At 41.4% G+C, this 67,364-nt stretch overlaps 1 protein-coding gene across 1 annotated transcript; it reads right to left on the reverse strand.

The window, feature by feature from the left end:
- Nucleotides 1–11,699: 11,699 nt before the first annotated feature.
- LOC145397140 (uncharacterized) lies at nucleotides 11,700–60,748 on the reverse strand. The gene is made up of 5 exons (XM_080270337.1): nucleotides 60,629–60,748; nucleotides 58,995–59,102; nucleotides 58,540–58,772; nucleotides 39,353–39,478; nucleotides 11,700–11,880 (listed from the first exon to the last, which is right to left on the reverse strand). Exons 1-5 carry the CDS (start codon nucleotides 60,746–60,748, stop codon nucleotides 11,700–11,702), a joined length of 768 nt encoding a protein of 255 aa, XP_080126463.1.
- Between the last annotated feature and the right edge of the window lie 6,616 nt (nucleotides 60,749–67,364).

The following is a 67,364-nucleotide window of genomic DNA, read 5'->3' on the forward strand; positions in this document are numbered from 1 at the left end:
AGGAACCTCGCAGCGAGGAGACGTGCACCTACGCAAGTCTGAGAAGATGCTGGCAATACGGTGGCATGACAAGAGGGTCGTGCACATGCTCACCACCGTACATAAAGGGGAAATGACAGACAGTGGAAAGGTCGACCATAGGACAGGTGAACCTCTGATGAAACCTGAAGCTGTGTTAGACTACAATATCAACATGCGGCTGGTGGACAAGTCTGACATGATGATTGGTGAGATCAACTGCCTCAGGAAGAATACTAGGTGGTACAGGAAAGTTTTTCTGCATCTCATAGACATGACGATGCTGAACGCCTTCATCCTGTACAAGATGAAGGTCAAGCCACCCAAGTCCTTCTCCCTGAGGTTGTTCGCCAGGACTTGTGTTCAGCAGCTGCTGGAAAGATATGGTAGGGTGACAGCAGCAACTCCAAGGCGCCATCCAGTAACACTTCCCGACAGACTTGAGCAGAGGGCGTACATGGATCGGCACAGACTGGTGCTAATGCCTGCCACAGGCAAGAGGAAGGCTGCGATCCGCAGGTGCCAGGTGTGTGCACATACCACCCGACCCACACCTGAGCACAAACGCACCTCTTGGCAGTGCGCTGAGTGCCAGGTTCCCCTCTGTGTTACCTGCTTCTTTGATTACCACAGCCAGAAGCAGTTCTAAAAGTGCAAGTGGGAAAGGAAAGTAATGTGAAAATAATGTGTAAATAATGTGTAAATAGCAAGTGAAAGCAGTGTATGTTCAGTACATATGATTGAACAGTGTATTATAGTTTTACCTTACTGAAAGTGACAGTGAATAATATAGTGTAAGTAAAATAGAAGGGTAAATATTGAAAATACAATAGAAAATGTAAATAGTAATGTAAGTAATTAGTAATATAAGAATATGAGTACAAATACTTGATGTTATAACAGTGAAAGTGAATCCGTGGCTCTCTACGTATTTTACTGAATGAAAAATTGAATGACTTCAGTGACAATAAAGTAATACTACTGAAGGAAACTCATAGATAAAAACTCCAGATATATATAAGTGTTATATAGTAATAGAAATATAAAGTGTGAGGGGATTTATGAATAATAAATAACAGAGTACCAAGAGCGAACTAGTGCAAGTGGGAAGGTCATACGCGCTCGTAATTTTCATTGCTTTCACAGTTTTTTTTTTTTTTTGGAGTATGGATCCCAAACTACTTGATAATCATAGAGTAGTGTTTATAGTGTTAATATCTGGCTATGGTAATCATATTACGGGTTGTCGGGAAGTGTAAAGTGGAGACTTCGTTACCCAACTTCAGAGGTCTCCACAAGTCCTACGGTAATCGACGAAGGCTCAACAAACATTCCAGGAGAAAGCTGAAGGTATGTGCCATAAGCATATATAATTTTAATATTCTAGGACTAATAACTGATTTTTGGCAAATATTTTTTGAGAGTCTGTCGGAGCCCGAATAACCCCGCGGGACATGCAAAACATTGGTAAACATGCCCGCGGTGTAAGGGTTAAGAATAACCCGAAATAATGATGATATATCTACGGTCCTACTGTACATCTCACATATAAACATATGAAGAGAGGACTAATCCAATTGACCAGCTGGCTCAGACAAGGTATCTCATGTTGCAAGGATATTAGTAGATACCAAAGGTGAGGTTTAAAAATAAGGCTGTGGCTTGGAAGGGAAAATGAAAACGATAACACTGAAGCGTAAATCATTTGAAATAGAAATTTTAGTAGGTCAGATGAAAGAAACATCAGATCAACTGTTTTGGAACCTGGAAAATTAATGTAATGTTTCTGTATTTGGAGATTAAGTGACAGGCGAATCTTCTAACCAAACCATTTCAGTAGTATGATTTTTAGCAAATTCGTGATGCTCAGTAGAGAGGCACGAACTACATCACTGGTAACTTAAAACACTCATCAGTTTTCTTTTTCCAGTACAGTGTTCATCAACCTTCTAAAAAAAAAAAAATAAGATTTCTAGATTAAAGCCATTTGTTTGAGTTCTCTCCTGACTGCTTTTATGGCTGGGAGTGTTGGCACTTTTTTTTTTTTGTTCTGTATGTGTTGATGTATGAATTATCACATAAGAAAAGCCAAGTGTATATAGTAGACTGGAAAGATATGTTAGTCATTTCTTTGCAGGACCTCATGTTGTTGCTCTCTAAAACAGTGTATTACTAAGATAAGTTTTGTGAGCCTTACATTGACCTGTTGTGTTCATCTGGTATTGAGAATCAGCTAGGTTAATTGGTGCTAAATAACTAGAATAACGTAAATTGTGAGTGAATCTGACTGAATCGTGTAAATTATCCAAATGTTACCAGATACATAGACGTGAATGCCTATGCATTCCTGTGAGCTTGTGTTAATATTTTCTAGATAAGAAAGAAGGAACCAAAGGCCATAAATCTGGAAGGTTGTTCCCTCCTAAAAAAAAGAAAAAAGCCAATTTCAGGATCCATTAATTTCGAGATGCCTGGATACATTGCATTTAAAAGACTGGAAGTTTAAGGCAGGGGTACATCAGACAGAGGAAAGTTGTTTCAAAGTTGACTTGTTTCATACATGAAGGACTGAAAGTATTGGTTAACTCTTAGAGAGCTAGAAAGAAATTGAGTGAGAGTTTGTTGCTATATGGATGCAGTGTACCCGCCATAATGGAAGTGTTAGGCAAGCAGAAAGTTCAGAAGAGCAGTAACCACTAAAGTAGCAAATAAAGACGCCACAGTGCGGTCAAGAGACGGAAATACTGTAGAAGAAAGCCAGTAAGAGGAGGAGGGTTATTAAGATGATAAGTCTTTGACTCCACCCTGTTGAGAAGAACTGCATGTCGGGAGCCTCCCCCTCCCCCCCACACACACATATGAGATATGTACTCGACGCTGGGGAGAACAAAACCCTAGTACAGAGTCAACGGCTGTGCGGGGTAAAACAGGCTTAGAGTGAGCTTAGAATGCCTAATCACTTAGAAGCCGATTTTGCGAGTGAAGTAACATGACCTTTCCAAGAAAAATTCTGAGAGAATAAAACCTGAAGTATGTTCAGAGATGATGCAGGATTGAGTTTGATGTTATCTAATATACTATGGCACTAGCCGTGTGTGTGTGTGTGTGTGTGTGTGTGTGTGTGTGTGTGTGTGTTTTGGGCAGCCGAAACTACACATTCAAATTGCACCAAAATTGGCACGAAAATCGTAAAAAATTCGCTGATGTGAAAAAAAAAACTTGGTCGCATCACGATTGAAAAACTTTTACTATATTTAATGAGCGATCACATTTTAACCAAAAAACGCCGCTCTCGGCTCCCGTCATAGGATCTCTGTAGAATTCTTTGCCCAGAGATACAGCAGCGCGAGAGGCCTCCGCAGGAGTAGGTTTGAGGGGCCCAAAGGGCCCATGAGCACTTGTTAAATATAAAAGGACAGTATTGGGGGAGATTTTACAGGGTAAGCAGATGTAGGAACTGGGTTTTGGATTTAAAAAAAAAAAAAGTTACTTTTACCTCAATCCGAGATATGAGCCAGGTCAGAAATTACGTGTGCCATAGTCTCATCTCGTGTTTCTTGAGGTAACTTCTGTAACAGACGGTGTTGGAAGATTATGGAAAGGTGAAGAGTGGAGTCAGCATAAGCGTGGATAGGGTTAGATGTACGGGTAAGAAGGGCATTGATGAATAGAAAGAATAGATCTGGTGACAAGACAGAATGCTGAAGAACACCACCACTGGTAAACTTGGAGAAGAACGTTTGCCGTCAGCAGCAGGAGTTACAGAACGACCAGAAAGGAAGCTAGAGATGAAGGGAAAGATAGGAGGATTTAAACTGTGAAGGGACAGTGACTATAACTGTGACATAAAACGAGTGTTTTTTCTGTTATTAATTGCTTCTCTTTTGAATTGTTATATTTTGGTAGTGTAGCTTGGACTTTGCTGGAAGAGCACAAAAGTGAAAGGAATGTGCATTTTTTTTTTATCTGAGAAGCGTGTGTCTGGAGCTAGATGAATAGAAAGACAGGCAAATAAAGAATTTTAGGAGCACTGTGTTGCTTATGTGGATGTACTTGAAGGTGTTTGGAAGGCTGCCCTGAGTACATGTGAATGAGGAGAATAGATATGGATTTGGTGAAGTAAGAAAGAAAGGAAGATCGAGAATGACGTAAAGGGGCGAGGTGGAAAGGTGTATGAATTAGTGATGTGAGGAGAAGGGAGAGCAGCTTGATAGTCGGGGATAGCATAAAGTGATCGCAGTTTGTTTGTGGTCATCCGCACTGTGTTCGTCTATAGACAGACTATTGAGATCATCCAGCTCCGTACCACTGAACATTTTTAACGCCTTATTAATATCCTCATTTTATCATTTCATCCACATGAAAATAAAGCTATATCACCTAGTACATTACGTCTTTCTGGGGAATGATATTTTATCTTCATCAATGTACCTTCATTTGTATGTATTTACGTATTCATGAGAGATGTATGAACTGGTGTGGTCGGCCAGAGCTTTCATTAACCCCTTGACTACGACGAGGGGGTGGGGGAGGTTCTCTTCCTCGTAGTTATGATTCAGATCCCTTTTCCAGTCTAAAGATGAGGTTGTGTCACATCCAGCAACAGGACAAGCAAAAATTAAGGTTTAACAACAGACGTAATAACTGTGCCATAAATTCATTCACACCAGTGAAGCTTCCTTGACTCCTGAAGCGTTTAAAATTGTCTAGTGTTTGCTACATCCAGGCAGTTTTAATCAGTGTTGTGGAAGCTTTTTGAAACAAAAGGGTTAAAGCATTTGTTCACGCTTCCTGTGTGTGAGACATTTCTTTAGCCGAATGAAACTTCCATAATGGAACACAACTAAAATTATTCTTAAAAATATATCATACTGAAACTGCTACTCCAAAACTTACCAGTATCCAAATGGAAAATAATTCTCCCATATTATAGTTGTTCAGCAAAAGCATAACCGGTATCCAAATGGAAAATAATTCTCCCCTATTATAGTTGTTCAGCAAAAGCATTAACACTTTCAGTTCGACTTAGACGTTTATTAGGTATAAGATGACATTCAGAGTCGGAGGCAGATTTTACTAGCTTCATGTTAAACACGGTGACAATATCTGGCTAGAGTATAACTGATTCATATTAATTAATCTTTACCTTGACCAGAGCAACGCAGACCATCAGTGTCGTAGCAAGAGTGGCCAACCACACCCAACTGCCCAGAGGATAAAAGAAGTTCAGCCACCCCGGAACAGCTTTGGGTTTGGCCATGGCAAAACACATATCCGTTGTGGCGATCATGCGCGTGAAATCATGACTGAAAATTATTTAGTGCGTACAATCATATGTCCTGGTTGTAAATTCTAATATAACCATACATGTATTTTTTAAGATGCCTAAAGTATTATCTGTGAATAATATAAATAAAACTATGAGAGACAAGCAGTTTGCATGAAGACTGCCTGCATTCGTGACCCAAGAGGGCAATATGATTCTATACTATGCAACTGACTTAAGTCATAAATGTTGGTTATTACTGAATTTAAAATTATTTCAAGTTAAGACCTTAACTTGAAATAACTGTGTGAATGACTTTGGTACTGAAGACTCTTAATGTATTATAAGAATTGTCAGTGGAAGAATCGATATCAATACAGCACCCCCTTTTTAAACATAAGTAATCTGTTTATGAATATGAACCCTGATACCCAATTTCCCAGTCTGAATTACCAATCATAAATATTCATATATACAGAAAATTGTCAACTTAAGAACCTTGATGATGTAAATATCTGACCGTCAATTAAGTGGGTCTTATGAAGCTCAATGTAACTGTCGTTGTAAGCTATGGCAGGGAGTTCAAACGGTTGTTTTCAAATAAGTTCTCAGTAAATCAGTATCTCAGTGGCAATAGCATTTGTGGCCTGCCTCTGGGAGTGTAACTGCAAGTATACTTGCAACTGCTGATGAGTATATTAATATATGAAAGACTGTTTCCGTTAACTCTGAGGCAGGTCTAGCTATCTATCTACTGCCACAGTTCCGTAAGGGGTAGCCACAGACAAGTCGCCTCCATGTCGCCTTGTCCAACGCCATTTCACTCCTTGGCTCCCATCTCGCACCCCTCTCTCTCATATACCTCTCCACTCCATCCTTCCATCTCATCCTCGGCCTTCTCCTCCCTCTTGTCCCTTCCATCTCACTCTCATTCATTCTCCTCGTTAGTCTCTCGTTCTCTATCCTCTCCATATGGCCAAATCACCTCAACTTATCTCTCCTAACGCTTTCTATCACATCCACATTTACACCACAACGCTTCTTCACCTCCTCATTTTTCAGTCTGTCTCCACGTAACTGCACATGCTCATCTCAGACAACTCATTTCCACTGCTCACTCGATTTGTGTCCTTCCAACAAGGTCCAAGCTTCAGTTCCATACATTAGAGTTGGTATCACGATAGTGTCAATCAGCGACTTTTTTGCTTCCGTGCTCACTTCCCTGTTCCTCATCACTGCTTTCAAATAACCAGCAACCTTTCTTCCCTGTTGTACCCTTTCAAACACTTCACCTTCTGTACTTCCATCCTCACTCTCCACACTACCCAAGTATTTAAATGCACTCACATAATCCATTTCCTCATCATCCAGCCTCACAGTACATCTAGTGGCTTCATTTATCTCGAATACCATATTTTTTCTCTTCCCTATATTCACCTTTGGACTCCGTTTCTTACACACTGTCCGAAACTCATTCACCATGTCTTGCAGTTCCCCTTCTTCTTCACTTATCAATACGGTATCGTATGCAAACAACAGTACAGGGAGTGTCCAAATACTGGCCTCACTCATTAGGGTCGCTACAACATCCACTTCCCTACCTTGTATCTTTTTTATAACCTCACCATTAAACAAACTGAACAACCACGGGGACATCACCCATCCCTGTTTCAATCCAATATTCAAATAGAAAAATTCACTCAGTTCACTATCCACACGCACTGCAGCCTTAGAAACCTGATGCATACACTTCACGGCATTGAACAACTTCCCATTTACTCCATATACTCTTAATACTTTCCACATCCCTTGTCTGTCCAACCTGTAATATGCTGTCTCCACATCCATGAAGGTTGCATACAACTTCTTTCCCTTCTCTAAAAACTTTTCCACTAAAGACCTAAGAATTAATAAGTGATCTACACAACCTCTTCCCTTCCAACTAATCCCTCTGTTGTTTCCCTAACTCTGTCAGTAAGTATCCTGCTTTATACTTTTCCTTTTACACTAACAAGACAAATGCCTCCATGATTACTGCACACTTTTTCTTCCCCTTTTTCTTTGTACAGGGGAATAATTATACCTGACTTTCAATCCTCCGGGACTCTACCTTTTCCCTGGCCAATCTGCACATCTTCCATATCCATTTTACTACTATCTCTCCCCCATGCTTCAGCTTTTCACCACACACTCCACCAACTCCTGGGGCTTTCCCCATTTTGACTTTATTGCTTCCACTACTTCCATCCTATTGATTTCATCCTTTCTGTTCACCTCCCTCCTTCTCCTAGCCATTCCCCGGCCACTTATACTCACATTACTTTCAGTCTCCATGTTCAACATTTCCTTAAAGTGTTCTCTGCATCTCTTTAATTTTTCTCTCTTCTCAACTAGCAATCAATCATTTTTACCTTTCACTCCCAGACTTACTTCTTTATCACCCTGTCTAACTCTCTTTACCTCTTTCCGGAACATTTTCCTACATTCCCTCCATTTTACACTCAAATCCCTTCCAAATTCTTTATCCACTTTCCTCTTACTCTCTCTTACTAATCTTTTCGCCTCTCTTCCTGTCTGCATATAACTTTCTCTTCCTTCCATCAACTTCCTCCGCGCCCCTGTTTCTCATCCACTCACTATATGCTTTCTTCTTTTGTGCCACAGCGTATCTCACCTCTTCATTCCACCATGCTGTTCCTTGCATCCCCTTTCGTTTTCTCTTCACCTCACACACCACATGCTGCACAGATTTCTTTAATGAATATCTTGCACACACCTTCCACGTCCCCCATCTGCACCAAATCATGTTTACCCAGTCGCTCCTCCACTTTTCCCTTATACTCTGCATTTTTTCCATCTTCTTGCAATTTTTGTACCATCCCCGCATGGACTACTTCCTCTTGTCCTTCCCTTCTCCTTCTTCTCCATTTCTTTTGAACATTGACTTTCACTGCCACCATGTGGTGGTCGGAAAGTCCACTCCCCCAACCTCTGTATGCTCTTGTATCCATTACACACCTTCTTATTCTATCATCCACACACATATAATCACTCATTGCCTTCCGTTCACTCAGTTCATTACCCTCCCTTCTCATCACTCGCCACGTATGCCTGTGGATCATTTTGTGTCTAAGGAAGTTACTGGCTATCACGAACTGCCTCACTGCACAAATGTCCACTAGAGCACTGCCATTCTCATCCACTTCTGCAGGCATACCCCATGCACCAAGTACTCCATGCACCTTCACATTCCCTACTTTTCCATTCATATCTCCAGTCAAAAATACCCTATCATTCCTTTCAAACGTTTCCATGCAAACTATCACATTTGTCCAGAACTCTTCTTTCTCTCTGCTTGCATGATTTTGCGTTGGTGCACACACACACACACACACACACACACACACACACACACACACACACACACACACACACACACACACACACACACACACACACACACACACACATACACACACACACACACACAATTGCCCACATTTGTAGTCCAGCATTCAATCTTACCCACACAATCCTTGACCTGATGAATCAGTATTCTCTTATAGTCTCCTTCCATCTCTTGCACACAAAAATATAGCCTCCTTCTTTTGCCCTCTCATTTTCACCTACTCCCACGCATATACCTCATCCGTACTCCCATTCTTCCACAGTCTCACCTCGGCATTTTGTCTCAGTTATTCCACATACATCCACTTTTGCATCCTCAAGCACCTGAACAATCTCTCTCTCTTTTACCTCATCATTCGTACACCTCACATTCCATGTCACAATCCGTAACATGTCCTTTGTCCAGTCCTTAGTCGCCACGTATTGGTCATTCCTTGTTCGAGGCTTCTTGTTTGTATTTTTAATTAGTTGTTTTCCGGCGAGGGGCACTAACCCTCCACCAACCCACTTGTTGCCACATAGGGAACACGAGTTGGTTGGTTATGTGGTTGCCTCCCAGCGTTATAAATGATCTCCAGGTTTACAAGAAATCATTTGACTTGCCTCTCTATGCAGAGCAACCCTAAAACATAGTACCATTACACTGTGTTGATGATGAACGCTGCCAACTACCATGAGGTAAGTAATAATTGCAAATTTTTAAATGAGCTACAACAAAAGTTTAAATTCTGTGAAGCGTGGACGTTGCTTGATGGGTAAAGCTGTTGAAATAAGTGTAGTGAAATGGTGGGACAGATAAACAAGCGATTGGCGTCGCCATGTGGAACAAATGAGGAGTGACAGACTATGATTGTTTACGACAGCAAGGTAAGTGTGTGCAGAAGGGAGAAACGGAGACCATGATCCGAGAAGGCGTGAACATGTCATGCAAAGAGGTGACATTATTAAGTAGAGACAGAAGTGCCAGAAGCTCGTTTTTCTTGAGGGTACCCCTCGCACAAAGAGGGGTTAGGATATTGACAAGTACACATATAACTGAATGGATAATAATATAACTACTGTATTATTATGCAGGTAATCTTATACATGTAAACATTACAGGAATATATCTCTCTATCTGTCTATTGCCAGACGCCAAAATCCCATAAGGGGTGGCCGTTAGACTTTGAGTTATTTGTTTAACGGGGAGGGGCACTAACCCTCCACCAACCCACTTGTTGACACGTAGGAAGCACGTATGGTTTGGTTATATGGTTACCACCCAGCATTGTAAATGGTTTCCTGGCTTACGGGAAACCATTTGGCTTGTCACTCAATGTAATGCCACCTGTAAAGGAAAGAAAAGCAATAAACAGTGACAAGAAAGATAGGAGAAATAGGAAAAGAAGAGGGCAGGCACAGAAAAAGAATGATAAAGGCTAAGGAAGAAGTAGGCAGCACTACACCAAGTGAGTGGATGATGGTCGTCACGACCTATATATATATATATATATATATATATATATATATATATATATATATATATATATATATATATATATATATACTGTGGTAGGTGGGGGCGCTCACCATCCACTCACTTGATGTAGTGCTGCTCTCGGGTTTCTGCCCTTTCCTCTCCTCCATCCTTCGTTCCATCCATCCTCTTCTGTCTTTCTTTCCTTCATTCTTTCCTCTTTCTTCTGCCTGCGGGTGACTTTACACTCCCTCTGGTGACTTTCTTTCCTTCATTCTTTCCTCTTCCTTCTGCCTGTGGGTGACTCTACACTGAGTGACAAGCCAAATGGTTTCCTGTACACCAGGAAACCATTTACTACACTGGGTGGTAACCATATAACCAAATTTTGGTTCCTGGTGGTTTAGTGTGTAATAAAGGTGCTCCAATCGGATTGAGCCGGTGAAGGTTTATATCCAAGGGATGGTTGGGGTTTACTGCTCACGGAATACCACTCAGGGATGAGTGAGGCTGGTCAATCATCTTAAATGCCAGGACCAACTTTCCTAGCCCCGGGCTTCTCCGCTTCTCATGGGGCAACGTAGGATTACATGTATGAGATTACAAGCATAATAATACACAAATGATATAAGAGAAAGAGAGAGAGAGAGAGAGAGAGAGAGAGAGAGAGAGAGAGAGAGAGTTTGATATAGCAGGGTTTCTAAGCTGGGAAAAGTAAATCGGACTTTAACTTGAGTAAATACAAAAAGTGCAACACATTACTACAGTCTTAGCTTAGGGTTTGTGTGCCAGACTGTGATCCTGTAGGGGCCAAGTTTGTTTTCTGCCTCTGACTATCATTATTTTGTCAAGTTAAGTTTGTTTTACCAAGAAGTGATTAATATATATAGTACTTTATTCGTGCTACTTCAAAATCATTTGAATAAAGCAAGAAGAGAATTTCTATCCTCTCCTGTTTGAAAATTCTCTTCAGAGCTGAGTAAAGTCGAATGGAGATTGCCAGAAACAAAATTACTTTTCTACCTGTGGGAGTGAGAAGAGTTAATATTCTCCTGCATGTTGCTAACATATTTCTAATAAGACCATAGCCTCCATCGGTAAAATAACCAGTCAAAATAAACCGCTGAGGAAGAGGTGATACAGAATTAACCCGAACAAATGGAAGCAGGCATCACTTTATTGAAGAGGAATTAATAAAATGAAGTACAGTGCTGTAACTCAAAGTAACATAACAGAAATCATAGCCCCTTACTGCTCATAGCGATCAGGCAGCACCACAAATGCCATGGTGGTGAAGAAGGACTTACGTTCCACAACCTGTTGCGTCACCTTTAAAAGACAGAAAAGCATCACCCATTACTTCGGAGGACTCAAAATTATTCACCATAGTGATACTCTCTTTACCGGAGTGAATTTATTCGATTATATTGTGTTGTTTCTGGAAATCTGGTGAACTGGAAGTTTTTGCTCTGTGGGTGAAAGTCTCGGTATATGTAATTTAGGGAACTAGAGTACAACGGGAGGCAAACATCTGTGTAAACTGTAAAAATTTCAACATACGTCATTCCAGGTATGTGATGGTAAAGTAATGAACGTGAAGTTAAGAGCTTCACTGAAGGTCACCAGCAGGTTGTAGTCTATGCCAGAGTATGAAGTAGTGTTGCCATTTACTGATGTGATCCAGTACGGCTCGAAGTTCAGTGCAGTCCCTTTCACCAACGCACCGTGGAAGCTGCAACGATAGCATGATGATCGTAGTTGCAAGGACAGTGCATACAAGCTCTCTCTCTCTCTCTCTCTCTCTCTCTCTCTCTCTCTCTCTGTATAATATATATATATATATATATATATATATATATATATATATATATATATATTTGTGTGTGTGTGTGTGTGTGTGTGTGTGTGTGTGTGTGTGTGTGTGTGTGTGTGTATAATGTTAAGAAGAGAAATTTGCCAGTTAGGTAGCTGAGATTTTTCTCGGCGTTTCCCGTACCATGGGTTCCGGTACGAGTTAGAGTTGCCAGTTTCCCTGCTGTTTCTGAGAGCAGTTGTTTCTCAAGTTATGCATTAATTTTAATGCTCTTTTTGTCAATAATGTGTTATTTAATGTGATTCTTAAATTTTCAATTCAGTTTAAGTTTGTATGCTAAATAATTTACAGTGTTATGTAATGTATGAAAACTCTTGCATGTTTTGTTTGTCTTCGAGTTGGTAACTGTGCTCTCTCTTTCTGGAATACACTATAACTTTTTTCTCGTAGAATGCAGATCATTCTCGAACAATGCAACCTTATGTAAGGATGGGGAAGAGACTCGTTCAAGTTCAGTTTTCAGTTCATTTTGAGTGTAGTGCAGTGTCAGTGCAGTGAAGTTTGTATATTTTCGGTACTTGTGAGAACAGTGAAGGGTTACTGAAGTTTGTATATCATTGGTACTTGTGGATGCAGTGAAGTGTTGTCAAGCATTAAGTGCAACTGGAGCTAGTAAAGTTTGTATAGCTCCAGTGCTTGTGAGAATAGTCAAGTAAAGTTGGAAAGCATTAAGTGCAATTATTTGGAAAATAAAGACAGTGAACTTAAGAAGCCAGTGTTTATTTACAACGCCACAGCTGACTGTGTACTGTACACCTAAAGGCCGACCATAGGAAGAACAACTTACTGGGTAACGTCCTTCCTGTACTGAACTACTGCTGTTGGAGCCTGTGATAGAGTGGGACGAGGACGTAATACTGGTGTCAGGAGTGTGGATTATTCAGTGTTGCAGTGAGTCTAACCTTCGATATAGAAGCAGGAGGTGTGCAAACAAGGTCTCGAGCTGGGCAGGAGGAGGAAATATTGCTGGCAACAATTGTGAAGCTATTACAGGCACAAAGTGTACAATTGAAGGCACAGAGTGAACAACTAGAGGACAACATGGAGAACAAGATGAACAATTACAAGCACAAATTGTAAAACTGCAGGCACAGAATGAAGGACAGAAATAACTCAAAGAAAAATTACAAGCACAAAGTGTACAAGTGCAGGCACAGAATGAAGGACAGAAAGAACTCAAAGAATAATTACAGGCACAGAACGAAGAACAGAAAGAATGATATGAACAACTTCAAGAGGCATTACAGGAGCAGCAGAGGGAATTACAACTAGGATGTAAGGACAGCTAGATGCTTTCATGGGGGAAATGAAGAAAGAATAGGAACAATTGAAGGAGGAGGTATACGCTGAGCTACGGCAGCAGAAGTATGAGGTAAGCAGTAATGTTACTGAGTGCAAACAGCATGTAGACGACCAGTTGAAGTCAGTTAGTGAGGAAATAGTGACAGAGTGCAAACAGCATGTGGACAACCAGCTGAAGATTAGTGAGGGAATACTGATGGAGTGCAGACAGCATGTAGATAACCAGTTGGAGCATATAGTTGACCACGTGAAGAAAATTAGTGAGAAAATTGAAGCTGTAGAGAAATATTGCACTGCTGTGTCTCAGGTTAGAGTACATGGAACATATGAAAGGAATGAACAGTATATGATGAATCTTGATGGATCCCAAGCATCTAAAGGTACCATTACAGGGTTGAATAATCAGAACGCAGAAGTTTTAAGCCTATCTATCTATCTATCTATTGCCAGACGCCTTAATCCCCTATACAGGGTGGCCACAAACAAATCGCCTCCATGTCACGCCGTCCACTGCCATTTCACTGCCCTGCTCCCAATTCACACCCCCCTGCTCCCAATTCACACACCCCCTCTCTCATATGCCTCTCCACTCCATCCCTCCATCTCATCCTTGGCCTCCCCCTCCCTCTCTCCCCCTCCATCTCACTCACATACACTCTCCTCGTCAGTCTCTCACTCTCCATCCTCTCCACATGGTCAAACCACCTCAATGTGTTTCTCCTAACGCTTCCTATCACATCCACATCCAGACCATAATGCTCCTTCACATCCTCATTTGTCAGGCTCTCTCTCCATGTGATTCCACATGCTCCCCTTAAATAACTCATTTCCACTGCTCTCACCCTTGACTTGTGTCCCTCCAACAACGTCCAAGCTTCACTTCCATACGTTAGAGTTGGTATCACAATACTGTCATGTAATAACTTTTTCACTTCCATGCCTACTTCCCTGTTTCTTATCACTGCCTTCAAGGAACCAGCAACCTTTCTTCCTTGTTGTACCCTTTCAAGCACTTCACCCTCCAAACTTCCATCCTTACTCATCACACTACCCAAGTACTTAAACGTACTCACATTCTCCATTTCCTTATCATCCAGCCTCACTGTACATTCTCACTGCACTTTCACTGACATCACCTCTCTCGAACACCATAACTTTACTCTTCCCTACATTCACCTTCAGATTCCGTTTCTTACACAGTCTCCCAAACTCATCCACCAAGCCTTGCAGCTCCCCTTTGTCTTCACTTAACAACACAGTATCATCTGCAAACAACAGTACAGGGAGTTTCCAAACACTGCCCTCTCTCTTTAGGGCCACTCCAACATCCACTGCCCTACCTTGTACCTCTTTTATTACCCCATCCATATACAGATTGAACAGCCATGGAGATATGACACATCACTATTTGAACCCAACCTTCAAATAGAAAAACTCACTCAGTTCACTATCCACATGCACTGCAGCCTTATCACCCTCATACATACTCTTCACAACATTCAACAACTTCCCATCTACACCATATATTCTTAATACTGTCCACAATCCTTGTATATCCATGCTGTCATATGCTTTCTGCAAATCCATGAAGACCGCATACAACTTCTTTCGTGAGAATGAATATCTGATATACACAACCTCTTCCCTTCCTAAACCCTCCCTGTTCTTCTCCAACTAATTTGCTATTTCCCTAACTCTGTCAATAAGTATCCTACTGTATACTTTTCCTATTACTATAAGAAGACAAATGCACCTGTGATTACCACACACCTCTTTCTCCCCTTTCCCTTTGTACAAGGGAATAAGTATACCTGACTTACAATCCTCTGGGGCTCTCCCTTCCTCCCAGGCCAATCTGCACATCTTCCACATTCATTCTGCCACTATCTCTCCTCCATGCTTCAGCATTTTTTCACACACTTTATCAATTCCTGGGGCTTTCACCATTTTGACTTTATTCCTTCCACAACTTCTATCCTACTGATTTCTTCCTGTCTTCTCACCTCCCTCTTTCTCCCATCCATGCCCCAGCAACTTATGCTCGCATTACTTTCATTCTCTATGTTCAACAATTCCTTAAAGTGTTCTCTCCATCTGCTCACTTTTTCTCCCTTCTCCACTAGTAATCTACCATTCTTATATTTCACTCGCCTACTAACTTCATTGCCACCCTGTCTGACTCTCTTTACCTCTGTCCAGAACATTTTCTTACATTCTTTCCACTTGACACTCAAATTCCTTCCAAATTCCTCATCCACTCTTCTTACTCTCTCTTACTAATCTTTTTACCTCTCTCTTTCTTTCTACATATAACTCTCTCTTCCGTCTCTCAACTTCTTCCATGCCCCTGTTTCTCTCCATTCTTATGTTTTTTTCTTTTGTGCCACAGCCTGTCTCACCTCTCATTCCACCATGCTGTTCCTTGCATCCCCTTTCCTCTTCTCTTCACCCCACACACCACCTTACATGCTGCACATCTTTCTTTAGTGAATATCTTGCACACACCTTCCACATCCCCTAACTGCTCCAGTTCATATAAACCCAATCGTTCCTCCACTTCTCTCTTATAATCTGCCTTTTTCTCATCCTTTTGTAACCTTTCCACTCTTCTTGCATATAGGCCTACTCCTTCCTCCCGTCCTTCCCTTCTATTTCTCCATTTTACTTGGACCTAGATTCTGACCACCACAAAGTGGTGATCAGAAAGTCCGCCTCCCCAACCTCTATATGCTCTTGCATCCATTACACATCTTCGCATCCTTTCATCCACACAAATGTAATCAATCATTGTCTACCTTTCACTCAGTTCACCATCCACCCTTCTCATCACTCGCCACGTATACCTGTGGGTCATTTTGTGCCTGAAGAGGGTATTGGCTATCACCAACCCCCTCCTAGCACAAATGTCCATTAAAGCACCGCCATTCTCATCTCTCTCAGCAGGCACACCGCACTTACCAACTACTCCATCTACCTTCACATTCCCTACTTTACCATTCGTATCACCAGTCAAAAACACTCTCTCATTCCTTTCAAACTTTTCCATGCACACTTCCACATTTGTCCAGAACTCTTCTCTCACTCTGCTTGCACGATCTTGCATTCGCACATAGACGCACACAATTGCCCACATTTGTAGTCCAACATTTAGTCGTACCCACACAATCCTTGAGCCAACTGATCCATACTATCTTATATTCTCTTTCCATCTGTCACTCACAGCAATACACACTCTCTCTTTTGCCCTCTCATTCACATCTACTCCTGCACATATACCCCATCGATACTCCCATTCTCTTACACTCTCACCTCACCATTTAGTTTCAGTTAATCCACATACATCCACTTTCGCACCCTCAAGCACCTAGACAATCTATCTCTCTTTCACCTCATCATATGCACCCCTTACATTCTAAGTCGCCATCCATATCATGTCCTTTGTTCGGTCCTTAGTCGTCATTTTTGGTCATTCCTGGTCCGAGGCTTCTTGTTCGTATTTTTAGTTAGTTGTTTTCTGGGGAGGGGCACTAACCCTCCACTAACCCACTTGCTGTCACTTATGGAACACGTGTCGGCTGGTTATAAGGTTACCACGCAGTGTTGTAAATCATTTCCTGGTTTACAGGAAAGTTTTAAGTGGTGGTTTTAATTATGATGCCCAAGTTTTTACGGCCCAAACCAGTGAAGTTCATGGCTATAATGGGGGTCCAATTAAAATGAAACTTCAGGAATTTGATGGTAGAGTATCTTGGAAAGCTTACCGTGCACAGTTTGAGTTACTTGTGGATCAGAATGGTTGGGATGATAGGCAGAGGGCAGTGCAGCTTGCTACTAGCCTTAAGTGTGCAACAATGGAAATCCTGGACGAGATGTCAGTGATGGAGAGGAACAGTTATCAGTCCCTAGTAGAACAGTTATCAGTCTCTACACTCTGGCTTCGGCTTTCCTGTCATTCTCTGACTATATCTGCGCTGTTTACTCATCTCCTAATTCTACTATCAAAAATTCTTCAACTATCTTACTTCTACAATGGAACACATTCTATCCATTTCTTCTTTCTCTGAAATCTCCATTCTAGGAGATTTTAATGTTCACCACCACCTTTCCCTCTCCTCTCCTTTCACTGATCCACCTGGTGAACAAGCCTTCATCTTTTCTATCCTTAATGACCTACAGCAGCTTGTACACCACCCTACCTGTATCTCTGACCTCCTTGGAGAGAGCTCCAAAATACTTGACCTCTTCCATACAACTAATCTTTCTGCTTACACTGTTAATCTTTTATCTCCGTTGGGCTCCTCCGATCACAACTTTGTTACTTTAACCTGTCCTATCGCTCCAGTATTGCCTGTGGACCCTCCAATGAAAGGTCGTCTGTGGCACTTTGGAGCTGCAGATTGGGAGGCCCTCAGGCAGTACCTACTTCTTTGATTTTCCTTGGAATGATTATTGCTTCCATGGCTGGGAGCCATCTGATTGTGCCTTGTGCATAACGGAGGTTATTCTCTCAGGCAAAAAAGCATACATTCCTTTCTCTTATCCTTAGACTAATGCAAGAAAGCCTAGGTTTAATCACGCTTGTTTTAATGCTGCCCGCAACAAGGAGAGGGCCTATTAAAGGTACCGGAGCCAACCCACCTCTGAATCACATCTTTTTTATGTTTCTGCTTGGATTCATGCTAAGTCTGTTCTTTGCTCTGCTAAAATAATTTCATCCGTACTAAATGCTCTCAACTCTCCAACTCGAATTCTTCCTGCTCCTTCTGACACATTGCCAAAAACCTTTCTAACAACTTTGCCTCATCGTCCTTCCCTCCACTTTTCTACTCTGATGGCTCGGTAGCTATTTCTTCTACTGATAAAGCAGATCCCTTTGCTCAGACTTTCTCCCCCAATTCCACCTCAGACGATTCTGGTGCTGTTCCTCCCTCACTACCCCCTTGTGACTTTCTCATGGCTGACATTTTCTTCAGCTGATGTATTTTCTGCCATCACTGACCTCAGTACTAACAAGGCATATGGGCCTGATGAGGTCGCTCCTATTGTCCTCAAGAACTGTGCTTCTGTGCTTACACCCTGCCTAGGCAAACTCTTTCTCCTTTGTCTTTCTACTTGTACTTTTCCTTCTTGACGGAAGTTTGCTCTCATTCAGCCGGTCCCAAAGAAGGGTGACCATTCCAAACCCTCTTACTATCATCCAATTGCTTTAACATCCTGTGTTTCAAAAGTTTTTGAGTCCATTCTTAATGTGAAAATTTTAAAGCATCTTTCCTATTACAACCTTCTTTCTGATCGTCAGTATGGGTTCCATCAGGGATGCTTCACTGGCAATCATCTCACCTACCTTTCAGATTCCTGGTCATCCTCCTTTCGGGACTTTGGCGAAAGCTTTTCCATTGCACTTGACATCTCAAAGGCTTTTGATCGAGTCTGCCATAAATCTTTAATTTCCAAACTGCCCTCTTACGGTTACCATCCTTCTATCTGTGCCTTCATCTATAGCTTCCTTTCTATAGCTGCTGTTGTAGACGGCCATCGTTCTTCTCCTAGATCTATCAACAGTTGTCTTCCTCAGGGCTCTGTCCTATCACCAACTCTCTTCCTTTTATTCATCAATGATCTTCTAAGCTGTACATCTAACTCTATCCACTCGTACACTGATGATTCCACCCTTCACCTTTCCATTCGGCTCCCGCAACGTCCATCTAAGAAGTTACTTCAACAAACAAGGGAAAAGGCTATCATACCTAATGTCTGGCTTGGCTCATATCTCTGACTTGGGTAAAAATAATCTTGTTGTTTATAATGCATCAAAGACTAAGTTTTTACACCTATCAACCCATCAAAATCTTGCACAGGAGTACCCACTAATGTTCAGTAATATCCAGGTCAATCCTGCAACATCCTTGAACATGCTAGGGGTTTCATTCACACGGGACTTATCTTGGATAGATCATATTGCATCTTTTGTAAAATCTGCTTCCAAAAGATTGGGTGTGCTAAGCCGACTCCGTGCCTTCTTTACTCCTGCACACTTGTTGACTTTATATACAGGTTTTATTCACCCTTGTTTAGAGTAGATCTCTCATGTCTGGAGAGGATCCCCACATGCAACTCTTCTCAATACGGTGGAGTCAAAGGCTATTCGTCTTATCAACGCTCCTTCTCTTACTGGCTCTGTTCAACCTTTGTCTCTTCTCCGCACTGTTGCCTCTTTATCTTTTTTCTATCGCTACTTCCATGGTCACTGCTCCTCTGAACTGTCTGCTTGCATCCCTCCAGCCCTACGACCCGTCTAGCAACAAACTCTCATCCCTTTGCTGTCCAACTCTCTAATGCAAGAGTTAATCGTTACTCTCGGTCCTTCACTTATGCAACATGTCAACCCTGGAACTCTCTCCCTCTGTCTGTATTTCCTACTTCCTATGATCTCTAGTCTTTCAAATGCAGTGTGTCCAGGCATCTCGAAATGAATGGATCTTGAATTTGGTTCTCTTTTGTATTGTTTTTGTTTCTTTCTTGGAAGGAACGTTAATGCATGCTCTGCCTTTGGTTCGTTCTTCTTTGGATTTAAAAAAAAAAAGTGCTGTAGCACAGATTGGAACCATGTACCAGATGGAGGATTACAGAGCAAGATTCAGGAGCCGTGTATGGGCTCGAGGAGAATCCCTACAGCAGCTTGCTCATGGCCTTGAGAGTATGGCATTCAAGGCATACCCTGGATCATCACCGACCTGTTGGTTATTCTACTGAGGGACCAGTTCATTGATGCTCTTGATAATGCAGAGTTGAAAGTGCAAGTGAAGCAAGCACAACCAAGAAGCATGCAAGAAACACTAGCCAGGGCTCTAGAATTTGAGCCCTATGTCAGGTCCAGTACATCTACCTTTCCTTTCAGGCAGGTCTTACTGCAAGATTCAAGGCAAGAAAGAGGAATGTATGTGAAAAGGAAAAACTTGAGGGAAAATGATGGTATTGCAAAAAGCCAGGACACAGAAAAGAGGACTGCTACAGGTGAAAGAGGGAACAGGAGAACACCGGAGGAGGTTGCTGGTTCTGCAGGAAACTGGGACACAAGAAGGAGGACCGTCACAAATGGAAGAAGAAGCAAGAACAGAGCAGTGCACTGAAATCTTCAGTTGTAACATAGGCATGTTGGACATACAGTGAGGTGGGACACTTCAGTTCTGAGTGTCTGAAGATGAAAAAGGATGATATGAAGAAGACTGCAGAAGACCAGAAAGAAGTGGAAAAGTAGCGGAGGCTGGTGTGAAGGGGCAACCACCAGCCAGCTTTTCTCAAATAGCTCCACCACTGAAGAAATGCAGGAGAACCTTGATGAATAGTGTGCAAGAAGATGGAAGAACAGACAGCAAGGAGTGCAGTAGGAATGGGAATCATGGCAGGAAATGCCACCATACTGTTGTGATGGGGCCAGCATCAGATGCAGAAGACCTGAAGAAGGTGCAGATGGAGGATGCAAATTTATAACCAGTGCTAGAGTGGCTGCGACCATCTTGGGAAGAAGTTTCCAGCTTAAGCCCTGCAACCAAGAGCTACTGGAGTCAATAGGACCTTCTTCATTTGAAGAATGGATTACCGGAGTGTCAGTGGGAGACACCCGATGGTCTCAGCAAGTATTGGCAACTGGTGGTTCCGAAGAAGATGAGGTCCGAGGTCTTGGATGAGTCCCATAATGAGATCACTAGTGGGCACCTGGGAGTGAAGAAAACTCTAAGCCGGCTGCAACAGAGATTCTATTGGATTAACATGCATCACGATGTTGAAGAATAGTGTCAGGCCTGCGATGTATGCTGTGCCAAGAAGGGACCCAAGAAACGTGGTTGCGCCCCTCTCCAGCAGTACCAAGTGAGTGCACTGACGGAAAGAGTCGCAGTGGACATTGCTGGACCTCTGCCATTCTCTAAAAGAGGAAACCAGTATGTATGTGTTTCCATGGACTACTTCACAAAGTGGCCAAAAGCCTATGCCATCCCTGATCAAGAGGCTGCAACTGTTGCTCAGGCTTTGGTTGATCAGTTCTCTTATCATTTTCGGATGGCACAAGAGCTACATTCAGACCAGGGTAGAAACTTCGAGTCTGCTGTGTTCTGTGAGTGCTGCAAGATACTGGGGATCAAGAAGACCAGGACGACCCCATTAAGGCCACAGTCAGATGGGATTGTGGAGAAATAATTCAACTGGACCCTGGGACAAGAACTGGCCAAGTACTGCGTAAAGGGACAGATGGAATGGGACCAGAAAATACCTGCGCTGCTGATGGCATATCAGTCTTCATCTCGTGAGTCTACCGGCTATACCCCTGCAAAACTGATGATGGGCCACGAGTTACACTTACCTATTGACTTGTTAATGGGAAGACCACCTGGTGAAAAGCTGCCTACAGACACTTCCAGCTATGCGAAGCACCTTCAGAAAAGACTGGCTGAGGTACATGAAGTGCGAGGAGCTCTAAAGTTCAGGAGAAGTTATGAAATGCAAGTATGATGCCAAGGCAAGTGAGGTGAGCTTCAAGGATGGTGATCAAGTTTGGTTATACAATCCTCAGCAAAAGAAGGAACAGTCACCGAAGCTGCAGAGCCCGTAGGACATGCCTTACACTGTGTTGGACCGCCTATCAAATATTAAGTATCGGTCTCGGGGAGGCAGGAAGTCTCACCCAAAGGAGATACGTGTGAATCGTTTGTGGCAGTACCATGGGCGAGGACAGTACAGGTGGGACGTTTCCGAGGAATCGTGCTCTCCTGCAGCTGAAGATGTTGAGGAGGACCATGGAGCTGAAGTGAAGGAAGATAGTGATGGTTTCCCAAGGGAAGAAGTGAATCAGGAAGAGGACCAAGACCTTCCAGGAGGAGTGAACCGTGTGGAGGAGCAAGGACGTCATCGGAAGTGGCATAGAAGACCTGATTGGTTGAAGGATTATTTTGTGTATAGTTAGATGTTTCATTAGGATTAAGGTTTATGTGTGTATATACTGTGTAGTTTTGTTGGGACGACAAAGAACTATGGAGGGGGTAGTGCTAAGAGGGAAGATTTGCCAGTTAGGTAGCCGATATTTTTCTCGGCGTTTCCCGTACCACAGGTTTTGGGAGTTGGCAGTTTGCCTGCTGTTTCTGAGCGTAGTTGTTGCTTAAGTTAAGCATTAATTTTAATACTCTTTTTCTCAATAATGTGTTATTTATGTGATTCTTAAATTATGCAATTTAGTTTAAGTTTGTATGCTATATATTAACTGTGCTCTCTCTTTCTGGAATACACCATAACTGTTATTCTCGTTGAATGTAGATCGTTCTCGTACAATGCAACCTTATGTAAGGATGGGGAAGAGACTAGTTCAAGTTCAGTCAGTTTTCAGTTCATTTTGAGTGTAGTGCAGTGTCAGTGCAGTGAAGTTTGTATATTTTCGGTACTTGTGAGAACAGTGAAGGGTTACTGAAGTTTGTTTATCATTGGTACTTGTGAAAACAGTGAAGTGTTGTCAAGCATTAAGTGCAATTGCAGTTAGTAAAGTTTGTATAGCTCCATTGCTTGTGAGAATAGTGAAGTAAAGTTGAAAAGCATTTCAGTGTAATTATTTGGAAAATAAAGACAGTGAACTTCAGAAGCGAGTGTGTTTTTACAACGCCTCAGTTGATCTGGTGTACTGTACACCTAGAGGCCGACCATAGGAAGAACAACTCACTGGGCAACGTCCTTCCTGTACTGAACTACTACTGTTGGAGCCTGTGGCAGTGTGAGACGGGGACTTAATAATAAATATATATATATATATATATATATATATATATATATATATATATATATATATATATATATATATATATATATATATATATATACATATACATATATATATATATATATATATATATATATATATATATATATATATATATATATATATATATATATATATATATATATATATACAGTATATGTGTGTGTGTGTGTGTGTGTGTGTGTGTATGTATATCGGCAAAAGAGAAACAAAACCAAAAGTTTTGAATGTCTAATATTTAGAAAAGCACTGATTTAAAAAAAATAAATAAATGTTTACAACTAAAACATGTGGGTCGAAGTGATGACCAAAATTATTTTATACTGTATCAGCATGTACAAGTATATCTTAATATATTTATCGTTAAAACGTTACATTCAACTTTGTAGGTATCTGTCGAACTCAAAGTGGTTTCCTTATAACTTCAGTAAGAGAGAAATAGAGGAAAATAATTTAGCTAATACATAAGAACAACATGAAGTGCATATCATTATTATTTATCTCTAAGTTAGTCACGTATTGCTTGTTTCTTGATTGTACCTTAACCTTCTTGCTTTGACAGTCCCACATTACAGAAAGATGTATTGTTAGCCTCGACCATATTGTCATCCGCAGAAATAGCTGAAGAATGCAAAGGAGGTATATGTTAAAGAGGAATATCCAGAAATAATGGAATGTATTGAGATGTTTTCTGTACATTTCATTTTTGTTCGTAAAAAAGCTGTACCAGTGAATGGAGAGAAGTTGTGAATGTGCCAGTGTGCAAAAGGACTGAAATTACTTTAAAAATTATATTGGGCTCTGTCGTATCGTGCGTGTGTTGTAAATAAAGCATGAAAGTAGTGTGACTGAGAAGGAACGACACGTTTCAGAAACAGGTGAATGACAGTGCCACTTATTTTTCTTTTCCGGAGGGCGAAATGTAGATCTGATATTTGCATTAAGGAAACCGAGTGAATAGGCTCTTGAAAAGGCTCTCGAGCAGGGTATCAACAGATAAACAGACAGCAACTATGGAAGATTTAATATGTGTGTTACTTAACGTACAGATTTTCTGTAAAGACAGTGTAGACAGTGTTTAATTTTAAAGGGTACGATTGATTGACTAAGTCACAACCACTGTAGGTGTGAGACAACAGACTGTTATATTCCAATTGTCATTATAACAACTGTATGGTTAGGTCTCTGAGAGGTTAAAGCAAGAATTAGAGAAAGTGTAGTAAGTGATGGTAACGAATGATATTTCGGATATAATGAAACGTATGGACAATAAATTTTGCAGAGTGTAAAAGAAATCTACCAGTGTTTGTGTGTGCATGCAATAAAGGAAGAGCTGAAATACCATGATGTAATAAACAAATAACGAAAAGTATATAAATGCAAAGAAGAATCGCGCCTGGTTCTTGGAAGACCAGATACAATGCGGAGATCAAAGGCATCTAGGAGACTGTATGGGTACGTAAAACCATGGATGTAAAAAGTTGCAGCTGCATAGCAGATAAAAGTCCACACCTGGCAGAGAGAGAGAGAGAGAGAGAGAGAGGAAGGGAACAGTGGGACTAGACCTAAATGGGTATACTAAGAGGATAATCTGAGTAAAAGTTCAGGTAGTATGGTCACACAGAGTACTAGGGTGGTGAGAAGCCTAATCATGAGTAAGTCTAAATCTACGATGCTGTGTAAAAGATCAGTGTTGTGGAATCCATTTACAAATTTTTATTCAAGAATGAAAACTATTACCAACAAGGAAGCAGAGAGAGTTGATGTGCTGCTGCAGGTGTCATCGATTCGGACACCATCGCGCCACCTGCAACCAACCCATCATCTGCAGGATATGCAGTGGCGGGCACAACACCAAGCAGTGCCTGCAGCGGCTCAAAGCAAAGGAGCCAACAACCGCCAAGTGCTCCAATTGCTCAGGGCAACACCACGCCTGGCACCGCAGTTGCCCTGTGAGGGTCCAGCGGGTAAACCAGGGTCGGGAGAGGCAAGTTGCATAGGTGCACAAGTGGCAGACTGTCAGTGCCACTCCAGCTCCCCCATGCACCTTTGTCTCGGGACAGCAGTGCCACCCTCAGGTTTCAAGTCCTCCAGCTCTCAGCGAGCAGGACTTTCCACCATTGCCTCCTGCTCTCACTGTGGGCAAGACCACGGCGGACATTCACCACCCATCGATATCTGTCCTGCTGCCACCACCCTGCTCAGTGCCCAGACAACCTTCTGCTCCTGCTCCTCCAGTGACGACTTTCACGATGGAGGAGCTCAGGGACCTAGCCACCGAGTTTGTGCTTACCATTGCAAAGACCATTGTGCAGACTCTGGATATCCCGATGCCAACAAAGTACCTCGCAAAAGCTGCCGATTGCCTTGTAGATGAGGCAATTGAACGAAAGAAGGCCAGCCTCAGTGCCCCGCTCTCCCCTCGCCACCCGGCTTGCTCTACAGGGAAAACCCTTCCTGCCTCCCGCAAGCCAGCTCGCCCATCCAAGCGGGTCAAGCCCAGAGCTCTCCATGCCCACCCTTTCACTGCTTGGCTGCCTCATCATCAACCCCCTCTGGGGCAGGTGCCAACTCCATCTATGAACACCATGACGGACACAGCCCCACCACAGCTGCTAGAGGAAGACCGTATACAACTATCCCCAGATGGCAGGTAGACTCCTCCCTCAGACTCCTCCAGCGGAATTGTCTGGGAGCAAGGCATAAGCTCCTGCTTTTGCAGGAGGCGGCAGGAGACCCTGCTCCCAGATAATTCCACTTTTCATCTCTCGGGCTACACCACCCATCTCCTCCCGTATGTTCATGGCATCACACGGGGATGTGCTGTTCTGGTTCAGGACCACATAGCGTGCCCCTCTCCTTTCTGTGGACCTGATGTGGAGGTCCAGGGCATAGTTTTCCATCTTGTGACATCACCCCTGACGGTATGTAATGTATACCGGAGCCAGAGGAGCACCCTAGAGTTGGGGGAACTTTTCTCTCAAGCTGCCAGGGGAGCCGTGTACATTGGGGGTGACTTCAATGCTCACCACGCCCTTCTTTCTTCGCCTCTTCACTCCAACGATGCAGGACGCTACATCTCTTTAGTACTGGAGGAGATGGATGGTGTTTCCCTACTGAATGACACTGCCGAGGCCACACACATTGCTGGGGGGTGTCTGGACTTGGCGTTTGTGTCCTCCCCCCTAGCGGACCTTGCAACATGGTCGCTGCACCCTCACCTTGCAAGTGACCATTTTGCCCTTGTGGTCACTCTGTCAGCAGCCCCACTACCGCCTCCACCACCTCCTCCACCACGGTGGAACCTCAGTAGGGCTGACTGGATGGCATTTGGCTGCGCTTTAGCTGCGGCTTTTGAGGCATCTCCTATTGCCCTGGACCTCGAGAGTAGAGCAGATCAAGTAGCCCAGGCCTTCTTTCAGGCTGCCTCCCTCACTATTCCATTGCGGAGACAGTCAGCGAAGTGCTATCAAGATGGGTGATTTATTGCGACAGGGTCAGGGAGTTGAACCACCGGCTCAATGCGGCTCGTAAGCAATATCAACGGCGCTGAAAATCCCTGCACCGTCGGTACCTGGTTGCAGTTACATGCCACGTTACATTGGAGAAGCACCGCATACGGGAGGAGGCGTGGATACGGTAGTGTAGAACCTTGGATTCTCACTCCACTCTCCGTGAGATGTGGAAGAGAATCCGGTCCATTTCCGATCCCCGTCCTCCTCGCCCGCCATCTCATCCTGATCCTGTTGCTGAAGTCAGGAACAGCTGTCTCCTTCTCGCCTTGCGGCGATCCAGGCTGTCTGTGCTAGCTCTGACCCTGCTGATTGTCCAATCACCTGTGGGGAACTTTACAAAGCGCTAAGCTGCAGGAGGGACACTGCGCCTGGGCTTGATGGGCTAACCTACTCTCTTCTCACTCATGCGGGAGATTGTGGCAGTGAGAGGCTACTTGATCTCCTTAACCCGCCCCATCCCAACGTTTTTGGACCTTTTTTTTTTTTTTGGCTCAAACATCCGCTTTTGGTGAGAAACATCGAAAATTCATAGAGAAATCGCTCACCTGAGGTTTAAAATACCCGATTTAGGTGACAGCACTTCCTTACCTGACTGGGTTTTCTAACAGGCTGGCACCAAAGAAAACGAGTTCTGTGGGAGGGTAACTATTTTATCCACTCATAAACAGTATTTATTTATTTACTTGGTACGAATTTATATGTAGTACAAGAGTATATTGGTTTTCAAAGAGTAATATAGGCATTATAAGCATTGTTTCACTCACTAACTCATCACCATTCATGACCTTTTTTTCCCCACATTACCTGATCATCATTTCTAACTGTTTCTTCCTCTAATGCTGTGTAAACTTTGTCCTCCACATTGTCATCGATTGGGGAATCACTCTTGCCCTGAATGTCTTTATTGGCCAGGTCACTGGTAACAGGTGAATTGCCGAGACAACGGCGTGCAGGGGGGGGGAGAGGTTATGCGGTGTAAGGCATTGTTCCTGCTTGGCATTTTGTAGAGGAATAGAGGAAGGTGTCCCGTGCATACGTGCCAAAAATCACTCGCGAAATCACTCGCGAAAATTGAAAATTCTGCAAATTAGGGACCTTGGAATGTTGCCGCGTTAATTCACGGCACCAGGACGGCGCGGGTTAATCTCTCGTGGTCTGAGGGTCGATTGCCTGGGTCGTGGAAGACAGCTGTCTTCCACTCGATTCCCAAGCCCCATGATCCCACTGCCATGCGCCCTATCTCCCTTCCTAGTTGTGTTGCTATAATGGCAGAGAGGGTTGTGCGTGCTCGCTTTGCCTGGTGTCTGGGAACGCTGCACCTGAGGATCTTTGCCTACCATCAGGGCAGGAGTGCGACCCACTGCCTTGCATCCTTCCTCAGGGTGCTTCGGGGTGGATGGGGGATGGCTGTCTTCCTTGACCTGGAGAAGGCGTTTGAACTATCTAACCCACTTGCCATTTAGGGAGCCCTTGCTGCCCAGGGAATTGGAGGCCGGCTGTTGTCATCGGTGGGCGATTATTTTCTTAACCCCTTAACCGCGGGCTTGTTTTGCTTTGACTTGCGGCTCCCGTGGGCATATTCGCGCTCTGAGAGACTCTCTAAAAATATTTGCCAAAAATCAGTTATTAGTCCTAGAATATTAAAGTCACATATGCTTATGGCACATACCTTCAGCTTTCTCCTGGGGTGTTTGTTGAGCCTTCGTCGAGTACTGTAGGACTTATGGAGACCTCTGAAGTTGGGTAACAAAGTCTCCACTTTACACTTCCCGACAACCCGTAATATGATTACCACAGTCTGATATTATCACTAGAAACACTATTCTATGATTCTCAAATAGTTTGGAATCCATACTCCAAAAAAAAAAAACTGTGAAAGCAATGATAATTATGAGGGCGTATGACCTCCCCACTTGACATCGTTCGCAGCTGGTGTTCTGTCATTTATTATTCATAAAAACACTCACAGTTTATATTTCTATTACTATATAACACTTATATATATCTACAGTCTTTAGCCATAAGTTTCCTTCAGTAATAGTAGTTTATTGTCACTGTAGGCATTCAATTTCTCTTTCAGTAATATACGTAGCATTCACTTTCTCGTCCTGTATACTAGCGTTGAGAGTGAATGTCACTTTCACCTTCACTCTCATAACTCATAGTATTCATACATGCTAGAGTGACACTTTCACTTTCATTACTCCTAGTATATATACTCGTATTCTTAAAATACTACTCATTTACATTTCTATTTACATTCTCAAATTTACATTATTTACATTTATATTTTATTTACACTGTGTTAGGCACCGTCACTTGCAGTAATTTATAAAACTATTTTCCACTGTTCACTTATATTTACATTCATTGCTTTCACTTGCTGTTTACACATTATTTACACATTATTTACATTTCCACTTGCACTGTTTTATTCACCAGAAAGATCGTAGTCACTCTCTATCATTTGTCAGCCCTTTACCTCTGTCCACACAAGGTTTAGTAGGGGGTAGAGGTCACAGGGCCCTTTGCATGGGGCTAAAAAGCGGCGGACTTTAGCATGCGCGAATCCGACGTACTTTCACCTTGAAAGACGACAGTAAACTGATACTGGTGAGCAGGGGTGGCCTACCATGGGAGAGTGCATTACTGCCAACGTCAGCCTCGTGAGTGCTGCTAATATACACCGGTAGCTATGAAATGATTGGCAGGAAATCTAGACAGTACATAATAAATTAGGTAGTTCCAGGTGAATGTAAATATCACCTAGGCTTCTCCCTTCCTTTCTTATATATATTTTTATTATGAGAATAGATTATACGGCATATTTCAAGGGGAAATAAACAGCAAAAATTAGCAAACGAGTGCATGTGAGGTGTTGTCAGGTGATAATTAGCCAATTCCAGGTGTATGGCACTCTCACTTACCTTATTTCTTTTTTATATATATTATTTGGTATAAGAATAGGGCATAGAGCTTATTTCAATGGATGAAATCAGTGGAAAATTCCAGGGAAGATTTACTTAGCATAGCACGGCCGGGCAGGCGAGAGAAGAGGGTAATGGAGGGGAGTCAAGAACGGGGAGAAATGGCTAAATTGTCAACAATGGGTGAGAGTACAGATAAGATTAGGAGTGCTGACTAGTGTTGGACATTGGCAGTACTGATAGATGATACAAGCCACCACTTGAAAGCCTAGGCGAATTCAAAATAACACAGAATGACAAAAGTGATGCCCCACTGTATGATCCCTTGCTCCCAAGCGTCACGAAAGTGATGCCCCACGGTTAAGGGGTTAATCATAAGGCGATGGTCAGGTTTCAGGGGCATATTTCCCCCTTTTATCACCACAGTAATGGCACCCCCCAGGAGTGTGCTAAGCCCACTACTTTTTAATATACTAGTGGAAGGGTTATTAGACATGGACCATGGTCCAGGCACAACACGACTGTGTTATGCCAACGACCTGGCACTGGTCTTCTTGAGGAGGGACTGCTTCACTCAAGCTCCTACTGCTCTTTCCATGCTGCACGCTAGGTGTAGTGCATTCGGTTTGAAGGTCAACCTCGAGAAGACCAAGTGCCTCCCTTTTGGTCTCTGCCCTCCGGAATTCCCTCTGAGGCTTGGTGGCCATGAACTTGAAATTGTCACACTCCACAAGTACCTAGGGGGCTTTTTCAACAGCAGGCTCTCCTTCGCAGCGCATGTCAGGTATTTGTGGGAGCGATTGCCACACGCATTTCTGCGTTGCGTTACCTATCTAAATGCAGCCTAGGGGCTTCCTATGCAGTCTTGCGCACTTTTTACACGCATGCAATCTGCTCTCTGGTTGACTACAGTGCGATCTGCCTTACTACTCTTGCCCCCCAGGTAGCTCGTTCTCTGGAAGTGCTACAAAATGAGGCATTGCAGGTTATGTTGGGCGCTCCCCGCTGGACATGCCTAGTCAACTTGTCTGTGGAAAGTGGATTTCCATCCCTTGCCCATAGGGTGGCACTGCGAGCTACAGCCATAACTTTACAGCTTGTGCACCACAGACCCCTTTTACCTATCTCTGTCCTCTTACGGCAGCTAGCAGGTCGGCCCCCCGACCCACTGCTCCGTTGTGATTGGGCTTAGGCCACTGCTGTGACTATATATGATTTAGGTGCTGCCCCCGAGGTTTGTTGAGAACCTGACCAGCCTTGCCCGGGATTTTCTACTCCATCTCTCTGGACGTTTCCTCCTTTTACCATTTTGTTTCCCACAGCAACACCACCTCGCCACTCCTTTCCATCCATCCTCTGGTAGGAGGGACTCAGTAGGATTGCTACATTGCACTCTCCTGCTTCAACAGCATACTATATTGATGGGTCAGTTGACACAGATGGTTCTGCAGAAGTGGCGTTTGTCTGCGGGAACATTACAAAATCCTGGCATATCTCCTCGGGAATCTCTGTTTTACAGGCAGAGCTGGTAGCATTGCTCTGTGCTCTGTGGCATGCCCGTCAGCACGGGCTTCTGAGTGTGACAATACATGCTGACTCCCTCTCTTCCCTTCAGCGATTGCATTCATTTTCCATCACGGAGCATACGGCCTTACTGACTGACATTTACACTGTGTCCTCTCTAATCCAGCAGCAAGGAGGCTCGGTGACTTTTCATTGGGTTCCCGGGCACGTTGGCATCGTGGGCAATGAGCTTCCCTATGCAGCTGCACGAGCGGCTACCCTGCTCCCAGAGGTGACTTTCCAGCTCCGTCCTAATGTCTCACTTGTTCTCTCGGGTGTGGCCTGAACCATTGGCAGGTGCACCAGGGATGATCATCAACAATGCATCGCTGAGGGCTCTCGCTCAGCTGCATGGTATGCTGCGGCTTCGGCCTACTCCCCCCTTTCGATTCCCCTGGGCATGCCTAATTATCTACTTGTAATGATTCGGCGATTATGCTTGGGATTCTTGTGCTACGGGCAGATTGCTGGCATGGAGTGTGATCCATGTCCACTATTGCCTGACACGGTCAGCTGAGCTACTCTGCCACTACATTCTTGATTGCCCAGTCACTGCTCTGCTCCGCACTCAGCCAGACGGGAGATTTGCTCGATCTGGTGATGACATTGCGGATGCAGCCAAGGTTGTGGGCGACACATCACTCCCAGTCCTCATACAAACTGTCAGTGATTACCCTCCGCCTCTGGCACTCAGCCACTGATCTCTTTGACTTTTTTATTATGGGGCTTCTGTGCTTGCCTCTGACGGGCTCTTGTTTGCCTGTGCCCCACTTGTGGGGCAAATATTTTAAAACAAAGTCAAACTGTGTATGTGTCTGTGCGTTTGTTTCATTCTTTCACGGTGACGGCAACTGGTAACGACTTAATGCATTTTGCATTAGGACTGGGTGAGTCCTGGGAGTGTCAGAAAAATACTAAAAACATAATCAAGATCGCGCTGGAGGCGATGGCGCAAAATTGTTGGCAATTTTGATGCAAAAATGTCTGTCAGGGAGTTTGTTAATTTCTTTCATGAGAACAGTAATAGTTATCGGCCTACATTCTTGCCCAAATTAACCAAAACAGATACCAAAAAAGTTTTAATTATTTTTATTTCACCCAGAACTACAATTTAGTTACACATGTTAGTACGTGATATGACCTCCCCTGTTTTTTTAGCAGAATTTGAACAGTTTGGCACTGAGTCCACTAAGTCTGAACATTTACTAATGATTTTCGGGTCCTTGTACCAGACCTGAATCAGTGCCCCAATAAGTTTTTCCAGTCATACATTACATTCCACAATGGCGACTTTTGCAGATTGACCATAGGCTCTCTATGTAATTGAAATTTAAAGAGTTTCCTGGCCAGTCCAGTACATTAAATGCTTCTGGATCAAGAAGTTCTTTACCATTTTTGACGTATGGCATGTGGCCAGATCATGTTAAAATATTCCAAATCCACCAGGAAATCGCTTTTCCAGCTCTAGAACAACATCCCCTTGAAGAACTTCAGTGCATTGTTGTGAGCACATCATACCCTCATCTGGTAGCAAGGAGCCAACACTGTAAAAACTGAAGCATCCTCAAATCATCATTTGTGGGTATTTCATGCTTTGATATAGGTGGCTGTTACGAAGCTTCTCTCCTGATGACCTCCGAAACATGCTGACTTTGCTCTCCCTGGACAAAGAAATAACTTTCATCACTGGTTATTACCTTATGCCAATTTTCTTTGGTCCTATTCTCTTTCTTCAGTGCCCATTTGTGGTGTTTCATTCATTGCTCCTCTCAGCATTTTTTTATGGGTCGCATGGCTTTCCAACCAGCTTCTAGAAGCCGTCTGCAGACAGTAGAAGAACTGACATCTATTCCTTTATCCTATAAATCTTTGTTCATTGCATCACTTGTCTTGTGTGGGTCTTTCTTACTTTAACAGAGTAAATAAATATAATCTCTTGTAGTATATTTCCTCATATGACCACAATGTCCTTTGCATTTTAGAGAAACTGTTCCAGTTTCCTACTTTAACTTAACGACATGGCTGACAACTGCGAGGCTGACTCCAAGGTTCTTTTGCTATACCCTTGTAGTTCTTTCATGTGTGTTCGTGTAATGGAACAGTCTTACGCGATGGGTAAGTCAGAACTAATTTGCTGTTGAAACAACCACAATATGATGATGCAGTACCGGCTGATTAAATAATTACTAACTTCGTCAGACCACGTTAAACAGATGATACAATACTGATTGGCTTTTTTTGCATATGGAATATGATTAGACTGAAATCAGTGGAAATTACATTTTGTTTCAGTTAATTTGCACAAGGGTGTAATTCTTTTGCATTAGACCTCGGTAAGTCCAGGGAGTGTTTGAAAAAATGTAAACAATACTTTTGGAAGATCACCCACCACGCGACGGCACGAAACTCGGAAGTCATGACACAGGAAATTATGCAATATTATTATTATTATTTTTTGCTTAGAAATGATCATCGTGGACTCAGTAACATTATGGAAACAAAAACAATTGTATTTCCAAACATTTTGTGAAGGAAAGGCTATTAATTAGTGGCACAAATTTTAGTGGGCAAGCATTAGTCTATACTGTAAAAGAAGCTGTGTCTGTGCGAGCATACGTGTGTGTGTGTGTGTGTGTGTGTGTGTGTGTGTGTGTGTGTGTTCTTACCTAATTGTTCTTACCTAATTGTATCTTTACAGGAATGAGTCAAGCTCGTACTGTTCCATGTCTTAAACCATATTTATCGTACATATCCCTAAAATTGTGAATTGTTTTAGCACACACTATTTCATTCGGTAGTGCATTCCACTGATCAGTTGCTCTATTTGGGAAACTAAATTTCCTTACGTCTTTATCACCTCTCTTCTTACGCAGTTTTTTGCAGTGTCCTCTTGCTGATGCTTCTCCATATGTTAAGTAATCATTTATGTCTATTTTCTCCTTCCCTGATATGCATTTATATAACATAATCATGTCACCTCTTTTCCTTCTCTCCTGTAGTGTTGGTAGATTCAGTTTCTTTAGTCTTTTTTCGTAGCTTAGATCCCTTAAGCTTGGTACCTATCTTGTAGCGGCCCTTTGAACTTTTTCGATCATGTCTATGTGTTCTTTTAAATGAGGACTTCAGACTACTGATGCATACTCCTGGGTTGGTCTGATAAATGATGTTATTATCTTTTTTAGCATGTCTTCATTTATGTATGTGAATGCTCTTCTCATATTTGCAAGCAGTGTATACATGTTCCGTACGTTCTCACTGATTTGGTCTGCCGGAGATAGTCTGTTATTGATAATCACACCTAGGTCCTTCTCTCTTTCTGATGTGCATAGGGTTTTATTTCCTAATGTATAATCCCAATCAGGTCTTTTTCCACTTTTACCAAACTTGATTACATGACACTTGTCCACATTGAATTCCATTTGCCATGTATTATTCCATTCATGAAGTTTATTTACTTCTTCTTGTAGCTCTTTACAAGAGTCTGTGTTAGTAATTCTCCTTTGTATTTTTGCATCATCTGCAAACATACTTAAATAGCTTTCATTTCCAGTGTTATTCTCTATATCATTTAAATACACGAAAAAGATGATTGGTGCCAGCACTGAGCCCTGTGGTACTCCACTAGTCACTTCTTTCCATGATGAGTAATTTCCCCTTAGTACTGTTCTCATTTCTATTATGAGAAAATCTTTCATCCAACAATACAGTTTGCCTCGAATTCCTCCTTGATGGTACAGTTTCCATATAAGTCTTTGGTGTGGTACTGTGTCAAATGCTCTCTTGAAATCAAAATAGATACTATCCACCCATCCTTCTCTTTCCTGTAATGTGTCTGTTACTGTGTCATAGTAGCTCAACAGATTAGTAACACATGATTTTCCTTTTCTTAAACCAAACTGTCTTTCTGTTATCATATTGTGTTCTTCTAGATGATTTACCCAAGCTTTTCTTATAAGCTTTTCTAATACCTTGCTTACAACACTGGTTAGTGGTACTGGTCGGTAGTTGAGTGGATTTTGTCTATTTCCTTTCTTGAATAAGGGAACAATGTTTGCTTTCTTCCGAATATCAGGTAGTTTACCTTGACTCAAGGATTTCTTGAAAATCAAAAATAATGGTTTACTTAACTCCTTTGCACATTCACGTAGTACCCAACATGAAATTTCATCAGGACCATTTGCTTTTCCTTTGTGTAATTTACTTAGCTCCTCTTGTATTACTTTTTCTGATGTTTGTATATCTGGTAGTATGTGTGGGCATGCATATTCCACATAATCCCTCTCAAAATATATTTCGTCTGTAAAAACTGATTGGAATTTCTTGTTTAGTGCTTCACAAATATCCTTCTCTTGTGTATAGGTGATTCCCTCGTCCGTAATGGATTGTATTTTATCTATTACTCTGGTTTTGCTTCTGATGTAGCAGTAAAGTAGCTTCGGTTGATCACTACTTTTATTTATGATATCCTTCTCAAACTGTTTTTGGGCTTCCATCCTTATTCTTGTATAATCGTTTCTTGCCTGTTTATAATTATTATATGCCCTTTCACTATTGTGTCTTCTGTATCTATTCCACAACAAATCTCTTTTTTCTTTTGATTTTTTACATTCTGTATTGAACCATTTCTTTATTTTCTTTTCTGTTTCTTTGTGCTTTGGGATGTATATCTGGTCTCCTATTTCATAAAGTTCACATAATTTTTTATATATAGCTTTTAAATCTTGTCCTCTAAGTTCCTTTCCCCTATCAGTTTCTAAGAAGTACTTCTTTAGGCCTTGATGATTTCCCTTTTTATAGTTTAGGCTCTTTTTGTAACTTTCATTGCTGTTAATTATGTCATATGCTATCCTGAAGTTGCAGTTTAGTACTGCTTGGTCGCTTTTGCCGAGTGGAGGGTGATATATTAAATTGTCAATATCATTTTCTTGCCTAGTAAATATGAGATTTAGCACTGAGGGTTCATCGAGTCCTCTTTTTCTGGTGCTTTACCTTACATGTTGCGTTAGGAAAAACTCTTGCACGAGATCCAGGAGTTTTTAGTCCCAACAGCTTTCTTGGCTTATTATATCTAGAGTATTCCAATTTATAGTTGTAGTAAAATCTCCAGTTAGTATAATTCTTTCCGATTTCTCTTCCTTTTTATGTAGTAATGCTCTTAAACTCTGAATTGTATTCTCTGCCATGTCCTCATACTCGTCTCTTTCCCATGTGTTTGAACTGGGTGGCATGTACAAAATGGCTACAATTACTTTTCCTTCAGTTGTATTGATCTCTACTGCAATCAGTTCTACTTTTGAAGGTATATCTAGTTCTGTTTCTTTGACTTTTAGATTTTTCTTAGTTAATATTATAATTTCTCCTCCTTTTTGTAAGTTCCTATCTCTTCTCCATATATTATATTCCTCTAAGTTTAGGATGTCATTTGATAGCCTTGGTGTTAATTTTGTTTCAGTTAGGCATATTATATGTGGTTCATTTTCTTTGACATAATCATTCATCTCTAATAATTTAGATACCATTCCATCCACATTTGAGTACATCAACTTAATCATCTTGTTTATATACTTGTCATGACTTGGTTCTACTACCTTCCTCGTTTTTATTCCCTCCTGTTTATGTGCCACTTTCGTACCTGTAATCCTATTACTTTGTAAAAAAAAAAATGTATTCTTCTCCTCCTCTGATCTTCCCTTATTTTTTTTTTATTGCTTCCTCCCTCTTTTCTTTCAGTAATTCCAGTTCCTCTTGTGTTAGGCATCTTTTTATCCATACATTTTTGAACTTCTTTTTCCATAAGATTCTTTGCATTTTTTAGTATCTCCTCCACGGTGTTTATACTCTGGAAGGTTACCTTTAAGGGTCTTGACTTGCTTCTCTCGTATTTCCCTAACCTTTTGTGTTCCTCTATGTCTTTACTACAGATTTCCTCTGATACTTCTTTCAATAAGGTCATTACATTTGCCATCTCCTTTTTGTCTCTTGAGATCATGTTTTTTACCTCTTCATCTTCTATACCAGTGATTACTATAGATTTGTTAATATCTACTGAATCTCTGACTAACTTAGGATTGTCTTGGACTATTCTTTTCACTTCTTTTTAAATGCTTTTTTCTGCCACCCTTGTTTCTAAGTCTTTCTTTACTTTCACCATTTCAGCATAAGTGGTTTCCACATCATTTTTCTAGCTTTGCACAGCTTCATTCACCTGTGTTATCTTCTCAGTATCACTGCTCTGGTCTATCAGACTGCTTACTTGCCTATTTGTCTCTGTATCATTTTTGAACTCTTCATTAATACTCTTGTGGTTGACTACTGTACTTGCCATTTCAATAATTTTCCTCCTAAGTGAACCCAGTTCTACTGTCAGCTCACCTATGGTTATGTCTTTCTTGTTGACTTCCTTTCCTAATTTTTATATTTCTTCCTTTTGCAAGTGCATCTGTTTCTTAATTTCATCAATCTCATTTTGAAAAGTCGTCTCAAGCCTGTGTACTCTTTCAACAAGTTTATTGTGAATCTCCATTTCAACCAGTTCTTGATAGAAATCATCGTGTGTGTGTGTGTGTGTGTGTGTGTGTGTGTATAGCTGCAGATCATCGTGTGGTGGTCCAAGCTTGATGGCCAGGTGGGCTGGTTGGTCAGCGGTTGGGATGGATGGACTGGTAGGTAAGTGAATGGATGGGAGAAAAGGTGTTGTGGGTTGGGTGGATGGTTAAGTGGTAGGGTAAGTGGGTGGGCAAGAGAGATGGGAAGTGTGAGCAGACAAAGTGAGAGTAGTAAGCAAAGTAGGGTGGGCATGTAGGGTGGTGCGTGGTTGGTGGGTGAGTGGGTATGGAAAGTGGATGGGCAAAGAACTGAAGGTGCTGTAGGCAAAGTGGGTGAGGTTGGCAAGAAGGGTGGTGTGGGTGGTGTTGGCAGGTAGGGTTGTGTGGATGGAGTTGGCAGGTAGGGTGGTGTGGGTGGGGCTGCAGGTAGGGTGGTGTGGGTGGCTGGCCAAGTGGGCTCTAGGGTTAGTTTAGGCACGTGCATTGACTGATAGGACTTAGTGTTTTCATGGGTTGGCTTTGTGGATGCGTGAATGGACATACTTGGTAAATGGTTGGGCTGAGTGGAAAGGTGGGTTATTCATGTCAGTAATTTCCCACCTAAAGACCACAAATATCCCAACCCCCAATCCCCACAACCACAAAAAGGCCCAATTTTTGAACTTTCACCAAGGTAAAAAATTTTCTTACAGGTTTCAAGAGCTTGACTTTACACACCTGAAAATGTATATATCACTCTCATATACCTAACGATAACCGTAATATCGACCGTCAAAGAATGTCAAAAATAAATATCGTTACCCCTCGCATGCAGAGAGAAAAAAATTGCACCAAAGTAAACTTTAGTCTTATAGACTTGAAGAACCTGGTTTTACACACCAGAAAAAGTATATTTCATTCACATTTGTTTAATGGTTATTGCACAACCGACTGTGAAAAATATAGAAAAAAAAAAGTCATTCCTCACCATAAGCGAGAATGGGACGTCCTTGAAAAATAACGGAGAATAGGGAGGTGAAGGGAGTGTGAGGGAGCATCAGGAGGGGGGGAAAGGAAGGGAATATGTCTACCACATGCACCCAATACAATCTAGAGGGGGTATGGAGGGTAGTTTGGGTGGGAGGGGACACAAAGGACAGGATGAGGCAAATGAAGGTAGAGATGCCTGGGGAGCGGGGCCCCACACCCGGGGAGGAGGCCGGATCATTCTTCCCACTATTTGATCTCCTAGTTTCCACGGGTTATGTACCATTAATGTTATAAAAGAGGTGGGGTTAAAGCTCCCCAGTTTATTGTAACCTCGCTACAATCGTCTGCCATAGGAGTTTATTGCATATTTTCCGAGGCCCACGATCATCAGCCATAGGATTTTAGGGTTATGTGGCTTCCCAAAGGACAAGATTGAGCTAACTGCACTGAGTGACTAAGTAGGTATATAGGTGGGTTGAAGGGTAGTCAAATGAGTAGCCTAGATAAGGATAAATATGTCCACTAAGAAATAGGTCTATGGGGTAAAAATGTCCATAGTCTCTGATTGGAATAGGACCATGTGGGAAAATAGGTCCACGGGGAATATGTCCTTGGAGGAAACGGGCTCAATTGGAAACATAGGTTCACTGGGTAAAAAAAAAAAAAAAAAATCCAGTGGAAGTAATGGGCCCATGTAGGGATGGTACATACTTGGCATACTTGTTTGGGAAGAGATTAGCCGCAGTCCGATGTAAGCCTTGGGTGAGGGTCCAGAAGGCTACCCGCTCCACTCTGGCACCCTCAGGGCTGTACGGCAGGTGCACGTACATATCACATCTGTTGGTCAGTAGCATAATATAATAATGTATGTGTACTAAGTCCATGTGAAGGAATGGGAAGCCTATATGCATAAATGGCACTCAGATTTCTCTGCACGTTCATCTAGGAAAGTGCAGAGAGAACAAATGAAGACAAGTAGTTTGTATCCTGCCACAAATAGAAAAAAGATTGTTTTCAGACTTACATTTGTGACAGACGAACGTGTGTAGTGAATTATGCAATTGCAAGATAATTTTATTCTAATGAGATAACAGGGCCAATAGTCAAGGTAAATATTAAACAAGTTATGCATTTTATTTGGAGGGAGACTTATATATAAAGACTCTCATTGGATTTTTAAATACTTGTTTTATTCATACATTGAACTTTTTTTTCATGTTGCTGTTAGCTGTATGAGTATTTAGAAAATAATTTTCGTTTTGTCTATCTATCTATCTATTGCTAGACGCCTCAATCCCGTTTGGGGTGGCCACAAACAAATCGCCTCCAAGTCGCCCTGTCCCCCGCCATTTTACTGCCCTGCTCCCAAATCACACACCCCTCTCTCATATACCTCTCCACCCCATCCCTCCATCTCATCCTCGGCCTCCCCCTGCCTCCACCTCACTCACATACACTCTCTTCGTCAATCTTTCACCCTCCATCCTCTCCACATGGCCAAACCACCTCAGTGTGTTCCTCATAACGCTTCCTATCACATCCACATCAACACCACAATGCTCCTTTATATTCTCATTCATCAGCCTGTCTCTCCATGTGACTCCACAGGCTCCTCTTAAATAACTCATTTCCACTGCTCTCACTCTTGACTTGTGTCCTTCCAACAACGTCCAAGCTTCACTTCCGTACGTTAGAGTTGGTATCACAATACTGTCATGTAGTAACTTTTTCACTTCTATGCTCACTTCCTTGTTTCTTATCACTGCTTTCAAAGAACCAGCAACCTTTCTTCCCTGCTGTACCCTTTCAAACACTTCACCCTCCAAACCTCCATCCTTACTCATCACAGTACCCAAGTACTTAAACGTACTCACATTTTCCAATTCCTCACCATCCAACCTCGCTGTACATTCACTGACTTCACCTCTCTCAAAGACCATCACTTTACTCTTCCCTACATTCACCTTTAGATTCCGTTTCTTACACACTCTCCCAAACTCATCCACCAAGCCTTGCAGCTCCCCTTCGTCTTCACTCAACAACACAGTATCATCTGCAAACAACAGTACAGGGAGTTTCCAAACACTATCTGGTAGATTCTAATCAGTTTTAGGGTGCTACTGTAGTGAAAGATAATGGGGACTGCCTAATCGAAAAGTCTCATTAGCAGAAGAAAATCATCATAAGAAGCAAAGATGATGCTTCAATATGTCATCAGTTTGAAAGGGTTATGTAATTATGTATAAATTCTTTGGTGGAAAATAACCAGACAAGGATGAGACTTTTCACTGAGGGCCACTGAGTGTCACTTTATTTTTCTCATGTATGTACTTTTTTTCTTTTTGGCATCTACATACAGGACATGAATCACAGTAAATAGAATATCAACGTCTTGTCTGCAAAAAAAAAAAAAAAAATGGTAAGGAAGGCTGGATCTTTTCACTGAGGGCCACCAAAATCCACCTATCGCACTCAGTCTTTTCACCAAGGAACATTGAGAGCCAACTAACAGGGTCGGTATTTTCACCAAGGGCCACCGAGTGCCACCTAACCAGGTCAGTCATTTCATCGAGGACCACCAAGAGCCACCTACCCTAACCTAACCTTGTTTTTGCAGTGGTTCTCCGTGTCTCTTGGTGGTTCTCGGGGGAAAGACACGCCGATGAGAATTGCTAATCCAGCTTAGAAGCGAGAAGAGGAATGTCAAGAATCATCATATATGAGAGACGTTTTGCCTACCTCTGTTAAATGAAATTTACTGTATTGTAAATGAGATCTTACAAAACAAACACATTACTAATCAGGTGTGAGAAGATTTTAAGAACATCAAGGTTTGGTGTCCTCAAAGGAGGACCAAAATTTCCTGGAGGAGATTGATACTGCAAGAAAAAGAAATAGTTTTCCTTTGCGCTGCTCGACACCACTTGTGTGCGACCTGGTGAATCATTCTGTCACGTTGCATCGCACTGAGAGGGCTAGGTCCATATTTTGCATTTTTTCTTTGTTTGTGCACACGACCTGCTATTTTCATCCTCAAACCACTACTTCAAATTTGTATGAGCAAAGAGTGTGCATATTTCCATTTTGCTTGGGAAAACCATGGCTAAGGCAGTAACAATGCTTAAGCAAGATTTCAAGGAGCAGGCTATTGAAAAAATAAACATGGTTATGAGTGGTATATACCCATGTTTTGAGGCAGGCAACGTGTCAGTCCCAGACTTTCCATGTCCTGGCCATCCTTTTGCTTCTCAGACAGACAAAAACAATGAGAAATCTCGACAGAAAATCTTGGAAGATCACTCTCGCACTATTAACAAACCAGTAAAACACCTTTGTCGGCAAAGGTAGGAGCTAGGCCACTTAAATCTGAAAGAATTCAAATGTTGCCTTACACTCCGTGGATGCCAACTGTATATTGATAGCAATCCACTTACCAAGCTTCAAGCCCTCGCAACAAGCTGTCTGTCTTGTGGCTTTCTTTTGAAAAATTTTGAAATGCTGCAATTGGCGCATGTCATGTGCCATCCAGCAAGCCATCAAATTCCTGGATCTTGGCCTTGGTCCAGGAGACCTTTAATCCCAATGGCTTCAAATTGTCATAAAATTCCTCAAGGGCACTCAGTAATATCTTTAGTGACTCCACTAGGATAACTGCATCATCTGCAAAGTCAAGGTCAGTAACCATGAAACTGTTAATTGATAACCCACAGTGACTTCGACTCACAGCCCAGTCCAGTACCCAATCCATACATGTGTTGAAAAGCGTGAGGGCAAGGACACATCCCTGTCTTACACCAGAACTTACTGGGAAGAATTCAGATCCCCCCCCCCAACGCTTGACAGCACTCTCAGTGTTTGCAAGCTTTTTTATGGGTGCAATTGAGGCCATTATATTGACTAACAACCATCATTCAATCTACTCCCAGGTTGTTGACTTCGTTTTCGTTAAGGCAAGGAACATCCAAGAACTTCAGAATCTCAGACATCGCCTCATCGATGCCTCTGGCCTAAATTTCACTTTCAAAGAGTCTACCCAAGGCCGCCTCCCCTTCCTCGATGTCCTAGTGACTGCCTCGACTCAGGATACACGACTGCAGTCTCCTTAAACTCATCCAATAGAGGACTATGTTTCAAAGGCATAAGTGAATGCCCTCAGTGATATTTAAGCTCCATCATCAGTGTCTACATTCGCCGCACCCTCACACACTTTTCCTCATGGGACAGGGTTCATTCAGAGTTTGAAAGACGCGCAAGTTCTCATCAACAATGGATATCAGAATTGTGATGTTGAAGACCCACTGAAGAATGCAGTTAACAAAAGGTACTCATGCTACAGTGCCCTTTCTCTCAATAACGAGAAAATCACTTTGTACTACCAAAATAACATAAAACTGACGAGAGAATAATGAAGAATACCATTCATAAAAATGTTATATGCATTCCTAGATGATATTCAGAAACTTTAGAGAGAAGGGAAAGTCAAAATAGCAAGAGATCTTCAAGTCTTCCTTATGCTGAAGCTTATATAACAAGGGACTCCTTCCAAAGCAACCTCGTACACATAAGATACCTGCCATCATCCAAACAACTTCGTTTAAAGGAAGGCATCGTTACCAGAAGAACAGACAAGACCTCAGCTTTTGTTTCAGTTTCGAAGTGGGACTACCTACAAAAAATTAATAGCATCCTCTCTGACACCAAGTTTATGAGGATTAATTGCACCCATCCAGAAAAAAATTTAGAAGGAAGGCAACGTTGTGAATGAAGATAACAACACCACAACAATTGGCCTCCACTTTCCTAAACTTTTTTTTAATGCAAGAAAGAAGGAACCAAAGGCCATGAGCCCACAAACGTCCCTTCCAAGAAAAAACAAAAACAATACAAAACAGAGCCAAATTCAAGATCTGTTCATTTCGAGAAGCCTGGACACACTGCGTTTGAAAGACTGGAGATACAGACGAAGGGAGACAGTTCCAGAGTTGACCTGTTGCATAAATGAAGGAATGGGAGTAACGGTTAACTCTTGCATTAGAGAGTTGGTCAGAAAAGGGATGAGAATTTGTTGCTAGACGGGTGCTACACACCCATCGTACAGGTGGAGGGATGCTGTCACGGGGTTTTTTATAATATCTCAGTAATTTTGATATAAATGGTTAAATATTATTTAAATTGATAATAATATTCAATAATATTGAAGAGCAGAGACAATGATTGTCTTGCTACATCAAGCAACGATTACTTTACGCTGGCTTAGCACGATTCTCTGAGAACGAGAATTCATAAACTTTCTCAACAGTACTCAGCAGAGACTAATTACTCACAATTGCTGAATTACTGTACTGTTAGCCTCTGGAGAAAGTTACATCACCCCTGACAATAAATAACTAATACTAATAATAATAACATCAGGTTCTTGCTGATGCATTAACTCCTGGCACAACGGATTTTAAGTTAATACAACAAGACTGGTCTAAGTACCAGTTATGAATAGTAAACGTTTATGCAAGCTAGGAGCTGTATGGAAAATAAGCTTAATTATGGAGAAATGAAACAAGATTTACTCTACATTAAGCTCAAGAAATAGAACTGTTAAATTTATTAATTACAAAAATAAATTTAACATTACATTTCAAATCAAATCAATGAGACGCACTCGCTCACTCACACAGAAGCTAAATACTTACGCCTAGGGAAAAACACCTTAACTAAGCTCTTAAAACTACAAAATACACAAAAGAAATACCAGTCGATGAATGCTATGTATCACCACTAAGGTGGGAGGACTGGATTAACTGTCTAGTGGAGCTTGGGGTGCTAGCTGACCTCTCCACTTCTGAGCACAGAACCTTTCTCCGCCATACAGCAAACACAAGACTGAATTCAAATACATTGAATGGGCAGGACGCAAGGCGTGGCTAACGGTTGAGGGAAGCAGAGGCGAACGATAAAGAAACAATTGTATCGCTCAGTAGCGCACTTAGTGACGTGCATTAAATCGGTCACCTTTGAAAACAGTGACGAATTATTTGAAAAGTATACCCCGAAATGGAGAGAGAAACGGTTAACTGAGCGATACACAGTGAGTTTTCCACTAATAGTTCGTGGCTTCTCACAAAAAGGAAATGTCGCAATTGATTCGTGACATTACGCCCCATGAAAATTAAATCTTTCTTCCTTCAGAAGAAAGATTTCAATATACATACATATAAATCCTAACTCAGTCACACAAGATTCACACTGTGGTGTGTGTGCTATCCTGCTACAGGAGAAAGTCGCAGTCGTCAGTGAGCGAAAAAACCTCGTATTTACGTTAATAGAAGCAAGCTTGAGGGAAAAACTCCGTGACGACGGTGAAAATCCTGTACTCAGGTCAAACTGAGCGAAAATTCGCTACATTTACACTGACAACTAATTGTTGTGTAGTGTGATGTATGTAATACACAGTGTAGGTGTGACAGTTGCAGTGTAACTGTACCTACGTGTAAAATGACACAGTAAATAATATATGGCGATGACGAAGGCAGAGGAGAAGAGGTGGCAGCGTGCGGCAGACGATCGGGTTGGCCCGCACAGCAAAACTGCTACACCCATTGCTGAACCTGCAAAACCAATTGAGGTGGAGCATCAAAAGTGTCAATGGGACAAAATTCTTATTATGTTACAATTACTCTCTCTGGCTAGCAGTCAGTACATGCTATGAAAAGTACACTCGAGGTCGCCATTAATTTTAGCACACGATTATGGTCGGCAAGTTGAGAATCCCTGTGCAAACTTGGGTCTTCCATAGCCTCAAGTCGCCTCTGCAGAGTTCTCACTTCCCCCTTAACCTACAATACAATACTTATATTAGTACCGGGAAGCTGAGAATCCTTGTGCAAACTTGGGTCTTCCATAGCCTCAAGTCGCCTCTGCGGAGTTCTCTCGAACTTCCCCCTTAACCTACAGTACAATACTTATATTAGTACCGGGAAGCTGAGAATCCTTGTGCAAACTTGGGTCTTCCATAGCCTCAAGTTGCCTCTGCAGAGTTCTCACTTCCCCCTTAACCTACAATACAATACTTCTATTAGTACCGGGAAGCTGAGAATCCTTCTGCAAACTTGGGTCTTCCATAGCCTCAAGTCGCCTCTCAACTTCCCCTTAACCTACGGTACATATATTAGTACCGGGAAGCTGAGAATCCTTATGCAAACTTGGGTCTTCCATAGCCTCAAGTCGCCTCTCAACTTCCCACTTAACCTACAATACTTATATTAGTATCGGGAAGCTGAGAATCCTTGTGCAAACTTGGGTCTTCCATAGCCTCAAGTCGCCACTGTGGAGTTCTCTCTCGAACTTCCCCCTTAACCTACAGTACTTCTATTAGTACCGGGAAGCTGAGAATCCTTATGCAAACTTGGGTCTTCCATAGCCTCAAGTCGCCTCTCAACTTCCCCCTTAACTTACGGTACATAACATGTATGTACAGGCCCTGGACATAATGTGTCCTGTGGGGCCAATGGGCGAGACGTCAGGTCTGCACCCACTTCACCACTACCCTGTCTCTCAACTGGCTCAGAGATTACAGGTGTGGTTATGAATGGCACAGGAAGGGCATGTCCCTGATTAGTGGTGATACTTTGGCACACACTGCAGGAACGGACAAAACTATCTATGTCTCGTCCCATCCCTGGCCAGAAAAAGTCAGCTCGGATAACGGCCCTGGGTCTTCCTTTGCCCATGTGACCTCCTGAGACTGAACAATGACCCCATTGTAACACTGCTAGGCGGTACTTGGCGGGAACGACAAACTGCAGTCGAACCTCGCCCTCGGGTGTTCGTGACTCACGGTAGAGCCGTCCTTGTTTACGAAGGAACTTGGCTCGACCTCCCCGTGAATACTTTATCACTCGACCCTTTTGTTTGTTCCGCACGGTAGCAAGTGTCGGGTCAGAATGTTGTTCTTGTACAACAAGTTGACTACACATCAGATCTTGCGGCGATTCAATGATCACTGGGGTGACACAGTGTGGAGCCTCAGCCATGGCTCGTGTTACCGCAGCAGCCGAAGTCTGAGAAGCGTCATCATCGGAGCAACTATCCTTGGCTCCTTGAATATTGCCTACTATCAAGTCAAATAGAGGCTCTGGCATGACAACTGCAAGTGTCGTACCAGTATAAAATGGAGATGCCACCTGGATACATGCCTCAGGGAACAATCTCACTGATCCATCAATAAGGCTTACATGGATCTGTCGACCTGTATACTGCTCAGGCCGAACTAGACTCTGCTTAACAGAGCAACCTGAGGAACCATTGTCTCTCAGGACCTTCACAGGAATGCCTCCCACAAACCCTTGCTGAACAAGGAAGGTACTGTCACCTGTGGGAGGGCCTTTGGAGGAAGCAGCTAGCCACTCATGAGGCTGCTGAATTGATGTGGCAAACATTGTGCCTTGTGAATTATAAGATGGAACATTGGCCATCTGTGGAGGGGGTTCACTGTCACTGTGGGACTAGTGAACTGTGGGGAAGTACCCACACTGGTAGGAACGTGACCACCAGACTGCTGCTGAGGAATGAAGGCTGCATTCGCTTCCTGCCTCTTTGTGTTGGTGGTGAAAAACTTTGTCCCGTCGGTCGGTTGCGTGGCTGATACTGCTGCTGGTTAGGGTACTTGTTGTACCTCTTCCACTCAGGTTTCTGAGTGTTTTGCCCCTGGTCCTTCCACTGCGGTTTTGGACCTTGACCATTACTCTGAGAACGGCCTTGGTGTGCTGGGATTCAGTCTGAGACGGCTTCCCAGACTTGGCAGTATCTTTTCTGCTCCAGGTGTTTTGCTTACGAGCTTGATACCCGTATGCAGTAAAGAATGCGTCAGCCTTCTCTGCCATTTGGCTGGCATCTTTCACCTGGCAGATCTTAAGCTGTGCTATGAGCTCAGCAGGCCACGACCTCTCTAGCTGTGTACGCAGCATAAGGTCAATTATCCCCTCACGCGTGGAAGGAGTTTCATCTTTCTCCATCCACTCATTTAAGTAAGCTGTGAGACGATCAAGGAACTGAACAGCTGTCTCCTTTGTCTTGGAGACGAGCTCGCATGAACTGAACTTTGGCGTCGTCTACTGTGAGACCATACGCCTTAATGAGTGCAGCTTTCATCATCTCATATGTGAGATTGTCTCCACGAATTCTGTGGAGAATATCGAGGGCAGGGCCCTCAAATAAACTAAGAAATTGAAGCCGCTTAGCTGCCTCATCCAGTTGATATAAGTCTGCCATGTCCTCAAAACGAGCTATGTACGGCTCGATTCGCTCGCTTTCCTTGTATGAAGGAAGCTTGATGCGTGGGGTCGCTAGGACATGTGCAGGGAGAACGCTCGTGGAGCTTAGACCAACTGCACCAGACGTGTCTGAAGCCAAGGAATCTCGCTTGAGCTTCAGCACTTCAAGTTCATGTTCTCGTTCTTTGTCTCGTTGTTCACGCTCGTATTCGCGCTGTTCTCGCTCGTGTTCGCGCTGTTCTCGCTCGTACTCGCGCTCCTTTTCGCGTTCCTCACGCTGTTCTCGCTCGTATTCGCGCTGAATCTTACGCTCTTCACGGGCATCATTCTCGCGCTGCTGCTCCTGATTATGCCGTGAGTATATACTCTTTAATTTCGGTTGGGTCCGAAAGACCCATTTCTTTGGCTTCCTGTAAAAATACAGTAGTAGCCATGGCGCTAATTTATTAAGCAAACCGAAATTGAGTACTGACTGCTTAGCGACGAATACTAATAAACAAAAGTAAAGAGTACAGACACAAGCTAGTGGTGACCAGTCTTATCTAGTTAACTGGCAAAAATAAATCAAAAATGTAAATGACTGGGAAGACTCAATAATAAACACAATGGGTACGCCGACTTCCCAGGAGCGAATAAAATCGTCTGGCGTTACCAAAAATAAACTAGAGTTAAGTACTCTATTGATTTATAAAGCAAAAACTCACTTGCTAAATTAACGGTAAACACCAGTAAGCTTGTGCCTATAAACTTTAATGATAAATGCCTAAATATGAATGAGTGAGCACTATCTCGTGAATAGCTTTAGAGCTAGGAGTTAATATCCTGGAATGAGGTCGCCAATTGTCACGGGGTTTTTCGAATATCACGGTAATTTTGATATAAATGGTTAAATATTATTTAAATTGATAATAATATTCAATAATATTGAAGAGCAGAGACAATGATTGTCTTGCTACATCAAGCAACGATTACTTTACGCTGGCTTAGCACGATTCTCTGAGAACGAGAATTCATAAACTTTCTCAACAGTACTCAGCAGAGACTAATTACTCACAATTGCTGAATTACTGTACTGTTAGCCTCTGGAGAAAGTTACATCACCCCTGACAATAAATAACTAATACTAATAATAATAACATCAGGTTCTTGCTGATGCATTAACTCCTGGCAACGGATTTTAAGTTAATACAACAAGACTGGTCTAAGTACCAGTTATGAATAGTAAACGTTTATGCAAGCTAGGAGCTGTATGGAAAATAAGCTTAATTATGGAGAAATGAAACAAGATTTACTCTCTACATTAAGCTCAAGAAATAGAACTGTTAAATTTATTAATTACAAAAACAAATTTAACATTACATTTCAAATCAAATCAATGAGACGCACTCGCTCACTCACACAGAAGCTAAATACTTACGCCTAGGGAAAAACACCTTAATCCTAAGCTCTTAAAACTACAAAATACACAAAAGAAATACCAGTCGATGAATGCTATGTATCACCACTAAGGTGGGAGGACTGGATTAACTGTCTAGTGGAGCTTGGGGTGCTAGCTGACCTCTCCACTTCTGAGCACAGAACCTTTCTCCGCCACAGCAAACACAAGACTGAATTCAAATACATTGAATGGGCAGGACGCAAGGCGTGGCTAACGGTTGAGGGAAGCAGAGGCAAACGATAAAGAAATAATTGTATCGCTCAGTAGCGCACTTAGTGACGTGCATTAAATTGGTCACTTTTTGAAAACGGTGACGAATTATTTGAAAAGTATACCCCGAAATGGAGAGAGAAACGGTTAACTGAGCGATACACAGTGAGTTTTCCACTAATAGTTCGTGGCTTCTCACAAAAAGGAAATGTCGCGAATTGATTCGTGACAGATGCATACAGGCAGTTCAGAGGAGCAGTGACCATTGAAGTAGAGATAGAAAAGAGATAAAGATGCAACAGTGAGGAGAGACAGAGGTTGAAGAAAGCCAGTAAGAGGAGGAAGGTTAATGAGATGAAAAGCCTTTCACTCCACCCTATTGAGAGGAGCTTTATGTGAGGAGCCTCCCCACACATGAGAGTTCTACTCTAAACAGGGGCGAATAAAACCCGTGTATAATGTCAACAACTCTGCAGGGGTAAAGAAGGTACAGAGTCGGCTTAGCACACCTAATCTATTAGAAGCAGATTTTACAAGAGATGGATTATGATCTTTCCAAGATAAGTCCCGAGTGAATGAAAGCCTAAGCTTGGTCAAGGATGATGCAGGCTTTAGCTGGATATTATTAAACATTAGTGGGTACTCCTGTGGAAGACTGTGTTGGGTTGATAGGTGTAAAAACTGAGTTTTTGATGCATTAGAAACAACAAGATTATTTTTACCCCAGTCAGACTTATGAGCCAAGTCAGACATTAGGTGTGCCATAGCCTCATCCCTTGTTTGCTGAAGTAACTGCTGAGATGGATGTTGTGGGAACCGAATGGAAAGGTGAAGGGTGGAATCATCAGCATACAAGTGGATAGGGTTAGATGTACAACTTAGGTCATTGATGAAGAAAAGGAAGAGAGTTGGTGATAGGGTAGAACCCTGAGGAACACCACTGTTGATAGATCTAGAAGAAAGATGGCATTCTACAACAGCGGCTATAGAATAACCAGAGAGGAAGCTATAGATAAAGGCAAAGATAGAAGGATAGAAACAGTAAGAGGGCAGTTTGGAAACTAAAGATTTATGCCGGACTCGATCGAAAGCCTTTGAGATGTCAAGTGCAATGGCAATGCTTTCGCCAAAGTCCCGAAAGGAGGATGACCAGGAGTCTGAAAGGTAGGTAACAAGATCGCCAGTGGAGCGTCCCTGACGGAACCCGTACTGATGATCAGAAAGAATGTTGTGATAGGAAAGATGCTTTAAAATTTTTCTATTGATTGACTCGAAAACTTTTGAAAACACAGGATGTTAAAGCAATTGGACGATAGTTAGAGGGGTGGGAACGGTCACCCTTCTATGGGACTTGCTGAAAGAGAGCAAACTTCCAGCAAGAAGGAAAGTTGACAGACAAAGGCGAAAGAGTTTACCTATGCAGGGTGTAAGCACAGAAGCACAGTACTTGAGGACAACAGGAGGGACTCCATCAGGCCCATGTACCTTGTTAGTACTGAGGCCAGTGATGGCAGAAACTACATCAGCTGATAAAATTTTAATGTCAGCCATGTAGAAATCAGAGGGGATAAGTGGTGGAGGAACAGCACCGGAATCGTCTAAGGTGGAATTGGAGGAGAAAGTCTGAGCAAAAAGGTCTGCTTTATCAGTAGGAGAAATAGCTACAGACCATCAGAATAGAAAAGAGGAGGGAAGGATGATGAGGTAAAGGTGATACAAAGGTTTTTGGCAAGGTGCCAGAAGGAGCAGGAAGAATACGAGTTGGAGAGTTGAGAGCATTTAGTACGGATGAAATTATTTTTAGCAAAGCGAAGAAAAGAGCACGAATCCGAGTAGAAACATAAAAAAGATGTGATTCAGGGGTGGGTTGGCTCTGGTGCCTTTTATAGGCTCTCTCCTTCTTGCGTACAGCATTAGAACAATCATGATAAAACTCTTGCATTAGTCAAAGGATATGAGAAAGGATTGTATGCTTCTATGCCCGAGAGAATAACCTCCGTAATGCGCAAGGCACACTCAGATGGCTCCCGATCATGGAAGCAATCATCATTCCAGGGAAAATCAAAGAAGTACTGTCTGAGGGCCTCCCAATCTGCAGCTCCAATGTGCCACAGACGACGTTTCTTTGGAGGGTCCACAGGCTGTACCAAAACAATATGACAGGTTAAGGTAATAAGGTTGTGATCAGAGGAGCCCAACGGAAAGGCAAGATTAACAGTGTAAGCAGAAGGATTAGTTGTAAGGAAGAGGTCAAGTATGTTGGAGCTCTCCCAAAGGTGGTCAGGGATATGGGTGGGGTGCTGTACAAGATGCCCTAGGTCATGAAGGATAAAAAACATGTAGGCTTGTTCACCAGGTGGATCAGTGAAAGGAGAGGAGAGCCAAAGGTGGTGGTGAACATTGAAATCTCCTAGAATGGAGATTTCAGAGAAAGAAGAAATGGATAGAATGTGTTCCATTGTAGAAGTAAGATAGTCAAAGAGTTTTTGATAGTCAGTAGAATTAGGAGATAAGTAAACAGCGTAGATATATTTAGTCAGAGAATGACAAGAAAGCCGAAGCTAGAGAGTAGAAAATTCAGAAGAATCAAGTTCAGGAACACGAGAGCAAGATATATCATTGCATACATATACACAACATCCACCTTTGGCTTTGAAATGAGCATAGAGAAAATAGGGGAAAACAGAAAAGGGTTTGTTGTCAGTTGCCTCAGACAGCTGGGTCTCTGTCAAGAAGAGAAGGTGAGGTTTAGTGGAGGAGAGGTGGTGTTTGACGGAGAGAAAGTTATTGGAAAGGCCGCGAATGTTGCAGAAATGAAGAAGTGAGTCAGTGGTTCCAGGCATTTCTCTGAGTCGTCACTGGGAGAGGAGCTGATGGTGGGGGAGTTTATGGTCCCCTCCCCCTGGGGACTCCAAGGCCTGATTTTCATTTGCCATCTTACTTATAATTTTGAAAAGGAAGTGTTGTGTGTACTGTGCATGTAGTTTGGTGTTAACAGTTAGAGAAACTTGTATTGGAGAGCATGCTGGCCTACTCTCTGTGTTAATGAGACACTGAAAAGGTTCAGCAAAGGGGGATGGACAGGAACTAGTCCCGAGGGCTGATGAAACAGGAGCTCCAGTTCTCCCTGTCATCAGCTTTCCGTCCACCTTGGAAGTATTGCCTTGCTCGACTGGTGCTACAGTCTACTCCTCCTGACAGGTGAATATTCTCTTGCCTATGCATATGGCAACGTCGAGACACAAGTCAGGCTACCCCCTACGCCCCGTGATCTCAAAGATCATGACTGGTACTTGCTCCAAAGGACAGAAATTCAGTGAAATACTGACACCCTATGTACCTACAAACTGCTACCTGACATCAGCTAGCCAGTTCCTCGAGGTTCTGAAAGATGCACCCTCAGCAAAAGACCACATCATCGCATAATTGGACATCAAAAGCTTTTTCACCAACATACCTGTCAACTGAATGATACAGTTCAACCTCAACCGAGTATTTACTGTAGATGTGAAGAAACAACACTCCTCGGCATGGCAGAAACCTCCCTCCTCACCCTGTTGGAACTTTTTACAAAAAAGGCCCCCTTCATCTGTCCCCATGGAAAGGTGTTTCGCCAGATACATGGTGTTGCCTTGGGACGCTCTCTAGTTGTCTTCTTTGTAAACTTTTTTATGGGTATAATCGAGGCCACTATACTGACAAACAACCATCCTTCAGTCTGCTGCCGCTGTGCCGATATTTTCGTTTGAGTTTAGGACATCCAAGAAATTCAAATCCTCAAATGGTGCCTCATCGAAGCCTCTGGCCTAATTTTTACTTTTGAAGAGCCAGCCCAAGGCCACCTCCCCTTCCTCGATGCCCTAGTGACCACCCGTGAATCTGGATTCACAGTCAAAATAAGTAAGGTGTCGTCACTTCCATTACGTAACGCATCCTCCTCACACACGACGTCACATGGGGTATCGGCTGCTCGGTCCACTGTCAAAGTTGACGCCAGTCTGGTCTGAGCCACTGTGACAAGCATGTCCACAATGCCCAACACCTGTGCGGTTACCGAGTGTAATCCAAGTGATCGTAATAGTGAGGCTGTAATTTAACATCGATTTCAATAAAATGAAGAAGTATGAAGAAAGTGGATTATACTCTGCAGAAGTGACAATATAAATCCTGCAATGGCATGAATTTGTAGCCTCCACTTTCGAAAATCAGACTACCAGAGAAACTTAAGATATGAACTACTTTTTTTTGCAAGTACCTAAAAATCAAATAAAACTGAAGGAGAGTACTCTGCTAACACAACGACTACCGGCATCAGCAGGTATATAAGCAGTATCACAGAAATTAATGTTCATTGGCCTACACATTGTTCTCTTATGTATGTAGTTTTACTCATTTGGAAAAATCGGGAGCATTGTCCGTTGCTAATGGATATCCATTGATGCAGTCATTTAAGTGTTTTTCATTTCAACGGAATTAATGTAATGATGATAACTATAATTACAATTAGATTTTAATATTAATCAAAGTAATTGTGTGGCACTTGAGTATAGCTAGAGAGAGAGAGAGAGAGAGAGAGAGAGAGGGAGGGAGAGAGAGAGAGAAAAAAAATATTGTGTTACCGTTACTGGTAGAAATGTGAATTTCCAGTTCAAGTGACAAATCAGTTAGGCAAAGTAATTAGGGGTACATACATCCACAACAGTAGATAACTAGAATGGCACTCAGTAGGGCACATACCTCCGACAAGGCCCAGCATGCAGTTCCTTTTAATTCAGTCAAGTGTGATCCAATATGGAAAAAGACTACCCCCCTATGAAAGCATATTTAAATCCACTAGATCCGGAATTTTATGTGGATCGGCGCCAAACTGTACACATTCGTAAATTCCAACATCCTAAATATCCCTGATTTTTTATGATCCATGCAATATTCACTGAAAGTTTTACGAAAATGTCAAGAAACGCCTTATCTCGCAATGTTAAAGGAAAAAAAAAATCCTGGACCCGCACCTTTACACGGATCTGCACCAAAATTTAATGGAGTCTATTCTGGGCCAAGGCCCATTCTTCTACCCAGTTTCGTGGAAATCCGCCCTGTAGTTTTTGCATAATCTTGTTCACAAACCAACCAACCAACAAACAAACAAACGGACAGGGGTGAAAACATAACCTCCTTGGTGGAGGGAACTAGTTATTATCTAGTTTCATGGAGTAGTAGATGTCAAGTTTTATAGATTTACTAAAAAGTTTAAACCAGAACTAAATAAACTTCTTAAATATACTGTAATCATAACCCCATAAGCTGGCTGTACCTGTTGTACAACCCAAAACTATAATCTAATAACAGTGGCAGATACAGATTGATTCTGTGATATCTACATCTGTCTCTGCATTTCAGTTCTCATTTTAAGTAACAGAGATGTAATGGACACAGTCTTTAAATACCATTCCTCAGAACTTAATATAAAATGTGGTATAACCCATAGCATATTTTAAAAACCTTTTTCAGTGTTTTCCAACTTTTTCATTGTGTTGTGGATGTGTAATGTGCTATCCAATTGGGAGGCGTGAGTGAGAAATGTTGAGTTTAATTATTGTTGTGTTCCAATGATTTGTGTGACATTAAAACAAAAATGTTATCTTTGATGATGGCAGGAGGAATTTCCAGTTCAAGCGACAAACTAAGAGATTAGGTTTCCTTAGGCTACTCCTGAAGTACTGATACAAAAAAGGGGAGGGGGAGAAGCATTCATTTCATTAGAATAAATATGTACTTCATGCAATTTTCCATATTTAAATTATATCCTAACGGAAGTAATAACTCAACGCCCCATAAATAAACTTGTATGTTTCATGTATTAGTTATTTTTAGAATGGGAATAGATCTGCCTAACGCATGTCTATCTGTGCTTTTCGGTTCACATTATAAGTAGTGGAGAGACAGGTATGGGAGAGAGTTATAAATGACTTTAATATGATTTTTTTTTTAATAACAGAACAGAGGAAGGAAAAACGAATGAATAAAAACAATAATCCATACACCAGATTATTGGCATCCTCCATTCATAAAATATCTGTAAGAGTTGGACTTAAACAGCTGTAGGTTGAAGTTTAGGGGGAAACTACTCCGGGGAAACGAGTTCCAGAGAGATGCAGTTTGGGGAATAAAAGAATTCTGACAGGCACTCAGGTAGAAGTTCTGCAGTATGGTTGTGCGACATTCCAGTCATGAGCGCGACAGATGCCTGTGTAACACGAGGGAAGGCATGGAGAGGTGGCACAATGGACACAGCTTCGTCTGATGGAGAAAATAAAGATTTTCTAAACCTAATGTCATGATGTATGACTCTTAGCCAATTGTAGTTTCAGAGATGATATGATTATAAAATTGATAATTCATAATAGTAATGATTATGCTGGTGATAAGGATAATATAAGGCTATCATATTACTACAACTAATAACACAACAACAATAACAATAACAACAAGAATAATATTACTGTAATAGCAATATTCGCGAGTGTGTGTGTGTGTGTGTGTGTGTGTGTGTGTGTGTCGGGGAGGGGAGTGAGGGGGGGGGGTGGAGTAGGAAAGACGTGTATCTGTGTTCGGACATGTGCCGCCATTTCCGTCCATGATCTGGGCTTGGAATCATTTACATTTTATACTACCTTTATCTCCTAAGTGGTATGTTCTGGGATACTGATTATGTGGATGTTTTTATTTATTGTTCCCTACACATTGCGCCCTGAGGTTTTGGTGGTGTCGTTTTTGCAACACCCTATATATATATATAGATAGATAGATAGATAGATAGATAGATAGATATATATATGTATAGATATATAGATATACATATATATAGATATAGATATATGTATATATATATATATATATATATATATATATATTGTTACATCCCCATCCCACACTGCCACAGGCTCCAACAGCAGTAGAACAGTATACCTTGGCCAGTGAGTTGTTCTTCCTACTGTCAGCTTTTAGGTATTCAGTACACAAGATCAGCTGATGCATTGTCAGTAAGCACTGTCTTCTTAAAGTTGACTGTCTTTATTTTCCAGATAATTACACTTGATATTTTCCAACTTCACTTAACTTTTTTTCACAAGCATTGGAGTTATACAAACGTTACCAACTGCAGTTACACTTAATGCTTGCCAACACCTCACGGTTTTCACAAGTACCGATGATGTACAAACTTCAATAAACACTTCACTGTTTGCCAACAACACTTCACCGTTTTCACATTTACCGAAAATATGCAAACATCCCTGACACTGCATTGACACTGCGCTACACTCAAACTGAACTGAAAACTAACTAAACTTGAAATAGTCCCTTCCCTATCCTTATATAAGCTTACATTACTCGAGAAACTTCTACTACAAACTCGATGAGGCAACAGTTAACAGTTACCAGCTAGGAGACATCAAAACATGTCAGAGTTGTCCTATATTACATAACACTGTAAATTATTTGACATCCAAATTTAGATTAAATTACATAATTTAACAACCAATCACATAAGTAAAACATTATTAAAAAAAGAGAGCACAAAAATTAATGCATAACTTACGAAATAAGTACGCTCACAAGCAGCAGGGAAACTGGCGACTCTGACACGTACCGAAACCTACAGTAAACGTCGAGAAACATTGAGGTGCTCCTCGACCTTGGTTTTAGATTGGTGAGACTATACCTAACTGGCAAATCTCGCTTCTTTATATATATATATATATATATATATATATATATATATATATATATATATATATATATATATATATATATATATATATATATATATATACTGCTGCTTAACTTAAGACCTAGAGGATTAATGCTTGGTGTGTCCCACACAGGTGTGACTACACCACCAGGAGATGACAGGGAACAATCAGTGTTAGTCTGGGGGATACTGCTTTAAAATTAATTCAGTTAACAATTTATCACACTTTAAATGACCATAGCTCATGTTTACATTCTTTTCATATGTGCCAGAAATTAGACAAGATTCTATTACATTTCTTTCATCTAAACTTTTTGATCTTGCTAGAATCTTGGAGCCTGTCCAGTCAATATATATATATATATATATATATATATATATATATATATATATATATATATATATATATATATATATATATATATTGTGATTCCACCTGTGAAACGATTATATGATCATAGAGATGTGCATTATAGAAACTGTAAATTACCGAAGCACAGTAAGTTTTTTTATCAACCTTCAATCCTGAACTGCATGCAGAAATCTTTAAACATGGCTCACTTCAAAGTTAATTACAGATGGCTTTCATCTTCTTGCCGGCTATTTTGCTTCAGTTAGTCTACCGTATAAGTTACGAAGTGTAGAATGAAGATGCTGATATAGGAAATTATGAGATGCACCAGCGAAGTAACTGGCAGAGAAGTATAACTATATGTTAATGAAAACTGCATGGCAATGATGCGAATACTAGTTTTCGCCATACAAGTTAGGATGCAAAAACACTGTGATGGGCAGTGAAGACAAGAAAAAAAAAGAAAAAAGGAAAAGGTTCACGCTACCACCGTTTGGGGGAAAAATGGATTATTGAGTGGTATTATTTTGTTATGTCGAGTGAAGACAAATGAGGTAACGTCATTGCGTGAATATTATTATGTCAACAAAAGCACTGTTGCGTAAATAGTAGTGTTGTCCAAACAACAATGGAGTAGACTTTATAAAACGGTTTTCAACCTACATCCAAGTTAATCTTCAAATCTCATGAGGTTTCCCAGTGGCGGGGGAGATCGTGTGACATTAGCCACAGATACTGAAAGTTAGTCATCCTCCGTGGTTTAACAGTAAAAACGTCGAGGTATTAAAGTTTATTTAAAACAATGCTGGTGGTTGATAATGAAACTTTTTTTTTTTAAATCTGATGAAAGGTATAGAAAAAGTTTTCTTAACAAAATAATACCTTATTGTTGGTGATGAGGAATCAGAATTAATGACGAGGACATCGTTCATGGAGAATGTCCAGTGAGCTGCAAGGAGATCTAGAACATCTTGCCTAATCAGCCGAGTTACCACCAGCACCTTCGTTGACTGCGCCAGGAGGCGACCAGTGAGGGACTCGTCGGCAAAGGCCGTGAGGAAGGTTGGGTCGTCACTCACCACCACCACCGTCACGCACCATGACATCTGCCGCACCTGGTAATTTCACCACCTTATATATTATCTGAGTCACCTACCCCTATGCAGTAATGTGAGAGTAACCTACTCGCTTCAGCAGTAATGTGAGATGACACGCTTGCTGTAGCTATGTTACACTGTCCTACCCACACATCAACATGAATGCGGGATGACAAACTCGCCTCAGCAGTAATGTGAAAGCAAGCTACCCGCCTCAGCAGTAACTTGAGAATGACCTACCTGGCGAGCCTGGGCAACCACCCTGGAGAGCTGTGCCTGCGTCACGTTAACGGTTTGGTCGTTCACACCCACCTCGAACACAGCTACTCCAGCTTTAGCGTTACCCATCTGCTTAAAGACACTGGTTATCAGATATGAAAATAACACTTTATATAGTTAACCACACTTGAATTCTTGTACTTCCTCTTGTGGACAGCCCACTCTCATTTGGCACCAGAATTAGTGCATTACCAGCAGTAGTTCGCATGATAATGTCCATGGTACATCGATATACCTCTAATTAGTTTTGTCTAATGCTGTTTGCAGTACTGTACGACAGTTTCGTATTTTCATATCTTTCTTCCTATTTTTGTCTTTCTTTGAAATTGTGTACTCGACCAACTTTCCACAGTTTCGGGCTTCACAGCAGATCATTGCCTTTGCAACAGACAGTTACCCAGCAGCTGTTGAATGTGGCCCTATGTCAATCAGTTCAGTACTAACCTGTATTCACTGTGGCTTGCTGTAATGTTGGCACCATTTTTTAAGTACAACTGCTTCTTTTACATGATAGTAGTACGATGCGGAATCATTTGACCAGGAGGAAAGATAAGGAACCAGGCGATTTTTGTTTCAAATAACCAAAAGTCAAAGACTGACCTTTTTTTGCTTCATGTTACTTCTCTCTCGTTATTTCCTTTATATTTATCTAAACTAAGTAACCATCCTGCATTTGCTGTAAAATACATTCCGGTATATCCAAAACCTTTCGTGACAGTTCACCTTCAAACATAACATTCATATAGTATTTATAATTTGCACATAACAATCACGTATAATTTAAATGAAAACTCAGATTTTTAGGTGCCATAATTACCTTTGACCGTATTGCTGTTATTAGTGAAAGCGTTAATGTGATCCAAGCACCCAGCGATTGCTCCACCTTGAACAGAAAGTGCTAAGAAAAGAAAAATATTAGCTTTTAGGTCAAAAGTAAAAATTATTCATATTCCATAAGCCGTCCTCCCAAATATTAATGAACACTGAAACACATGATATGATCTTGAATGTTGAGTATAGGTAATTTCGCTCTGAATATATTTACAGTAACTTGTCTTCCAGTGTTAATAAATATATAATTCATTAACATAAGAAAAAAAAATCTGCAAGTAAAAGTGCCGTTATCATCTTTATATATAATATGATGCTGAAATAAAAAAGGCTTATATCATAGGGACCAATGCATATCAAACTGAAATGTTTTGTACACACTTCTGGCATCATGGGGAAGGGTTTTAGGGACATATCATTGAAATCCGTTAGCTATGAGACTTTGCTCGATATTTGCTACAACTTTAATTTTTGCTACAGTTAAGATGTATACAGTAATTATTCTTGTATGCGAAAAAAAGAAAACGCGAGGCTAAAGTGATAAAACAGGAAAGTGCAAGATAATTTGCTTCTCGAGGTTTACCACCAGATCTTCGACGGCCGAATCGGATTTTCTGGTTTTGTAGGGGGTCGAGAACCATCTGTGGAGATGCCAGGCAAAGTCGGGCATTTCCGCTAGTTTCTAAACCAGTATCTATCTGTCTGTCTACCTATCTATCTATCTGTCTGTCTGTCTATATATGTCCATACATACGAGTACATACCTTGAATGCAATGTGGGATGTATTGCCATATGTAAAGTAGAATGTAGCACACTTCTTGTTTCCTGAGATTATATCGAGCAGGTTTGCCACCACACTTGCAGTGACCTCAAATAGACCCATATTGCCTGTGGAAGAGAGATCTACAACAGAAAATAAATAAATGAATAAATAAATTATCTTGTATCTAAATAAATGTAAAGGAATTTATATACATTATTGATCCTGATATTATTAGACAAAATGACTGATGTCAATCATCATTTATGTGTTTCAGTGTGTGTGTGTGTGTGTGTGTGTGTGTGTGTGTGTGTGTGTGTGTGTGTGTGTATTTGCAACAATAAACTTATCAGTGTTCTACCTGAGGTGAGGGCGATAGAAGGAAGGTCAGCACCAGACACAGCACAAGTCCACGCCAGCAGCAGTAAGAGGGAAACGGATGCCCTCATTCTTCCGTTGGCTCAAATTAACCTTCTTGAGGAAAATCTGTCACATATTCACAAGACGAACATCATATTTTGGCATTGGTGTCTCGAATCAACTTGAATCCCATTGCACCTGAACTAATTATATCTTTATTCTTCCCGACCATCATTATGAGAGAGTGATCCTTTTTTTACAAATTGGTAAGGCAGCAATATGAAGAAATATTAATGACGTCAGTGGGTTGAAGGGGTAAATGCATCTACTATCCTGAACAACGTGCATCGTGTTTCCTGACCAATAAAAACTAAGCAATGTCAGACATTTAATGATTCTTGTCTCTTACCCCATTGCAGAATTATTTAATACTGATTGACTAACGTCAATCATTTTATAAAGTAGAATCATCCATGTAGAAATGGATAAACTTAAATCTGAATGCTTAGGTTAGTAGTAAAGATGGATCTTTTTGTATAGTAATCTGCAATTAAGTAGGAGTTGGGGTGCACACAGTTACTTTAAGGCAGAAGCATATTTTCTCCCTCCATCTGACAAAGTTAGAGGAAGGTATTGTAACCACTGGTCTGTCCACCGTGTTGGGCAGCTGGGTGTAGAGATTTCGCTTCCAGAGCAAACCTCAGAAAGTACTGAATTTTGAAATTTCACACAGTTATGTGTCGTACTTGAACTGGTACCTTTTAATGGGTAGCTGTTGCATCTTTTTTTTTTTTTTCCCAGATTTCAATGTGCCCAACACAAGGAATCTGAAGCCACAGCTCAGAAGGTATGCATTATAGAGTCATGAAATGTCACATATTTATGTGTCTTATAGTAAACTGGTGCCATTGGATCTAATGTTGTGTCTTAAGTAATTTTTATCGACAATAATGAAAAACTATAAAAGATTACAATTCTTCTCAGATTTCAATGTGGCCTGCACAAGGAATCTGAAAGGGCCCAGGTTTTACCCTCCACCTGACAAAGTCTGAGAAGGGTGTTGTTATTAAGTTTGAGGTCTCTGTATTATACAGCGGGGGGGGGGTTAAGTGCCACTTGGCTAGGTGTGTAGGGAGGTGAAGGGTATGTGCTTGGTCAAGTGGAAGGGTGCAGCAGGATAGCATTGCCTGTGTTTTTCCTGAGTTGCAAGGGCAAATATCACTGACAGAGTAAGGTTTGATTTGTTAAGCGTCAGACTCTGGGCATAAGTTTAACACACATATGCACCATCAATCCTCCAACGGAACACAAACCACATCACCATTTCGGCGCTAACACCTACCGTCCATAGTAGCCTACAGACATACAAGACTAGTGTGTTGGCATCAAGTAGTAGTGAGGGTGTTTTAACATGTCGGTGGGTCTTATGATAGATTAGTAAAGTTTATTTTAACGATGCACAAATACTTAAACTGTCCCTTGTCCCAGCCGGGAATTGAACTCGCGTCTGTTAGGACAACAAACTACTTCTCTACAGAAGTCACCGTGGAACTCAGTACACAGTTTAAAGGTATGATTTTAGAAAAACTTCACTGACTTGGCAATAGTTAGACTGAAAAAGGGTACTAATTTCTAAGTACAAATGCAGTGGCGGTACTAACATCACATAATAGCAGTGATATGACGTATCATAACATTTCAGAACTGATATAACGTAACATGACATTTCTGGTATGGCATCACTTACGGATAGGTTTATCCTAGAAATATATATATATATATATATATATATATATATATATATATATATATATATATATATATATATATATATATATATATATATATATATACTGTATCTATTTGTAACTAGAAAGCTCTCTGATAGCACATACCTCCGCAGTTGCCATTGCCATTAAAAATTATCCGGATCAGGATCCGTGGATAGAGGATCCGCACCCCAGTCCGGATCCGCACCCGGGTTCGGATCCGCCTCAAAATTTAATAATTTTTTTCTTGGCCCATGGCCCATCGTTCCACGAAATTTCATTGAAATTCATTGACAACTTTTGGAGATATTGTGCCGGATACTTTGGATCCGGATCCGGATCTGCTCCAAACTTTATTAATTTCTTCCTTGGCCCGTGGCCCACCCTTCCACATAATTTTTATCAAAATCTGTTAATAACTTTTTGAGTAATCCTGGGTCTGGATCCGTGCATATAGGATCCTGATCCGGATCCGGATCCACTCTCAAATTCAGTCAATTCTTTCTTGGTCCATGGCGCACCTTTCCACGAAATTTCATTGAACTCGTTTTGAACTTTTGGAGATGTGCGGGACACTCCGGATCTGGATCGGGATCCAGCCCAAAAATCAACCTTTTATTCTTTGGACCATGGCTCACCCTTCCACGAACTTTCATCAAAATCCGCCCATAATGTTTTGAGTAATCCTGCTAACAGACAGGCACACAGACAGACAGAGAAACAAACGATCGCAAGGTAAAAACTTCCTTGACGGAGGTAGTAATGGACATGTAACATATCAATCCTTCATTGGGGACTCCACATATATACATGAAAGTCATTTGCTAACTGTTGGTAACCTCAACTGTCCATTATCTGTGCATATAAAACTCTTTCATTTGTCGGCGAAAAAATCCATCGATGTGTGTGTTGACGATGAGTCCACCTCACGTGCAGGTTTTCAAAGACATATACTAAACTTTTGGTTTGCTTTGTTATTCTTAGAACTGTTTTAATTCATTCTTTCTATTGGCTCATTACGTTCCTGTTATAAATAGTCTCATTCGCCATATCACACACAAAAAAAGAAAAGACATGTCCAACTGTTTAACATTCATGCAATATCTAATCTCTTATGGGTATATAGTTGTTATGTCGCCATCATCATGGATAATCATTCGTCTTAGTAGATTTGGTTTCATTAGTCTTAGTAATGGTGATTTTGTAACATTCCTTTAATAACCCTTTCAGTATCCTAACTATCCCTATAACTGACTTGTAAGTCGATCTAAACCACATATTGTAATGACAATTTTCTTTTTCCCTTTGAAGCCAGTAGTATCAGTCTGGTAATTTTCGTAGTTTGAGACATAAAACTTGTAAGTAGTTTAAAAACTGGTAAAAAGAAATGGCGAATTAAACTGACAGAATATCATTTATGGAAGTTATAATAAGATACTAAAACTATTCAAACGCTGGCCATAGTTATGGTATAATGCAATGTCCTAAATGAATTTCACTACCTACAGTGCCATTAAAAACAAAGTTGTGCAATACTCTATGTTTGTGGCGAAATATCAGATAACAAACAGAAATGTGTATAATCATCATAACCTATTAAATGTGTATAATCACAAATCCATCAAATGGCCAATATGCAGAAATACAGTAGGTACAAAAAAGAACAACGGGAGCATTATCAACAGTGTGTGTGTGTGTGTTTATGCTGTACTGTACGTTTTACTTATTCTTCTGGTCCGGTCATTTAGCAGAACTTCTAACCAGGTAAAAAAAAAATCATGACCATGTGATTTTAGGCACAGTAGATGCTTTTCCTTTTCTACAGTACTCCTTATTGTCGAAAACATGTCACGTCTTTTTGTGGATATCAGGATATCAGACTGTTGGAAGAATAATATACAATTTAAAAACTGTTCCGAATTACTTGACAGTAATTTTTTAAGTGCATTTCAATACAGTTTTACACACACACACACACACACACACACACACATATATATATATATATATATATATATATATATATATATAATATATATATATATATATATATATATATATATAGACAGACAAATAGATAGATAGATAGACAGATAGATATAGATAGATAAATTATTCATATATGTACGTATCTATCTACCTATATCTATCTATCTATCTATCTATATATCTGTCTATCTAACTATATGTATAGATATAGATAGGTAGATAGATAGAGATAGGTAAAATATACATACATATATATATATAATCATCAGCCGTTTGAGTATCCATTGCAGGACCGGCCTATCCCGATCGAATTCGGGACGATACAGCCAATGTATCTCTACCAAGTGGCTTAGGCTGTCTGGTAGAGAGTGTATGTAGGGTGAGAAGTGCTTGTAAGTGTAATTGTAGTGTTGGAGTGGCTTTGGATGTGTGTGTAGTCTGTGAACCAAGTGTAATCGGACCGCGCAAGCCGACTGGGTGCAAGCACACTTTATAGTAAGCGACACTGGTTCAACCACAGCACCCCTTGTATCCGCCAATGCAGTACGTGGCCGGGTGAACACTCCCAAAGTTTATTACCCTGGCGGGGTGCGAACCCTGACTCACCCGTGTACGAAACGCACACTCTACCACTGTAACGCAGAGGCTCATATATATATATATATATATATATATATATATATATATATATATATATATATATATATATATATCCCAGTATATATATAAATCTATCAATCTGTCTGTCTATCTATCTATATCTATATCTATCTATCTATCTATCTCTGTCTATCTATCTATATATATACAATAACAGAATAGAGGAAGAAAAAACAAATTAATTAAAAATATCCATACATCAGATTACAGATGTCCTCCATGCATAAAAAATCTGTAACAGTTGAACACCCGTAGGTTGAAGTATGGGGGGAAACCACTTTTGGGAAGCAAGTTCCAAAGAGTTGCAGTTCGGGGAATAAAAAAAAAAATTGATCGGCTTAAGTTCTGGAATATTGCTGTGTGACAGTCCAGTCATGAGCTCTATATATGCCTTACTGTCGCTTCAGTAATAATAATATGTTAAACCATTTTCTTATTAACCAAAACTTCAATGAATCTTAACTCTCTTTTGTTAAAATCGTTGATATCGTGAGAACACTGCATCAGAAAATAGTATGACTATGTTTTTTGTACTTTAGTGTGAGTTGTCTGAAGTACGAAACGTTCTTTAGTAACTTGTACTATAAAAAGCCGTGATAAGTTATTCTATTTATGCAGCTATTCATAAGCATACATATTGTCAACCCGTGCATACACATTACGAGATTAAACCATCTGTCGATGCCAGAATATAACGTCCATTGCATAGGAGTATTATTATTCCGAATGTTCTTACCACCAAAACACAGAATCCGTTTTGAACTAAATTTATTGCAGTATTATGATATGATCTTGAAAACTAGTATTTGCTGGAACAGGAGTGGATTGCATGTGGCACTTGGACGAATCCTGTTTTTAACTTTTTTTTTTTTCCGTACTATGTAACACACGACAGGCCTCAGTATTTACTTAGTTAACACACCAGTAATAAATACATTCATCATGCAGCAGTGTCGTTACAAGTTGCAGGATTGTCATGGGTGTTTTCATAGTTTTTCTTAGTTGAAAACTATATAATTGTTTTTAATAGGTTTCTCCTCTATTACTATTTCTTTATATAAACGTTCTATTAACGACACAGCTTTCATCATTAAATTCGGAATCTAAGCATAGAACAGTACGGTCCGTAAGAGTAATACTTGTTAAAAACAGTTGTAGCAGGTAATGTTTTTCTCTGCGGTCTCTGGGTTATACCGACTGGCTGGCTTAGCAGTATCCCAGCTAAACTGAAAATACTGAGCTGACAATGAAACGTGTTCCTGTTCTTTGGACTGAAGAACAGTATCTGTCACGGTCTTCTCAGCGCCCCAGGACCTGACGTAGGGATGGTAAGGGTTGCAGGGATGGGATTTCATATCCCAGCCACTCGTAAACATGGTCCCATCCTGCCAGCGTCGTATCCATCGGTATACTGTTGAGAGGCTGGAACCCGTCTCGTTGGCAATCACCCGTGGAGACACCCCTCTCAGCCACAGCCACACAATTTTCACCGCTCTACTTTGGTTCCAGTGTTTCTTCATCCTACTTTTCTGCTGGCAAAATATTCGCTCAGTCATAGCCTCATCTGGTTCCTTCCTTCATTAATTACTAAGAACTATATTAGTAGCAAAGCTAAGGTTGTTTAATTACAGACACAGGAATCATTGCATCATCAACACTAAGGACAATTGGTCTGATGGGACCCAGAAAAAAAAATAAGGAAAAAAAAAATATTATCCCTGATCAAGAAAACTTCTTTTCGGCATACGCCTCAAGGCATGTAGGGTCTGTCAACTCGTATTGCAATAGATAAGTAAATAAATAAATCATCATCATCATTTTAACATCACCATCATATTCAGTCCTCCTTTCCCTCCCCGAGGTTGGGTGAGGTAGGGTTCAGAGAGGGGGGGGGGGAATGATAGAATGAGATATGAACCAGAGTTTGCCCAGATACATGAGCCAAACTCCAATCACTCACT

Source organism: Coenobita brevimanus, chromosome 40, assembly GCF_032717465.1.
Source record: "Coenobita brevimanus isolate Jiangsu-jjx chromosome 40, ASM3271746v2, whole genome shotgun sequence".
Lineage (NCBI taxonomy): Eukaryota > Metazoa > Arthropoda > Malacostraca > Decapoda > Coenobitidae > Coenobita > Coenobita brevimanus.

Bases quoted from the DNA above. Each gene is read 5' to 3' on its own strand.
- LOC145397140 (XM_080270337.1), bottom strand. From the start codon at position 60,748: ATGGGTCTATTTGAGGTCACTGCAAGTGTGGTGGCAAACCTGCTCGAT. The intron at 59,103-60,628 runs GTATGTACTCGT...GTCTTTAAGCAG, and splicing joins CATCCCACATTGCATTCAAG to ATGGGTAACGCTAAAGCTGG. The intron at 58,773-58,994 runs GTAGGTCATTCT...TGAAATTACCAG, and splicing joins TGGTTGCCCAGGCTCGCCAG to GTGCGGCAGATGTCATGGTG.